The sequence below is a fragment of the Sus scrofa genome, chromosome 5, assembly GCF_000003025.6.
Source record: "Sus scrofa isolate TJ Tabasco breed Duroc chromosome 5, Sscrofa11.1, whole genome shotgun sequence".
In the NCBI taxonomy this organism is placed as follows: Eukaryota; Metazoa; Chordata; class Mammalia; order Artiodactyla; family Suidae; genus Sus; species Sus scrofa.
Window position 1 is genome coordinate 30,450,886 of NC_010447.5, and position 65,403 is coordinate 30,516,288.

Here is a 65,403-nt window from a genome sequence, read left to right on the forward strand (position 1 = left end):
GCAGGCATTCGGAATCAAAGACAACTTCTTGGCGTTCCTATTGTGGCTCAGCAGGTTAAGAACCTGACATAGTGTCCATGAGGATGCAGGTTCAATACCTGGCCTCGCTCAGAGGGTTAAATATCTGGCATTGCCCACACACTGTGGGGTAGGCGGAATATGGGGCTCAGATCCGGTGTTATGGTGGCTGTGGCATAGGCCAGCAGCTGCAGCTCCAATTCAAACCTTGGCCCAGGAACTTCCATATGTTGCAGGTGTGGCCCTGAAAAGGAAAAAAAAAAAAAAAGACAACTGCCTCATCCCTTCACATCAAACACAGGTCTATCTGAATGTCCTTAAAAATACTGGTGTGGGCTAATACAACAATATTGGAAGCATATTGATATGTTTAGCAATCCGTCTTTCCTAAAAAACAGGACGGAAACTTGAAAGGATCTTAAATGTTTACAAGAGCACACAGTATTAAGACTCAGACCACAGTAAGAGTTTAAAACAACAGGTTCTACAAGCATGAGTGATTCTTAAAATAAAGGTGGTACCCAAACCCTGTTTTATTTTCTTTTCTTTTGTCTTTTTTTTGTGTGTGTGTGTGTGTCTTTTTGCTATTTCTTGGGCCACACCCCCGGCATATGGAGGTTCCCAGGCTAGGGGTCGAATCGGAGCTGGAGCCACCGGCCTACGCCAGAGCCACAGCAACGCGGGATCCGAGCCTCGACTGCAACCTACACCACAGCTCACGGCAACACCGGATCCTTAACCTACTGAGCAAGGGCAGGGACCGAACCCGCAACCTCATGGTTCCTAGTTGGATTCGTTAACCACTGCACCACGATGGGAACTCCTGTTTTATTTTCAAAGGTCAGTCTTACTTTCGTTGGCACAGAGAAGCCTAGGATAAAAGTGGTTGTTTTTGAAAGAAAATCTAAAGACACTCTGCTAAAATCCAACTGATGCTCGTGTGTCAGAGGATAAATGGAAGATTCACTCCCTGAAACAAAATAGCCATTCATCTACCTAAACCATTTATCTACTTGGGCTATACATACAAGAAGCCTTTCAGAAGGATAAATCTTTGATAATTTAATGAAAAATGAAGGGATACAAAATAGATTTAGGACACACAGAGAAAGAAAACAAGATTAAATATTGACATCATCGACTATGTCCATTCAGAGCCCAAATCTGGATGATATAATTTGTGAATTTTTAAATCTGATATATATAAGTTTTGGTTTGAGTCTTTTGAGGAGCATCTTCTTGTTTCAAGTTTTCTAAATAAAACTGTCAACTTGTAAGTGCTATTTTTACTATAGAAAGGGACCCAGATTACTCTAGAAGGGGACCCCAAACACAGCACACCCAAGAAAAATAGCTTCTATTGAATAAATATCTCAATCATATTTGCAAGAACAGTGATGAGACTGTCTTATACCATAGAGAAATGGAGGTAATATATTTTCGGCACCCAAACTCCTAACGATCCTAAGTGTTCATGCCTCTTTTGAAAGAAATGTTCCACACATTCTGAATTTATTTTGATCAATCCTGTTATTTTCCAAGGACCTACTTGTAGCTAAACAATGCAGCAAAGGGAAAATAAGGCATGCCAAATTCAATGAAAGAAAGGAAAAGAGAAGAGTGAGGAAGGAAGGGAGAGAAGAGAACATTCCGAGAGGACAGATACAGAAGAGAGAGGGTGAAGGAGAGACAGAAAGAAACCAGAGGGGATGGGATGGGGGGGGAGACAAGACAGTGAGGTGCATAGACAGCAAAGCCAAGGAGGGAGGAAGGAAAGTGGGGAGGGGAGTGGAGCAAGAGGGAATACAGCTCAAGAAAAGTGAGAAGGGAAAGAGAGAAAAAAAAAAAAAAGCAAGAGAGAAAGGATAGAAAAAGAGAGATGGGGAGAAAACAATTACTAGGGGTTGGGGGGGGGTGTCAAAGAGTCAAAGAAGGGTGTTGGGAGATGGATCCCGGAAGGGGTTTCGTAACAAAAATACCTAGTTACTCAGCCAATTAGAAACGCAGCTGGTCCGAGCCGGAAGGAATATTATACAACATCTCATCCAATCCTTCAGAGTACAGATTCATAAATACAGGGCCGGGGAGGTTAAATAAGCGGAAGTCACATAGCCAGATATTACTGTTGGGAAAAAGTCGCAGAAACAAATAGGCACTTAACCACAGCTTTTCGATCAGGAGATAAACGCTTGAGCAACCTCCCTGCGCTTCCGGCTGCTGTTGGGCTCGTCTGAGAAATGGGATTCGTCATCCGGCAGCAGGAGGAGGTCTGCGTGCGGCAGGGATGCAGAAGCAATCATGATCCAGCATCTTCTGAGGTCATTACTCGGCTCGGAGTGAATTCCCAGAGCAAACGACAGCTCCATAATCAAATAGAAGTATCAAAAACGAGACAGCAGTAATAATAAAACTCTAATCCCCCCTGGTATTTAGAGGAGGATAGAGCTTGAACTCCAGGGTCAGACTACCTCCGTGGCAATCCTCGTTGAGCCGCTGTCCTGTGACCTCAGCAAAGCATTTTCTATACCTCAGTTTCCTAGTCCATCAAGTGAGATAATAATAGCATTTGCTGCCCAATATTGCTGTGAGGATTAATTAAAACAATCCTGTAGTGTGTTGACGACAGCACCCACACAGCAAGCACAAATGGTTTGAGATTCCTTACTGGACTATTTCAGCTCCAGCGCCAACCAGCTGTGTTTAAAGCATGGAACTGACTATACTTCCTTTTTGTAAAATACTTGATTATGAAATGCCTTTGGCATTTATTTTGAATGAATGAGGAGGGATAGGGCCAGGCTGGCATCAAGCCACCATTTAAACCTCTCTGAAGCTGACCACTTTAAGTTTTCCAAGAACTAGTTACCTATTTTTGATACTTCAATGCCCAATGTCATTAGTCTTAGTTATGAAGGATAAAGCTAACTTGGCATTTGACCTGACTGGCTGCAGAACTGCTGCATGCTATTTGTTTTGAAATGAAAATGGAACATTTAATCCAAGGCGGGGCTTATTAATTTACAAATACTAATGCTGATCTGTTGTTTTTACTATTGAAATAGCCTTATGTCCATTTCACTTGAGGTGCTGATCCCTCGGTAACTGCCTCCACATCTTTAATGTCACTTCTGAGTGCTCTTTTATTACAGGAAGTGAAGTAAATCAGTGGGGAGGCTGATTAGAATCCCTGTTAGAGGCAAGTGGATAAAAATGAGATTAGGGAATGTGAATGCATCTCTAAATCACTGCACTTGACCAAACCAATTACATTTAAGGATGCCTTCTCCTTCAGTCCAAAGGAGTGAGCAGTGATTCCAGAAAAAGAGACTCAATCTCTGAGTGGTAAACTATAATGACTGGCTTCACATACATACTCCTCAGCCCCAACACACATACACACCACCCACACTCGCCCCCCTCCGCCCCAACACACACACACACACAAGAGCAGGCATGATTTTTCCACAGGCGAAGTGGTACTTTCCCTTTATAAAACTTCTCTGGAGGTTCTTAAATTTGCTTTCCAACAACACTTCCTATTTATGGTGCACACTCTAAGTCCTGGGCACTGGGCTGAGGGTTTTACATATGTGATTTCATTTAATCGTCACAACAAATCTGTGACATGGGTAGTGTTGCCCCTTTAAAGATGAGGAAAGGAAAGCTCAGAGAATAATAGTACCAGTAGTTACCTTTTAAAATACTTATACGTGCTAGATAGTTTTATACATACTGCTTCATCTAATCTTTAATGATTCTGTGAGAAAGATTTTTTTTGTCCCCGTTTTAAAGGTGAGGAAAATGTGGCTCATAATTATTTATAATAGCTACCATTTATTACACACTAATTGTGTACCATGCATTGCATCCCAGCTGTTACATACAACACATTGTCTTGTTAATTCTTACAACCTAGTAACACAAATTGTAGCATCTCCACTTTCCAAATAAGTAAAGGAGGGCACGGCAAGGCAGGCAACTTGCCCAATAGCATTCAACTGAGAAAAAGAAAAAGTCAGGATTTTAACCAAGATTTAGGTAATTTCAAGGCCTTAACTTATGCCATGAATTATCCCCACTTCATTGCTTTTCTAATTTTGCATTTATTTTTTCCTCTCTCTCTATTTAAGGTAATGTAAATGGTATAATGAAAGAAACTTCAGATCAAGAAGACATGGATTCAAAACCAATTTGAGGGGCTCCCAACCAAATCGGGGACAACTTGAGCATCAAAATAATGACAGTAATGGATTAGAATCCATTTGGTAAGCAGGAATTCATGAGTCCACACTGAAATGAATGAGTAAATGAAGTGAAGAGAAAGCTCTTCCTTAAAGTAGAAAGACAGCCAATAAACACAGAAAGAACGATGGAGTTAGAAAACCACCACGGTGACATTCATCCTAGGAATAACTAACTCTCACAAGAAGCATCACTGTGGAAGTAGAGTGAGGAGTGTAGCATATTTAGTCTCAAAGTATCTCCCCACAGGAGTTCCCGTTGTGGCGCAGTGGTTAACGAATCTGACTAGGAACCATGAGGTTGCGGGTTCGATCCCTGGCCTCGCTCAGTGGGTTAAGGATCCAGCATTGCCGTGAGCTGTGGTGAAGGTCGCAGACGCGGCTCAGATCCAGTGTTGCTGTGGCTCTGGCGTAGGCCAGTGGCTACAGCTCCGATTCAATCCCTAGCCTGGGAACCTCCATATGCTATGGGAGCGGCCCTAGAAAAGGCAAAAAGACAGAAAAAAAAAAAGTATCTCCCCACAAAATATTTAATAATAAAAGGGGGGAAATAACTGTATAATAGAGAGAAAGGCAGACACCACAATCATAATCAAGAGGTCAAATTAACATCTCCAGTCACAGGACAAACCACCACATGCCTCTTAATAAGATGCAATGAAGAGAATGCAGCATCCATGGTGTTGTATCCAGAAATGTAGGCTGGGGTCTAATCATGAGAAAACAACAACAAAAACACACATATACAGGGGCAGTCTACAAAATGGCAGGGGTAAAATTTTCAAAAATATCAAGGTCATGAAAAGACTGAGAACATGTTCCAAAATAAAGAGGCTGGAAACACAACTGAGTGCAACATGTGTCCTTAGATTAGAGTCTTTGTTACTAAAGGGCATTACTGGGAAAACTGGCAAAATTTAAGTGGATTCTGGGTGAAGAATATAGATTTCTTTTTACTATCCTTGCAACTTTAAGTTTGAAATTTGTCAAAAAATATATTAAAAAAAATTCAAACACTTCCTATGTGACCTTGGGCAAGTGAATGCAGTTCCCTGGGTTTGTTTTTTGTTTTGTAAGTGGGAAGTAATTCAGCAGTTTCCTTTGGACCATGAGAGAGATGGTACATGCAAAATACTCAGCATTTATCAGGGGATCTAGAAATACTTGTTTCCTTTTTCTTTTCTTTTTAACTTAATTAATTTTATTACATTTATAGTTCTACAATGATCATCACATCCCAATTTTATAGCATTTCCATCCCAAATCCCCAGCTCATTCCATACCCCAACCCCCAACCTGTACCCTTTGGAAAACAAAGTTTTTCAAAGTCTGTGAGTCAGCATCTGTTCTGCAAAGAAATTCATTTTATCCTTTTTTTAGATTCCTCATATAAGTGATAGCATATGATGTTGGTGTCTCACTGTCTAATTTCACTTAGCATAATTTCTAGGTCCATCCATATTGCTGCAAATGCCATTACTTCTTTCCTTTTTATGGCTAATAGTCCATCATGTATATGTACCACATCTTCTTGATCCACTCCTCTGTTGATGGACATTTAGGTTGCTCCCATGTCTTGGCTATTGTATACAGTGCTGCAATGACCATTTGAGTACATGTATCTTTTCGAGTCATGGCTTTCTTTGGATAGATGCCCAGGAATGGGATTGATGGATCAAATGGTAATTCTATTCTTAGTTTTCTGAGGACTCTCCATACTGTTTTCCAGAGTGGTTGCACCAATTTACATTCCCACCAACAGTGTAATAGGGTTTCTTTTTCTCCACACCCTCTCCAGCATTAATTGTAGACTTTTTGATGATGGCCATTCTGGCTGGTGTAAAGTGGTACCTCATCGTGGTTTTGATTTGCATTTCTCTAATAATTAGTGATGCTGAACATCTTTTCATGTGTGTTTTGGCCATCCGTATGTCTCCCTTGAGAGAACTGTCTGTTTAGATCTTCTGCCCATTTTTTGATGGGGTTGTTTGTTTTTTTGGTATTGAGCTGTATTGGTATTGGAGATTAATCCCTTGTCAGTCGCTTCATTTGCAAATATTTCCTCCCATTCTGTGAGTTGTCTTTTCGTTTTTGTTTAGGGTTTCCTTTGCTGTGCAGAAACTTTTCGGTTTAATTAGGTCCCATTTGTTTAATTTTGTTTTTATTGTCATTACTCTAGGAGGTGGATCTGAGAAGATATTGCTGTGGTTTATGTCAGAGAGTGTTCAGCCTGTGTTTTCCTCTAAGAGTTTTATAGTACATTTTTCTTTTCAATCTGTTTATCTAACACTCTGACCTTGATCTATTGGGGATTGAGGTTGGAAGGAAGAGTATGACTTATGCTTTGTCTTACAAGGTGAACAAGTAACAGTGTTGGAAACATCCCAGAAGCTTCAAGCTCAGTTCTTTACTTTGGGTGACTGTATAATCTTCTTGGGAATTATCATTCCATAGAACATTGTTTCCAAAATCAGGATCCATAGATGTATTATGGGAGATCCAGAGAGTTTTCTGGAACAATTTTTTTGTGTGATTCACTTAAAATAAAAATTAATATAATCTTATCAGCCTAATATTAAATTGAGTGACTTCAGTGCCCATGTTTGTAACTGTTTCTGAAATTTCAGAGCCAACATTTACAATAGTATTTACAACTGGTTAGAAATGAAAAGCTACTTTTTTTTTTTTATCATGGGCTAACAAGAAAAAGAAGTGGATCCTATAAGTAGTTTATGAATTTGCCCCACGTGAAGGTTATTACTGCTAGCAAATACAGAACACTTGAGTGACTACAAAAAAGATGTCCCTTCCTCAAGACATATTACATCATCTGACAAAATGTCCCACTATAAACAATAAGCATAATAAATTTGTAAATGATATACTGTTAGAAGGTGGTAAGTATTATGGAAAAAGAAAAAGTAGAGCAAATTAAGGGGAATCAGGAGTAGTGGGTCAGGATCAGGTTCAATATTAACCTGATAAGTGGAGTTGGTCCATTAGGAAGGTAACATCTGAGTCAAGACTGGATAAAAGTGAGGGAGATAGCTGGGGCAGATGTCTGAGAGAAGCAGATTCTAGAGGAAGAGGATCTGAGAAAGAGAAAGCAGAGTCCCTAAGACAGGAGTAGGTCCCATGTGTTCAAGGAACAATGAGGAGACCAGAAAGGGGAGAGGGAAGGAAGGGAAGAATAGAATGAATGGCAGGAGGTGACAGTCAGAGAAAGAAGGGTCAAAGACCGATGATGTCTGGGGTTGCAGGTCATTGCAAGGACTAGGGCTTTTAGTTTGGGCGAAATGGGGTTTGGAACAGAAGAATAACAGGATGTGAGTTATATTTCAAAAGAATTACTCTCAACAGACTGTCGGTGGCAAAAGTAGAAGCAGGGAGAACTCTTAGGAGGTCATGTTAGTGGGGCAGGTGTGAAACAGCCATAGCTCAGACAAAAGGAGTAATCTGTGACAGTGGTAGGAAGTGGCAAGATTCTGGGTCTCTTTGGAAGGCAGAACCTTTGGATTTGCTCAAAGATTGGATAACAATGTGAGAGAAAGCGAGGACTCACTGACACCGGGGTGATCAACCTGAAGGACTGGAAGGTGGATTTTCCGATCACTGAAGGAGAGAAGGCTACAGCAAGAGCAGTTTTAGAAAGGACACACTGAGTTCGAGATGTCTGTGAGGCATCCAAGAGGAGGAATGCATCTGGAACTCAGAACTGGCTAGAGATGAAAATGTGGGTCTTCTTGACCACCCTGAGTCTACAATGTGATGAAAAGGGAATACAAGCAAATAGAGGAGAATGCCAAGGAATGAGCCCTGGGAATCTCTAATGCTGAATGCTTGGGAAGAGAAGGAGCTACAAAAAAAAAACAAAAAACAAAAAAAAAAAAACAAAAAAAAACAACTTAGAAGGAATATCCAGTGAGGCAAGTAGAAAATCATGAGTAAGATGTCTTGGCAGCCAGATGAAGGTAGTGATTATTGGCCCAATTCTTCACTCACTTGTAATAGGACTCTAGGTCCCTACTACCTGCTATGTAGCTTTGCAGTGCCCTCCCATTACAGGTGAGGATACTTCCCTGCCTCCACTGGGCCTGGGCACATGACTTACTTTGGTGGGTGTGAATGCAGCAGGGGCTTGCTGTGGACTTGCATGATTTGTTCTATCTCTTGCATTCCTAGCATTTTCCATGAGAAGTATATGTTCTGGGTGGCTGCTGGTTGAAGGAAAATGAAAGACTCGTGGAGCACACCTGAACCCAATCCACAGCCCAAACAGATCTGCCCCATCTAATGTGCAGACCTGTGAGCGGAGGAAATAAATTCACTGTTACAAGCCACTGAGCTTGTGCTACAACATCTCTGAAGGAACAGCTGATGATCATAACCACACGGAAGTGACCAGGAACACTTACACAACCCAAAGCGAAGTGGAGTCCCCCTACCTCATTCAGAACTGGTTTTGTGTGATTTAGATAAATGATGTGACATTTCTTGCACCTGCATGATGTAGTGTGAATTCATTCCTGCCAGGGTGTGTGTGTGTATGTGTGTGTGTGCGTGTGTGAGAGAGAGAGAGAGAGAGAGTGGTTTATTTTAATATTTCTCAGTTGATGTTCATGGCCAGGCTTGGGAATCTCTAGGCTAAGGTTTCTTCCAAATCTCAAACTTCATGGTTCTACATAATCCAGCTCATGCCATGTGTTCCCTGTAGCCCCTCCATTCTGGTAGCTTCTGCTTTAAGTCAAACAGAGGTCACTCTGTGCTCCTATGCTTTAGTGTCCTTGCGTTCGAGATCCTCTGCAACCAGCAAATGCAAGAGGCATCAACCTTTCCAGAGGCTCATACCACAGTCTTTAGATGAGGGGGAAGGAGGGTTGTACAGAGATGGAACGGGATATGGTTTGAGTTACTGCAGGGCTAAGGGAGGAGCAGGGAAGGTAGTTGGTGCTGCAGGATCCCTGGACTTCCAGATCAAATGGCTACTTGTAATAGATTGGGAGGGGTACCTGGAAATAGGGGAAATTCTGGTTAATAGCACAAATGTGGAAATAAAAGTACCATACTGGAAATACTGAATAGATGTTAATACTTAACGGATATTTGGTTGATTTGTCATTTGAATAGAAAACCTAAGATAGAGGAAAAATAAAATTCTGTCGGGTATTTGAAAGTATCATCATCACAGATATTAAACTGATACACTGGAAATTCCTAGACAGGGCCCATACTTAAATAAGGGTGGATATTGCAAAAACAACTGCTGTGTTTTAAAAGCTCCCTGTAACTTCTGAGGAGTATACAAAATTAATGGGAGATAAATTCCACCTTTTGGGAAACTCTCAAGCACTTTTAAAGTTTATTATTATTATTTTGGCTGCACCCTCAGCATGCTCAAGTTCCCAGGCCAGGGATCAAACCCATGTCACAGCAGTGACAATACCAGATCTTTAACTTGCTAGGCCACCAGGGAACTCCAAAGTTGTAATTTAACATTAAAAGCCAAGCAGTATTCACATCAGCCAGAAAAGAATTCTTCCTAACCAGAGAGACTGAAAATAACTGGACTTCTTATCTTTAGAGATTTTGGAAGTCCTTTTATTATTATTTCCTTCTCTTTCTCTCCTGGGGCTGATCTATTCCTTCTTTTTTCTTACTGATCTAATCTCATCTACTCCAAAGAAAGAGGTGAGGTTTAGACAGACAACAGACTGCATTTCATTGTTCAACTACTATAAAAAGAGGTATAAGGATCCTGAAAGCACTGCTAACTTTTCTTAAACAACTTTAGTACCCTTCTTTGGTAACTTTCAATTCTAGTTCAGGTGGTGGTGGAGTGTGTATGTGTGCACATGTATATGTGTGTAGGCATATGTTAGAACTGATAATATATTTTTAAAACAAAACAACTTTCTTAAAAAATGTACCCACTATTAAGTAACTCTGGGAGGTCATATGCTTATTACAGTTCTGAGGTATTTGTTTATCAGGATTTTTTTTTTTTTTTTTTTTTTTTTTTTTGTCTTTTTGCCTTTTCTTGGGCCGCTCCCGCGGCATATGGAGGTTCCCAGGCTAGGGGTTGAATCGGAGCTGTAGCCGCGGGCCTACGCCAGAGCCACAGCAACGCAGGATCCGAGCCGCGTCTGCAACCTACACCACAGCTCACGACAACGCCGGATCGTTAACCCACGGGCAAGGGCAGGGACCGAACCCGCAACCTCATGGTTCCTAGTCGGATTCGTTAACCACTGCGCCACGACGGGAACTCCCTATCAAGATATTTGTAAAGGGAGTTCCCGGGTTAACGAATCCGACTAGGAACCATGAGGTTGCGGGTTCGGTCCCTGCCCTTGCTCAGTGGGTTAAGGATCCAGCGTTGCCATGAGCTGTGGTGAAGGTCGCAGACGCGGCTCGGCTCCTGCATTGCTGTGGCTCTGGCGTAGGCCGGCGGCTACAGCTCCCATTGGACCCCTAGCCTGGGAACCTCCATATGCCATGGGAGCGGCCCTAGAAAAGGCAAAAAGACAAAAAAAAAAAAAAGATATTTGTAAAGGCTGGCTACACTGACAGGAATATAGTCATTTGACAATATAACTTCTGTTGGGTTCATCAATCTCAGTTAAACAAATACATCAGTTAAATAAATCAATTTCAGCTAAATAAAATAATGGTACAAACATACAATGGAAAGTATTCCCAACTCAGCCGCTGTTAAAAAGAATTATTTAGCTCACTTCCAGGATACATTATTAAGTGAAAAAAGACAGAAGCAACTATGTATAGTGTGCTACCTTTTACATGAGGGGAAAAAAAGAATATATATGTATATGTTTATAAAAGCATAAAATATTTCTGAAAGAATACATAGGAAACTTTGACTGTGGTAGGTAGTGGGAATATGGCTGGGGAAGGAGGCGTGAAAGGACAGAAACCTATCTGTGACTATGTCTTTGAATTTATCATGCATGTATTTTACCCAGTCAACAAAAAGGCAAAATAATAAGAAAGAAGTTCTCCCTGGGTCTCCTTTTTAGTAGTCATGTGGTAGAGTGCTCTAGTGACACAAGGGTGAGTTTTGGGGTCAGCCAGGTTAAGATCTGAATCCACAAGCTAACCGAGAGACTTCCTGTGGGTCCCTTAACTTCCCTGAAGTTCTCTTCTCTGTGAAATGGGGGAAATGATCACTGCTTTAAGGGTTGCCTCTGGATTAAGGGAAACGAGGGATGGAAAAACGCAGTAGGCGATCAGAAAACCCTAGCCCTGATTTCCTCCCTGCATGGAGAAAGGGACTGGCTTTGGTTATATGATGTCCTATTTTTAAAGAGTTAATTGATTGCAGCCTGTTCTTTTCCATCCCTGCCACATCCAAAGGTTGTAAACAAACCTTTAATGAGGAACGCCTCTCTATGCCACAGGGAGCAGATCTCAGTGCCTCAAAATCAAGACCCCGGCTGAGGCATTACCATGAGGGGAAGGTGGATGTGAAGAAAAAAGAAGGAAAGGAACTTTTACTACTTGTCTTGGTACATGAAATTTCACCATTAAATTTCTCTTTTATATCCCAGTGGCTAGTAAATCCCTAGCAGCCTTGGTACCGATGATGTTTAAACCTCATCTGCTAACACTTTTCAGGGAATTCATTTAAGCAATTAAAATCTTTCCCTTCCCCAAACACCACCACCCATAAAACAGAGGACCAGTGGAAAGGAAAGCCAAGCAGCCTCTTGTCTAGTCTAAACTGCAGGTTGTTGTAATTTAAAAGTAATTCTCTCCTCAAGACCCTTTACTGCCATCTGCTGGACAACTGTAGGTATCAACAGTCCAGATCGTCCCATGATGGCTAGACAATGGCATCCCCTGGAATGGTGAGACACAAAGACCGCACGACTGTGAGCAACACCCCAAGGCAAGCTTCATAGTTTCACAAGGCACTACTCCCGCAGCACAGGCCCCATAGATAAGAGGCTGTCACCTTCAGGTGTGTGTCCCCCATGAATTCTTCCCCGACAGGACTCTCCTTGCCCATCCATGGTACTGGACTGGATGTTGCTCCCTTTCTCCAGAACCTCTAGACTGGGAGTATCTGCAGGGCCCCTTCAGAGCATTTTAAAGACCCCTTCAGGAGTCCACGACCTCCCCTGGTGAAAAAGTTTTTAAGGAGTGTGAATTCATCTTTCCATCATTGCTTGAGGCAGCACCATAAATCGTGACAGCCAAGAGAGGGCCAATGGAATGCAGCATTGCAAGCAAGCTCTGTGGATGGGAAACAGATCTGACTAGGTGCCATCAAAACGAGGAACTGGCCATTAGTAACTCTGCTGAGGTATCGGGTGCTGGGGAGCAGGGAGAGGAGAGGAGAGGAAAGAAGTCCTGTGGGGCTCACACAGCCGGCCAGCTCCTCATCTCAAAGACAGAAATGAGGTTTGGCTTCATTTCAGCCCACTGATTGCTTTATTTCAAATTACCCTAACTACTTAGCATGGTAAATTAAGTTGAAACCCCTAAAAGTTTGCAGAGGATGTCATCTAATCTGATTAAAAGGAATATTCCCATCACAAGCGAGGGAGGAAATGGAAATTACTCTGAGTGCACTGCTATTAAATAATTTGCATAGACTTGCATATGCTATACAGCAGAAAAGCATATGCTGTTTAGATTTAATGAAATAATTTTCCCTCTCTAAAGACTGTTATAGTCTCTGTCCTTCCCTATCTGTCTTTTCCTTTTCTCATCTGTCTTTTTGCATCTTAAAATTATTTCATGGGAAGAGTACATGGCTATGCACAAATTACATGAAATCTGCTAATAATCTTCCTGCTGGCAGGGCCGGGAGGTCCTGAAACTGCATTGCCAAACTTCCCACGTGCCCTCCCCCTTGTCCCCCTCATATAATTAAAGGCTCCCTTTACAACCCTTAAAAGGTTCAACTTGATTCATTTGGGGCTTCCTCTGATGGGGGAGGGTGGTTAAGATCAATCCTTTGGCTCCACTTTCCAACTGATGTTTTCCTAACCCTAAGGAATAGCATCTAAATCAAAATGAAAATGAAAGGAAAGATCTCCAAGCTCATGTCATCCCTATCTGTTGAGTCTATGATGCTGCCATTGTGGTTGCACGTGTGCAGTAATCATCCTTGAAAGATTTTTGTGCCTGCTCTGCTTTTCAAGGTTCAAAACCCTTGATGAATGTTGGCTGCTGCTAAAGCCTTACCCCCATTTTTATCAATGGAGACAAGGAAACCCAGATAGATGAACATGATGCCTTAGTGGCAGGCGGGAGGAGGGGGATGAAATCTATCTATTTTTGTATTCTCTGTGGATATTCACTAGTTTGGGGTAATATTTTAGCAGATCTCATGTTCAGTTGTAATGTAGCCAACAGAGGAATTCTAGTGAATTCCCCAACAAAATTACATTAGGATCAAATGTGATCGTTATAAACACTATCCAGATGTTGGGGATGGACTGGATATAACTCTTTAAGCCCCAAATTACAGTATAATAAATGCAAGCATGGGGATCTGCCAATACATCTGAACTTCGTGTCGGAAACCAGGTCTGACCTTAATTTAACTCTATAAGGAACTAAGAGTTTCCCCACTTGTATAGTTAGGATGCATCCAAAGATCTCCAAGTGCTATATTGTCACGAGTTTTATCACTTACTTGAAGAATGACCGTATCAGATTCTGGAGTCGAGCCAATCTTAATGCGAGTGTTTTATTAACACATTTAGAAAGGAAACTGAATTGCAAATAGAAATAACTATTGAGGTTATGAAACAAACCTGCGAAATGAAATACAATATAATATTAAGATCACATTTGTCCTTGGTAAATCTTAGGGAGTTAAGATGCTATAATAAGCACTAAAATATTTTACGACATAAACCAGGCATGCAAACTAGCAGCGCTCACAGAGAAAGATAAAATTTAGCAAGGAAAAACTTCATCCTCTGCCCCTGAAATATTTTTCTATATTTAGGTCTGATATAAGTGGATAATGTTCGAGTTCCCTGGAGGTTCAGAGGTTTGAGGATCCGCCATTGTCACTGCTGTGGTGCAGGTTCAATCCCCGGCCCAGGAACTTCTGCATGCCATGGGTGCGGCCAAAAAAAGAGAGAAGCATAGCTTTGTAATATAGCTCAGGATCAGTACTGAACGTATCCTAACTAGAATGCCAATGGTTATAAGGGAAGATGGGGTATTTCAAATATGTTAGTGTCAAATATTTTTAAAAAGCAAGCACTCTGAAAAGCTGGAATCCATAGGCTAACCAAGTTGTTAAGTAGTAAAATACAGCATGCCTACCAGCTGCATGATATTGTGTTGGATGTTGCTGGAAGAAACAGAGTAAAAGGAAGTGAGTTAAGGAGTGCCAAGTATGCATCAAGTTCTTTAAGAAATGTATGGTCTTTATCTGGATATACCAAACCATGGAATAACTCCCTGGAAAAACTTAAAATACTCAAAGACATGAGATATGCAACCTCCCAAATTCAGAAGTTAAATCCCAAACAAAATCATACATGTCACAAGTCAGCAGAAGTAGAGCATTGAAGGGTTCTGTGTATCTCCTACAACCAACTTTCTAAACGATAACCAAAAAGCTATTTGTAACAGTCAAAAAGTATTGAAAAATATATAAAATCAGCTAAAAAAAAAAGTGAAGCCTACAGCATGATTAAAAGTATTAACTAGGAGTAGTTTTTAAAATCATACATTTGTTTGCAAAAAGAAATAAAGATCACTTTCACACTTACATGGTCTGTGACCTCACTCTTTGCTCCTTCCCCAATATTTCCATCACTCAGGATAAGACTTTGAGGCAGACAAAGGAGTTTCAAGAAGGGAAAATGGTCTGATTTAGAGGACTGGGATGAGGCAGCACCATGGGCCTCACGATATTCCCAGCAGAACAACCTGAATGTCCACTGACGGATGAATGGATAAACAATACGTGGTATATCTATACCATAGAATATTATTCAGCTATTAAAATGAGTGAAATTCTGACACATGCCACAAAATGAAAACATTATGCTACATGAAAGAAGCCAGACACGGAAGGACAGACACTGTATAATTCCACTTGCATGAGGTATAGTTAGAAGAGGCAAATTCATAGAGACAGAAAGTCAAACAATGGTTACTGGAGGCTGAGGGGAGGGGGGAATGTGGAGTTGAACAGGGACAGGCAGAGTTCCTATTTGAGACAGTGGAAAAGTTCTGAAAATGGACAGTGGTGATGGCTGGACCATATTGTGAATGTACCTAACGCCACTGAATTATACACTCAAAGACGGTTTAAATGGTAAATTTCATGCTATGTATATTTAACCATAAAGAAAGATATTCCTGGGGAAAAGCCAAAGGAAGCCAAGATATGCCCAGCTGTGATAGCCGGGAGTATATAAGGGAAAGACGAGTGAGTGCGAGGAGAGCAGATTTTCCTCCCAGGGTAAGTCAGGTAATGGCATATAAAACGATAGAGGATAGGGATTACTGTGTGAACTGAGAAGTGGCTGACCCACAGAAGACACTATTTAATTAAAAAAACAAACACTGCACAAAGCATCTTCAGGGTGAGGGTACCAATTTTTCACTCCTGATATCAGCCATCAGTGCAAGGTAAGACCTACAATAAACATTTATTATGGGGCTTCTACTTTTTTTTTCTTTTTATGGCTGCACCTGCAGCATATGAAGTTCCCAGTGCTAGGGGCTGAATCGCAGCTGTAGCTGCAACCTACACCACAGCCACAGCAACACCAGATCTGAGCCACATCTATGACCTACGTGCAGCTTGCAGCAAAACCGGATCCTTAACCCACTGAGCAAGGCCACAGAGATGACGTCAGGTCCTTAACCCACTCTGCCACAACAGAACCTCTAGGGGCTTCTACTTTTAAGCATATCTTACCAGAAACTATGGATAGAACTTGGGGAGTGAAGGGGGGAGAAAAGAAGATGTGTAACAACCAATCACCACCATTTACAGTAGGCTCACTGTATCCTAGGTAAGCACTGGAAGTTTTTTACATGTACTTTTTTTTTTTTTTTTGTCTTTTTGCTATTTCTTTGTGCCTCTCCCTCGGCATATGGAGGTTCCCAGGCTAGGGGTCGAATCGCAGCTGTAGCCACTGGCCTACGCCAGAGCCACAGCAACACAGGATCCGAGCCGCATCTGCAACCTACACCACAGCTCACGGCAACGCTGGATCGTCAACCCACTGAGCAAGGGCAGGGACCGAACCCGCAACCTCATGGTTCCTAGTCGGATTCGTTAACCACTGCGCCACGACGGGAACTCCTACATGTACTTTTTTATTTGATCTTCACAACCACCTATGATGTAGGAACTACAATCATCCCCATGTTATAGATGCAGGAACAGAGGCATAGAGAGGTGAGGTTCCTGGCAGGTAGACAAGTGCAAGAGCCAGCTGGATATCTGGTTCCAGGGGAGGGTCCCTGCTCTCAAGCCACAGAAAAAGGGTAGACCAGTGATCCTCAAACTGCAAATCTTATTTCAAATATACATGGTTAAAAGACACATGATTTTTTTTTTTTTTTTTTTTTTTTGTCTTTTTGCCTTTTCTAGGGCTGCTTCCACGGCATATGGAGGTTCCCAGGCTAGGGGTCCAATCAGAGCTGTAGCCTCCAGCCTATGCCAAAACCACAGCAACGCAGGATCCGAGCCGCGTCTGCGACCCACACCACAGCTCATGGCAACGACAGATCCTTAACCCACTGAGCAAGGGCAGGGATCGAACCCGCAACCTCATGGTTCCTAGTCGGATTCATTAACCAATGCGCCGCCATGGGAACTTCAAGACACATGATATTTTAAAGCTACAAGAGTAAACAAAGTTGGTGAAGGTAAGCAGGTAAGCATATAATGAAATGAGTGGATGAGTTCAGAGGCTTATCTTACTTGTATTTTTTTTTTTTTTTTTTTTTGCTTTTGCTTTTTAGGGCCACACTCATGGCACATGGAAGTTCCCAGGCTAGGGGCTGAATCGGAGCCACAGCTGCCAACCTACACCACAGCCCAGCAATGCCAGATCTGAGCCGAGTCTGGGACCCACACCACAGCTCTCGGCAATACTAGATTCCCAATCCCCAGAGCGAGGTTAGGGATCGAACCCACAATCGCATGGATACTAGTCGCATTCATTTTCACTGCGCCACAATAGGAACTCCTTACTTGCATATTTGAGTGGAAAATGAAGGAGGAGAAGGCAGGACAGAGGATTTGTTAAGTATGGAGGAAAATACCAAGAGTGTGAATGGTGCCAAGTTAAAGAAAAAGAGGGTTCCAAGAATTTCAATAAGCTCAAAGCCTACAGAGAAAGATGGGCAAGGACGAGGCTGGTACCACTAGGTCAAAGTGCAGTATCGACCTGAAATGTCAGGCTTTAGAAAACAGTCTAACTCTTGCTCATGATGCATGCCCATCCCAGGGTGGCTGGGGATTCCCCTGCACCCTGATGTTCCCTCTCCAGGACTCGGGGCTCGTGCAGCAACCATCTGCAGCACTGACCTTTGCACGGGAGAGAGAATGGGAGAGTGGCTGCCTAAGGCTTAACTCATAAAAAATGCTGCACGTAAGTGCGTGTGTCACTTCCACTCACATCTCATTAGCAGAATTCTGTCATGTGGCCACATCCAAATGCAAGGGGTGGGAAAGTGAAATTCTACCATGAGCCTAGAAGGTATCAGAAATAATTTTGTGGACAGCACTAACAACTGTACCACACTACCCCTAGGAGTCTCAATAACAATACACCCGCTAATGTTCACACAGTGTTCCGCAGATTAAAAACATTTCTTACCTCTATTATCTCACAGGAGCCCCACACATCAAGGACTGTTTTATCATGTCCATTTTAAAGCTGAGGAAACAGGCTTAAAGAAATCAAGTTATTGGCCTAAGGTCACTTATGACTAAGTGGCAGGACTGGGATTTGAACCCTAGTTTCCTGACACTTGGTCCAGTCTAGGGCTATTTCCTTGATGCCTCCAGGCAGAAAATGGAAGCATGGACACAGTAAGAAGCTTAGATCTGATCTTGCAGCCATGGGAGTTTCCTAGCTGGAGAGTGACACACTGAAAGCAATGTTTTAAAAGCTTGATTTACAGCCCTCCCAATGTGCCCCAGACAGGCAATCTCACACACTCCTGGAAGGATTATTGATTGTTTCAGCCTCTCGGGAAAGTGAATTAGCAGTATGGATCAGGAGTCTTTTTAAGAAATTTCATTCTCTTCTACAAGAATATGTCGGATAAGGATTAGTAAGAGATTAATATCACAAGGAAATATTTTAATCATATCCCCCCCAAATATTTCAGAATACATTTAAATATGCAGACTGGCAAACAAGAAAATGTAGTTTACCCACAGGGCAGAATATGACGGAACTTTTCAAACAACACTTTTAAAGATTTTTCAGTGGCATGGGGAAAACCCTCACGAAGTAAAGTTAAATAAAAATAATGTAAAACTATATAACATTAAGACAATTATGAAAGCAAAGAAACATACATATTCTCTGGGTCGTTGGATTATGAATGATTATGAATATTTCATTTAGACTTTCCTGGGTTGTCTAATTTTCTACAACATACATGTGTTCACTTTATGAGTAAAAATAATACAATATAAAAAGAATTGCTAACTACACAGAGCGAATTAGAAGACAGAAGAAACAAACAAAATCCAGCCTTTTATGGGGGCACAAGGCAAGAGAAGTTTGTTATTGTCATTTTAACTAAGAGATGTTATACTGCCTATGAGGAAAACAGGTATAGCCACTAATGGGAAAGGTCTGATTATCAACCACAGCAGAAACAGAGCTGCAGAAAAGACGACTAACCACACTCCATCCATCATTTCATTTAGCAGCTCCTCTTTTTAGAGAGATAAAGAATGAATCTTGACATTCGTTAAAATGTTATATTTGTGTGGGGAGTTGTCACTGCCTTATGGTTTAGAAGAAGATTGAGAATAAAGACATCTGGGCTCTGGACTGGGTCATGAACTCCTAATATCTTGGGAAAGTTGGGACCTCAACAGTTTCCTTACCTGTTAAAAAGCACAAGGTTGAAATAGGTGATCTCGAAAACGTTTTCAGCCTTAAGTCTCATGATTATTTTAGTCTCTATTAATTTCATGTTAATTGAAACCAACCTGTATTTGTGTACAACATTTTCAGATAGACCACCCAACAAATAAAACTAAACTGGAGTGCTTTTATATGTGCCAGTATTCTAGGTGCCATATTAAAAGTCTTTTCTCCAACATCTAACATTTCCAAACATAGTTTGTAGACTTAAAGGAAAAGTTAGCTATGAGATTTTTCAAAAGCTTTACAACAGAATTATCTTTTTTTCCCCTAAAGACTAAAAAGAACCCAATCATAGGTGGAAGATGGGGAAGACATCTAAACACATAGACAGTGCTCGCTTTTGCAGCACATATACTAAAATTGGAACGATACAGAGAAGATTAGCATGGCCCCTGCGCAAGGATGACATGCAAATTCGTGAAGCGTTCCATACTTTTAGTATTGACAATAAAAACAAAAATAAACAAATGGGACCTAATCAAACTTCAAAGTTTCTGCACAGCAAAGGAAACCCTAAACAAAATGAAAAGACAACTCAGAATGGGAGAAAATCTTTGCAAGTGAATCGACTGACAAGGGATTGACCTCCAAAATTTACAAACAACTTCTGCAGCTCCATACCAAAAAAAAACAAACAACCCCATCAAAAAATGGGCAGAAGATCTAAACAGACAGTTCTCCAAAGAAGACATACAGATGGCCTAGAAACACATGAAAAGATGTTCAACATCACTCATTATTAGAGAAACGCAAATCAAAACCACTATGAGGTACCACCTTACACCAGCCAGAAGGGCCATCATCAAAAAGTCTATAAACAACTAATGCTGGAGAGGGTGTGGAGAAAAAGGAACACTAGTGCACTGTTGGTGGGATTATAAATTGGTGCAACCACTGTGGAAAGCAGTATGGAGATTCCTCAGAAAACTAAACATAGAACTACCATTTGATCCAACAATCCCACTCCTGGGCATCTATCCAGAGAAAACCACGACTTGCAAAGACACATGTACTCCGATGTTCACTGCAGCACTCTTTTCAATAGCCAAGACATGGAAACAACCTAAATGTCCATCAACAGAGGAGTGGATCAAGAACATGTGGTACAAATACACAATGGAATATTACTCAGCCATTAAAAAGAAAATACTGGCATTCTTAGCAACATGGATCGACCTAGAAACTATCATGCTAAGTGAAGTCAGCCCCATACAATGAGACACCAACATCAAATGCTTTCACTGACATGTGGAATCTGAAAAAAGGACAGGCTGAACTTCTTTGCAGAACAGATGCTGACTCACAGACACTGAAAAACTTATGGTCTCCAGAGGAGACATTTTGGGGGGTGGGGGGATGTGCTTGGGCTGTGGGATGGAAATCCTGTGAAATCAGATTGTTATGATCATTATACAACTACAGATGTGATAAATTCATTTAAGTAATAAAAAAAGTAATTAAAAAATAAATAAAATAAAATAGGTAAGAAGACCTACTGTACAGCACAGGGAAACCTACTCAATACTATGTAATAACCTATATGGGAAAAGAATCTGAAAAAGAAAAGATGCATGTGTAACTAATTTTCTTTGATGTACACATGAACTAATACAACTTTGTAAGTCAACTATACTCTAATAAAATTTAAAAAATAAAAAAATTTTAAAAATTAAAAAAATAAACACACAGACACACACCACATACAACCCACCTCCTTTTGGTGTTACCTACTTCTCTTTGATTGTTAGGACAATAAGCTCGTCTTTTTTCTTTTGGATACCACTGCCTTCAAGTGAGAAATTTGGAGAAATGTGCAAATATAAAACGCAACTCAACTTCATTAAGTATGGACATAAAATAGATCTAACTCACCTGAATTTCCAGATAAAAGAACAAAAGCCTTCATTTAATAAACACAGAAAATATTTTAAAGCAGGGATCAGCGAACTTTTTCTTAAAAGTCCAAACAGTAAATATCTTGGGATTTTCAGGGCAGAGGAGGGTCCATTCATAAGCATTCAACTCAGTCTTTGTAGCACAAAAGCAGTTATAGAAAATACATGAATGGGGGGGTGGCATGGCTATGGTCCCATAAAACTTTATTTACAGAAACACATGACCACCCAATTGGCCTGCTCTGTTGTAAAGCATATCTCCTATTTATGCATCCAGTTAAGGTTAGAAGATGAAGGTGAAAAGGAATAGGAAGGAAAACATGGTAAGTGAAAAGACTGAAATGAAAGAGGAAGAGCCAAGTGAAGAGGCGGAGGGAGAATGCAAGAAGGGTAGTGATTTGAACCTAAGGAGAAGATTATTACCACACAGAAATTTAAAAAGGAAAATACAGAGGAAGAAAGACAAAGTGATGAACAGAAATGGCACAGAAGCAGAAAATCTATTTCTACTATTGTCACTGGGCCACAAAGAAAAATGCCAGGGGGTCTTTTGTAGACTAAAGCACTTACAACTAAACTAAGAAGTAAATAATGTTTGACTCACAGCTTTACGTTTTTATTTTAAAATTTTTTTTAAGTTATATGCAAGAAAAACAGAGTAAAGGAATGCAAACAAAAGGGAGGTGCAAAAGATTACCAGATGGGGGCAGGACAGGGTAGAGACAACTGGGGGAGGAGGGGGGATGGTAAAAAGCAAAGGGCAAACTTTTCCTGTCTTCTCAGCCTCTGCTCTCCAATTTAAAGGGCCAAGTTTGACTTGCAACCCTCTGGGCTTGCTGGAGATTTCCTGGAAATAATACTTAGCTGGCACATGCCCAGCAGTGACATGGCAGCTGTACCCTCCCCCCAGGCCCTCTCACCCATCCCAAGCCTAAGTGGTCTCAGCCTATCAACCAGCTGCCTTTCCAGAAACTGCTCACTGTCAAATTCCTCCCTGGCACTGTGAGCTCAGTGTGGACACTGATCTTCAACAAGGGTGGAAAAATCAAGCCAGGGTCAATTTCCACATCCATTGGTCACACCTTAACATTTTCTTTCAATTAAGAATTACACCAAAAGGACCTCCAGACCTAGGGGTCTTCTGGTACTTTAGTTCTAATGGCTCAACTATACTCTTCAGGTCTGATCTTTTAAATCTCAAAACTTGAGATATGAGTGTGAGAAGGCAGAACAAAGGGATCATAACCATTGGGCAGGAGTACATGTAAACCATCTCTCCATCAAGCCGGGTCTCCCACTCTCCACCCTTTCCATTTCTTCCTTTAGCTCTCTTTCTCTCCTCCAGAGAGACCATCCAACAGCTTCTTCTCAAGCCATACCTGGCTTCAAATAACACATTCAGGAAGTTCTTCTTTACATTTAACCCCAATCCCTTCTGCTACAGTTAAAACCTGCTTCGTCCGTGGGAGATTTGGAACAGCTGGTTCCCATTCTCTTTACGGCAACTCTTCTTAAAGATTCACAGGCTTATAAAGGATGACCATTTACCAGCTTTGCCCAATGCTTACAGCTGCCTTTAGCATTTTCCAAGAACATGTTACTGTACTGTTATCAATAACCAATTGCCTAATCTGTGGAGAGCTTACCCATTTAGCCAATTTCTACAGCTAAAGAAAAATAACAGCCCCTATCCAATTACTCGAGGGATTACCTGCACTAGTAAATACCTAAGCTTTGTGAAGAGAGTATTTGAAGTTTGGTAGAGAACAAAGACTGGTCCTAGAGCAGAATGCTTATGGCTGAGTAGAGAAGCATGTAGGAATGATGGCTTTTTGGCCAAACGCCTAACGCTCTGTTCAAGGGTATCACCTCTTTGTGTGAGCAACACGAGGCATTTTAGAATTCGGACAAATAGCACCCAATGTTGGCCTCCCACTGAAATTCGTACTTCTGTCTTCCCCCCATCACATATCTCAAACTGTTTCTTCTCTAAACATTAAAAAAAAAAATACTACTAAAATAAAAATTTTTTAAAAACCCTGGAGCAATACAAAAGATCTTCAGCTGACTTTTAGGAGCAAACAACATATGTTCTTGAACATCTGTGCTTTTCCCAAGTTATTTTTTTCCATTATTGTCAAGAGAAAAGAAGTTTAGAGGAATGTTTCTCCACAGAGGCACAAGTCTGTAATACTCCCTGTTGATTACATATAAAAGACACAAAATATTAGTTTATTAAAAGCAGCTTCAACCATTGCTGTACAAAGCAGTTCTCTGATGGAATAGATTTATGAAGTAACAGCTGAAAGGTATGCAGATCACAAGATACATGACAAATGTACTTTATTACACGGATCAGAAATACCATATGTACTAGCAGTTACTGTACAGTGATACACAACACCCAACTAAGACTATTTAAAGGTTTTGCTGATATTGAAAACTATAAAGACACAATATGAAAGAGAGAAAGTGTTTCATAAGATAGCATAATGCCAAGACAAATCATCACTCTAGGAAATTAAATACACTGTGCATATTATAAACTTAATGTATTATAAAACTACGCCATTCTTTAAATTAAAATGCGAAGGACTTTACCCCATTCATTGTTTAAAGCAGATGTTTATAACGTTTTTCCATACTTTAAAGTGGAACTTAGTGGAATGAATACCAGGCTTAACGACATTAACAAATTCAAGGAGACTTCAAATTCTTTTATTTCCACCAAAAAGATACTTAAGTCTGCAATCATGGAGTGCCAAAAGGCTATATAGAAGGGCAAAATAAGCACAATATGTTTCAAAGTGACCCTTCCTGCAAGGTACTTCTTAGCTGGAAAGGCTCTCGCCAGCTTTCTCCTGAAATTTCAAGTATAATGTTTGAGTCCATTCTGCTACATTCCAACCCAGTGCCTGTCCAGCCTGAGCTGACAGGATAGTCCTCCCAAGGCTGTTTATTCTACATCCCAACATCTTGGTTAAAAGATTCTTCCTTAGATTGAATCAAAATCTGTCTCTGAAGCTTCCCATCAGGGCTACTCATTCTACACTCTGGAATAGCCTTGCTCACTACTCAATAGTTGCATAGCTTTGAGCAAGTTTATTTACCTCTTCAAAGCTGTTTTCTCCCCTGCAAATAGGGATAATAATGAGAGTATTGATCCCACAGTATTGTTTTAAGGATTAAACAAAATAATACAAGTTAGGCGTTTAGCACAGTAAGCATTCTCTAAATGTTGATTGTTGTTACTACAATTCTAGCATACGAGCCCTATTTGACATCACATCCTATTTCTCTCCTGCTCTAAAACAGGTGCAGACGACTCTTGGCATCCAACTGTGTAAAGGTTAAGGGTTTTTGTAAGCAGGCAAACTGGCACTGGTCCTCCTGCTGCCTGACGGGAGCCCTGGGAACAACAGAGTGGCCTCCGCCTCGCATGAGGTCAGTTTCTGCTGCAATGGCATTTTTATATTCCGACAAATACAGGGGAAAAGCATTATATGTTGTGCCTAGCATGAATTTGATATTTGCATTTTGTTTTTGTTTTTGCTTTTTAGGGTCACACCTGCAGCATACGGAAAGTCCCAGGAGAGGGGTCGAATTGGAGCTACAGCTGCAGGTCTACACCACAGGCATAGCAATGCCAGATCTGAGCCACTTCTGTGACCTACACCACAGCTCATAGCAACGCCACATCTTTAACCCACTGAGCGAGGCCAGGGATCAAACCCATGTCCTCATGGATTCTAGTCAGATTCCTTACAGCTAAGCCATGACAGGAATTCCCCTGGCATGAATTTGAATCACTCTACCAGGTGGCATCAGGAGTTAGTCACTTAGCTAGTAAGCTTAGTCAGCAGCCCACCATCTGCATCTCAATTGCAGTATTTATAAATTTGGAAATGCTTTGAGATCTCTTCAGATTCCTATTTATTTTGTAGTTAGCACTTCACTACCCCAACACACCACCAGCCTTCACCATCACCACCAGTCGATTTCAGATATTTAAATCAAATCATTTATAGCGAGTTACTTTTTTTTTCCAACTCCTAAAAATCATATCCCAAATATACTGATCATTTTTAAAATATTCAGATTCCCTCATAACCAAATATATTCTGCTGCATATATAGTCTAGGCAGCAGCATGTAAACTAGTTGGGGGGAATGTATCTACAACATGACATTAGAAAAAAAGATGTAGACAAAACTACATGATTATACCTTAAAGCTTTAACTGCAGTTCACATTTCTTCTCTGATTAGCAGCTTGGGTACCACTGAATGTGCACTCCACCTTTAGGATGGGGTCTGCCCGTTCTAAAGGAGTCCTACTTAAGGAACTCCACTCTGGCATAGGCCTAGAGATTTGAGAAGGGGGTCTAGAAATCATTTCTCTACTGAAACTTGCTCTTTATCTGAACCTGAGCCCACAAAATGGGTTGAACCCCAAAAAAATGAACCCAAAATAGATATTCTACCCTAAAACGACCTCTTTTTCTTAGCAAGAATTTGCACATCCTTGAGAGACAGAATGGCACTGTAAGAAGAGGGGCTCTGGAGCTTGACCTGTCTGAATCTGAATCCCAGCTATATGGGCTGTGTACCTCAGTTTTCCCTGGTATAGAGTACCAAACTCACAGGACTGCTGGGAAGATTAAATGAGTTAATATTTTGATTGAAGAGTTTAGGATTAAATAATTTAGACCGAGGCCTGATCTGCAAAGCAACCAATAAACAAAAGAAATTTTGATTATCCTCAGATAACTTTTAAATTTAACTTCTTAAAAAACAAAAATAAATATCATATTCCATTCCTACGTTGATTAGCCCAGTCAGTTTAACTCCAAAAAATGATTTGGTGCTTAGCTTGAGCTCCATCTGGTGGTTTTACAGAATCCTCAGAAAAACATCAAATAAAGAGATGACCAATTTTACAAAGATAATCACTTGAGAGATTAAAGGACTATGCTATACTTCTTAATTTATATCTTTAGGAAAAGAGCAACAAATTGATCATATGCTGCACTCATTTTGGAAGCCTGATCTAAATTTCCCACCAAAATTTGGAGGTGGGAACAGTCGTGCTGGCCACACAGTTCAGGAACTCAGTGACCTTAGAGGCCCCCGTAACAACACATGCAGGACAGTTTCTCTTTAATAGACACTTTGGCAGAGGCCATAGGACACCTGAGAACATGTTTTCTGATAGTAAAGCATTTTGACTTCTGATTTTATTAACTTTTAAGTTAAATCCTAACTGTACAAACTTCCTGACTAGATAAATGTGACCATCCTAACATTAAGAGGCCCTTGATGAAAGCTCAAAGCTACTATTGGAATCAAATTAGAGGTTGTCAGCCTCAGAAAACATGAAGACATCCCTGGCATTGGCCTCTGACATCAACTTAAAGAGAATCTAACAAAAACCTACCTGACAATCCTGACAAATTTTAAATAAGCACCAAGTGTGTAACATCACTGATGTAGACAATTCCTACAATGGGGGGGGAAAAAAGGTAAATAACTAACTGGTATATTTAGGCTGGTATTGTCTGGCTTAATTGGATAACATTAGCAACTTTTGATTTCATGAGCAAATGTTTATGTATTTGCCTTTTTCTCACAAACTTTCATTTGTTGTTCTTAACAAAACTAAAAGGCAAAAAAAGGCCATGAACTTTTTTGAACTTTCCAACTCACATCTTCTATTCAGCTTAAGTATTTAAAAATAATCCATTTTTGGTTAACTAAACACTGGGTAAATTGAGAAAAGTCAACTATATAAAATACTAAGATTTTATTGGCATTAAATCTCAAATTCAAACCTCCTAAACAATTTGGGTTGTGTTCTATTTATCTCTGTATTCTATATTGTGTCGCAGCCTTGTGTGCCCAGTACAAAATTTGTGTTCTGATGACTAGGTGGCCTCATTCTAATAGGTCTCACTTTTAACTTGGTTTTTCTCTGAAGCTAACAGCCTCTTCTGAGTAGATACCTGAGGCAGACACCTTGTTTTGTCCCCTGGGTCCCTAGCACCTGGGAAGGTAAATGGCACACAGCAGACACTCAAATATTTGCTGTTTCAATGAACATATAATGATGGTTAATGTGATTACAGTGAAATGTCAGAAAGAAGGCTACGTTTAAATTGCTTAATTAAAAGTTAAATAACAGTAAACTGTAGCAAGACAGGTTTAACAAAACTTATTTCCTTATACCAGCATTTCCAACAGTATATTCTACTCTTCAGAAAACTAATTTCAAGGGCTCAAGGTTAAACATGTTTCTTTATTGCTAGATCTCTATAAGACCATTTAGGCATACCTTATTTCAGCGTGCTTCACACGTTACTTTTTTTTTTTTTTTGACAAATTGAAGGTTTGTGGCAACCCTATGTCAAACAAGTCTATCAGTGCTATTTATCCAACAGCATTATTATTTTTTTGGACAGCATTATTTTTTAAGTAAGGTATGTACATCATTTTTTATGATACAATGCCATTGCACACTTAATAGACTAGAGTATGATGTCAACATAATTTTTATATGCACTAGGCTGGGAAACCAAAAAACTTGTGTGGCCCATTTTATTGCAGTGGTCTGAAATTGAACCTGCAGTTATCGCTGAGATATGCCTGTACTAATACCAAGCTAAACATTTTTTTGAGTCTTCAAATATGTAGTATTTCCCAAATTGATGTGACCACGTTATGTTTTCTCACTATGCATCCAGAAGAGCCAATTCTGAGAACCATACTCTGAGAAGTGCTGCCTTATATTAGGCTACATAATATAAAAACTGAAAAACATTAAACTAGTTTTCAGGATGTCTTAATCTCTTAAAAAGATGGAGCACACTAATTTGTACATGTTATTATTCTATCTAAAAATGGAAGATTTTTTAAAAAAATGTAATGGAAGAATCTGGTCTTCTCTACCAGGAAACCTTAAGGATATATGAAAGAACGGATCTTTAAGATCCAGACAGAACATCTTTTATTCTGAATATAAAAGCTCAAAACTCCAAACAAGTACTGTTTATACGATCCACTGACATTCATACTTTCAAATGATATATAATAACTTACTTTAAATCTGAGTCGGTTCAAATTTGTCAGTATAATATCATGTTTTATCTTTACTAAGACCGAATTACAACCACATCCATACTTGAGAGTATTCTGATGTCTGATAATCCCTGCATACTGAATGGCATCCAATTAAAATATCAGTGTAGTCTTCATTCATCAAAGAAAATATTTTATTCAAGTTACCAAAACAAACTTGAGGAGTTATGTTGGGTTTGAACTGAAGAAAAAGGCCAAGTTAAAAAACGAAACAGTTTTCATTTGATGGAAGCTGAAATCAATGTATACATTCTAATCAAAGATCTGTCCCACGTGGCATTTTTCATGTTTTTAAGTCTACCAGGCCAAACCCTTCGCTGCCTTCAAGGCTTTTGCTTTGCTTTTTCCCTTCTTTTTCTCTCGCTTTGCCTTCAGCCTTTTTCTTTGCCTCTGGTTCATCCATATGGGGTACTGTCCATGCTGGTCTAAAAGAGTCTTTTTGTTTCTCTTAATATCAGTTTCCATTTTCATGTCATCTGAATAAAAAAATGGAATAACTATTAATATTCACAAATGAAGAAACCACCTCATGAAAAAGCATACTAAATGCAACGAGGACATCAGATTTAAAAGTGGCATGAAATTACAAAAGCAAGAAAAAAAATATCCCCTATTCATGCAGTGGTCTTTGACTAACACTGGAAAAAATATGCATACTGCCATGTGTTCCCACATGAGACATAAAAAGCACCTGTGAGCAACTAGAGATGTCTACTTGTCACTAAGAAACTTTCTAAAGAATGCTATGATTGTCCTTCTTTGGAACAGTAAAAGTTAAACAGGAAACATTTAGAAGGCATGGGTTTGAATTACTGCGTTAGGGATAAGTGTATGGTTCCTAGCACATTTGAGTTATAAGGACACTTCTTAGATTAGGTGCTTTCTTGAGGGAAATAAAACAGTTGTGCCAATAAGAGGTGCACCCGCACTTCTAATGAACAGGCCTTAGAAGTAAATAAACTGTAGGAATGAGTGACCACTTCCAATGAAGTGTACTTTGAAGATGTACAGCAGTAAGCAGCAAGCTTCGATGACAGAGAAGACCTGGATATACCCTGGGGCTGCCACACTTTCTTATCCTGGTCACACTCAAGCAGCCAGCTCTACCTGCAGCCATGCTGTAGTCCATCTATCACCAACCTCACCTATTGTGAAAGGCATGTCCAGAACATCCCTTTCTGGGAACTTAGCAGGGTATACAGGTCTTCCATGATCTCTGCTACCTAACATTATAAATAATTCATTGATCTAGTTTACTTTCTATTTCCTACAATATGATGTAAATCCCATTAGGATGGAAGCCATCTCCGTTATTCATCATTGTTGCCTCAGTACCTAGACTAGTGCCTGGCATACATAAACCAGTCAATAACTGGTCGCCGAATGATTACTTAAGGTGCTATTCTAGGTTCTAGGGATACTAGTGGACCAAATAAGCTCCTTGCTCTCGTCAAGTTCTCAATGTTCGGCTGAGGGGAGAGTAAGAAAGCAAACTTCATCCTGTGGTTAGAATCTTTTTAAAGGGAAGTACTGGAAACAGATTAAATAAAACCCGGTAGGCTATGATAAGCACATGGAAAGACAATGAGGTTATTTAAGTATGGGAACAGCGTAAATGATTTCTGTTCTAAACAGCTCATACTGGGTGATATGACCAAAATGAATCAAATGAACAAGAGTTGAGGAGAGAAGTAAAATGGCTACTGATGTGGTTCAGGCAAGAGATAATGATCATTTAAAGCGAAAGCATGAAAGCAGGAGGAAAATGGATAGATTTCTGATGTATTTTGGAGACAGTCAAGAAGGTGTGCTAACACAGAGGGATCCAGAATCTGTCAAAATCAAATACAGGGAAACTGATCTTCAGGATAATAATATAAATGCAGAGAATTCGCAAAATGGAACCAAGATCTTGCAAAAGTTAACATGAAGAAAGACCTCCTCCTATCCTGTCTAGTTTCTGACTCCCATGTACCCTTCCAAGCTAGTGTGTCTAGCTTTGTCTACTCCTATAACACTATTTCTGAGACACTGAGGCTACTGTATAAGCACCAATGGCTCGTTCTGAATAATCCAAAACGTACCTATTCACTTGAAATAGCTTAGCACAGAATTTCTAGTAGCACCTCCAAAGAATTATGTTGGCATGGCAGAAGGATTACAGAGAAGCAAGTATGGAAGACAGTGAAAAAGGAGAAAAGAGTCACAAAGGAAGTTGATACGATTTTTTATAAATGAAACACATAAACTCACCTGTTTCATCTTTCTCCACACATTGGGTTTTCTCTTGACAACGTTTAGGTTCCACCACGGTTGCTATTTCTTGAACATCTTTCATTAAAACATCACCACCTATTTTAAGAATATTTTTAAGTCTGCTCAGCTCCTTTGGGGCATTCTTTTTTCTCTTTTCAGCACGCATTTTCCTTTTCCACTTACTCCGTAAACTTTTAGCCATATTTTACCTGTAGAGTTAACAACAATAAATATTCAAAAGCAACTATTTACTATCCAAAAAAAAAAAAAAAAAAAAAAAAAGACAAATCCTTGGAAAACCGGTCAAGAGGTCTCTCTACAGAACATGAACAAATAGAAAGGAAACTCTTCACTCTGTTCATGACTTATGATAGCATAATGTGCAAATTATGTGATGATCAACATGACAGATGGCATATACAGCCACTAAATAACAAATAAGAACACCAAACCATCTCCCCCAAGAAAGGGAGCGGGGAGTTCTCTGGTGGCACAGCAGGTTAAGGATCCAGTTTTGTCACTGCAGTGGCACTGGTCACTGCTGTGGCACGGGTTTGATTCCTGGCCCAGGAACTTCCATACACATCCCCCGGCCCCCAAAAGAACATCAAACCAAACTCCTCATGGCCACTGGCACACTGTAAGTCAAGCCAAATTTTTTTTTTTTTTTTTTTTTTTTTGTCTTTTTGCTATTTCTTGGGCTGCTCCTGCAGCATATGGAGGTTCCCAGGCTAGGGGTCAAATCGCAGCTGTAGCCACCGGCCTACGCCAGAGCCACAGCAACGCAGGATCCGAGCCGCATCTGCAACCTACACCACAGCTCACGGCAACGCCGGATCGTTAACCCACTGAGCAGGGGCAGGGACCGAACCCGCAACCTCATGGTTCCTAGTCGGATTCGTTAACCACTGTGCCACGACGGGAACTCCAGTCAAGCCAAATATTAAAGGTCCTAGAGTTTCCACACAAGATGCAAAAATTTAACTTCCCCCAAATGCAAAGAGCACTATCACTTTACATCTATGCAACAACTTAAAAAAATCACAAAAAGTCTTATAAATCTTTCAACTGAATCTTGATTTCCCCTAAACCTACAGAAGACCTCATCCACCTCAATCTTCCTCATTATCCACACCTGCAAGTCAATCTAGCAATTTTATTTTATTTTATTTTATTTTATTTTTGTCTTTTTGCCATTTCTTGGGCCACTCCCATGGCATATGGAGGTTCCCAGGCTAGGGGTCGAATCGCAGCTGTAGCCCCCTGCCTACGCCAGAGCCACAGCAACACGGGATCTGAGCCGCGTCTGTGACCTACACCACAGCTCATGGCAACGACAGATCCTTAACCCACTGAGCAAGGGCAGGGATCGAACGCGCAACCTCATGGTTCCTAGACGAATTCGTTAACCACTGCGCCACGATGGGAACTCCCAATCTAGCAATTTTAAACTTGTCTATTTCCACTCTTGCTCTCTCTCCACCCCTCAGTCCAAGCCCTCAGTCCTCCACAAGGTGGTCAATGTGAGCTTTTAAAAACTTAAAAGAGCATATCACTGTCTTCCTTGGAATTAACGATTTTCCACCTCATATGTTCAAGATCTACAAGGTTATTTGTAACCTGGCCCCTGCCTCCTTCAACTCTTTATCTCCTCTCATGCTCCACCCCATTCTCAGACACCAGTTACATCTGAAAATAGTCCATCTGGGACAACCTAGAGACAGTGTTGAGTATGTGATGAGGGGTCGGGAAGGATTATAGAGTTTAGAGGGAAATTTGTGGGGAGTGACTTTTAACACTATTTTGATTGTGATGGATTTATGTATATGTCTACCTCATTTTTTACATTTTAAATATGTGCAGTTTAATGTGTTAATTATACATCAACAAAGCAGTTAAATAAGTTATTGACACTATTTACAAAAAAAAAAAGGGGGGGGGAGAAAAAGAAAAATGTCCAAATGACATCCACTTCCGGACCTTTACATGTGCCATTTCTATGCCTGGAAACTGATATTTCACTTCAGTACTTCAGCAAAGGATTCTCTGAACCCTGTGAGCTGCCCTCCTTTTATTCTTTATCACAAATCCTGTCTTTCCTTTTCTTTCTTTTTTGTCTTTTTGCCTTTTCTAGGGCTGCTCCCGAGGCCTATGGAGGTTCCCAGGCTAAAGGTGCAATCAGAGCTGTAGCCTCCCGCCTACACCACAGCCTCAGCAATGCAGGATGCCAGCCGCGTCTGCAACCTACACCACAGCTCACAGCAACGCAGGATCGTTAATCCACTGAGCAAGTCCAGGGATCGAACCTGAAACCTCATGGTCCCTAGTCAGATTCGTTAACCACTGAGCCACGACGGGAACTCCCTGTCTTTCCTTTTCAATACATGTTACAATCTGACATTTTTAAATTCATTTTCTCTCATCCCTGGTGGACTGTGGGCTCCAATGAGACAGGAGGAAAAGGGGCAGGACACAAAGGCTAGGTAATGAAACAGGGCAGCTGTTGGGATGTGACAAAGACTGGCTGGAACCTCCTGAAACTAAGGGTGCTTTTGAGAACAGTCCAGTCATTGACGCTTTAGTTCATTATACCTTCGTTGTAATACTAAAAAATCATTTCCCCTTACACCATGACAGTTTCGAGGAGAAACAGAAAAGGCCAAAAAGTGGGCAGTGGCCCAATTTCTGGGAAATGCCCATCCTTCTCTCATTCCAGAGCTTTTAAAAAACACTTAACCCATAAAAATATACAACCCCCGCTCCAGACGGCTCTCACTTTTCTGGACGACCTCCTGCCCTAGGCCAGCTCTCATTTTCTGGGACTGTCTGCATTCTGCCTATGGTATGCGTATCCCTAAATAACCTTGCTTTCCCTTTACTCTGGTTTGCTCTTGAATTCTTTCCTGATGGAAGCCAATAACCCTGACTGGCAGTCGGTCCTAAGGATCCCTGCAGGTCCCAGGACGTGACACTTCCCTTCTCCTGCAACACGACAAAGACAGGGGCTAAATACGTCCTATTCATCGCTGGATCTTCCAATGTATAGCCCTTTACACATAGTAAAGTTTAAACAAATATTTGTTGAACATATGACTGGTGGAGTAACATTTTTTGGATGCCAGCAATCACAAATTCACTCACTCCCCAGAGTACCCAAGCCCTGAGAGGAGCAGGGACATAAGGGTGGCAGCACACAACCTCGACAGCCGAGGTTAACCTGACCGTGACTGAACGACTAAGGAAAGCCTCCACTTCCCACAGAGGACCGGGAAGCCCGAGGGCCGTCACCAAGACCACGGCAGGCCCGATCCCTCCAGGAGGCCTGCGTCTCTAGGCCAGGATCAAGCTTGCCCAAAAAGGGACTAAGCTTGAGAAAAGACGCTCTACTCGCAGCGGAATCGAGTCCCAAACCCCAAGCCCCACTGGAGTCAGGGGGTAAAGAACTCACCTGAGAAAGCGCAGAAACTTAGACGCCACACGCCACTCACGCCGACAGGAAGTCCCTAAACTTCCGCCTTCCGGGCAGCCAGCTCCGCTGCACGCCGGGAGCCCAAATGCCCCGGATGGCCTGGAGAGGCGGGTTCTCTGGAGTCCGGGGCTGACGCACTTCCTGCCTTCAGGGCGAGTGGGGACGTAGTCTGTCTCCTCCTAGGTGGGTTGTAAAGTCGGATTTAAAGCGGGGGAACCCCGGCTGGGGATCCGGCTCCAGCGAGACCTGCTTTCCGGACGGGGGCGGGGCAACCCCTAGACTAATCCTAGGAGGGGTCCCTGCCAGATGACCTCCTTTGTTGCCTGTCCAACAGAGAGCTGAGAGCCTACCTTTAGAACTCACCTCTCGCCTCACACCTCGCATCGCCCAATTAAGATTGTTACAGAAACTGCAGAAACATGGCAGCAGAAGGAGACAAAGGGCACTCAGGAATGTGGCAAAGCGAGGTTTATTCAGCACCAGTGTGGGCTCAGAGGAGTCACCTCCAGAGTCTGAGCACCAGGTCCTTGTTCTCAGCAACTTTTATACCCTACTGGGTCTTGTTTTTCCCATGTTAGGAGCTGGGACCTCCCCCTTCCCTGAACGGACTGTGTTCCTAACTGATAATCGTTTGGAGCAGATTAGCTGGTGAGCAGAACTGAACAGGCACTCTGCTGCTTTTTCAGACAAGGAGGGGGATTATGTCTCTTAGTTAAATCTCCTGCTTCAGGATCCTCTTTATTTGTAGCCCTTAAATTTCCCCAATCCCAGGTGATGGTCTCACAGTTGTATGTCAAAACTTGTCAAATTGTATCCTTTAAATATGTGTAACTAGTTGTATATCAGTTATACCTTAAAGCTATTAGGCAAAACAACCCCTTTCCCGTCCAAAGACAAGTTCAGAGGATAAAATGATCAAACTAATTCAGATATTCCCTTAATGTATACCAGACACAATGTAAGCCTTGGGACAGATGAATTAGGTGAAGGACACATTGATGACAAACAACTTGACTAGTTGTTTTTATTATAATTTTACATATGCTCCTAAAACATTGGCTTCAGAACCAGGCAGGTCTGTGGGATTTATGGTTCTAACCCTTCCTTGTGAGTAGTATGAGTAATGTCTCAGAGCCTGGATTTCCTTATCTATAGAATGAAGCTGATAATCCTAGATAGGGGATATAAGAGCCCAACAAATGGTCACACATTTTTACAAAAATTTCAGACATGCACAGGACTATTTGTAAGCAGTATTTTCTAGATATTTACAATATATACCAATAAATAGTCTGAATTGTCTTTAATCATGGCTTAGTAAACTCCTGTCTGGTTACAAGTAGAGTTTACTGAAACAATTTATGGGTACTTTTTTCTTTAAATTTGCATCCTTGAAGAAAGCGTGCATCATGTGGAAATTACTAAACTCAGAATTCAGCAAGTGTTTTGTTAGTTTTTTTTTAAACAGGGTGAAAAACGCTTATAACATGTAGTGTGTGTGTGTCTGTGTGTGTGTTTAAAAGCATGCTTGTTGGGGAGTGGGGGATGCACTGGGGCTTTAGGATGGAAATGCTATAAAACTGGGTTGTGATGATCGTGTACAATTATAAATGTAATAAAATTCATTGAGTAATTTTTAAAAATAAAAATAAAAGCATGCTTGAAAAACCTTTCTTTAAAGGGGAAATTAAGTTTCTATAGAGCAAGTGGATTCCTATTTTATAAGTTAACCATATATTAGATCTTAGCCATCTCTGCCAAAAATACATGTTCACACTGTATTTTAAATTGGAGAAGGCTCTGCCAAAAATACATGTTCACATTGTATTTTAAATTTCAGATAGCCCCAAATTGACTGCATCTTGCTTAACAAACCAAGCTGAGACTTTTGAATAGAAACTTGGCACCAGAAAAGAGAAAAAAATTATTATGACAATGTGGTGTTAAATACATGCCACATTCTGCATTACTGATGCTTTAAAAGACTGAATCCTAGATTGCATTATTGAAGGGAAAAAAATTTTTTCAATTTTTGTTCCTCACCAGTTTGTATAAAAGCAGTTCTAACCGAATAAATGGCCTTGGTATGTTTTAAAATCCTTAATTTATTCCCTCATTCATGTATTTGAGAATGCATTCTGTAAAAGGTACTATACTGGGTATACAAAGATGATGGGAACTAAACTACTGTCTTGAGGCAACTTTAACCCCTTATGTGGAGGAGGGACAAGGCTTAACTGGACATTGCTTCAGGTCCATCACAGAGCTAGAAAGAGCCTATGGGACTGGAGGTACAGTGGGTAGCACTCCACCCCCAAAAGGAAGCAGAATGATTCTCCATTTCAAAGTCATGCTACACTACCGGCACCAGCTAATCAGGCCTTTATGGTCAGGCCTCACCCACGAAACTCCTGAACTAAACAATCACTTAGTAAGAACTAGTTAAGACTTGTGGGATTGGGATGGTGACTCCATGTTGCGCAGGCACTAGGTGATGGGGACTTCCAAGCAAAGCCTTACAAAGATGAATAAGCAAAAGATACCTAACTTCTCAGCTGCTCCAAAAAGGCCTGCAGCTGGCTGCTGACACCACTAATCCCCAGAAGTGGATCAAGTGGATAACAGCCAGAAAAGAAATGAAGGTAGGCAGACAGAGCCCACTGCATTTCTTTCCCCAAATTACATCCAGTAAAAACAGTTCTCAGATACCGCTCTTTCCTGTTTTCCTTCTATTACTCTAAGTCTTGTTAATTCTGTTTTTATGTTTGTTTGTTTTGGTCTTTTTAGTGCCAAACCCGTGGCATATGAAGGTTCCCAGGCTAGGGTTCTAATCGGAGCTGTAGCTGCTGGCCTACAGCACAGCTACAGCAATAGCAGATCCGAGCCACATCTGCGACCTACACCACAGCTCACGGCAACACTGGATCTTAACCCACTGAGCAAGGCCAGGGATCAAACCTGCATCCTCATGGGTACCAGTCAGATTCATTTCTGCTGAGCCACAATGGGAACTCCCAATTCTGTTTTAAAAATAGATCTGGAGTCTGCGTATTTTTATGTTCACTTGATGTAAAAAAATGAGGTTGCATGTGCCCTTTTATCCAGCAATTCTGCTTCTAAGTATATTCCTTTCCTAGGCAAACTCTCATATCTATGCACACTGCACACACACAGGGATGTACATGGCAGTACTGACCGTGAGAGTAAAAAAGGAACCAGATAAAAATCATTGCCAGAAGAATCATGAATAACTATGGTTCATTTACGAAATACAATAAATACTCTAAAACAGTGTGTTTTTCAAACTTCTTGGTCTTGTAATCTCTTTATACTCTTAGAAATTACAATATTTGTCATATCAGAAATTAAAACAAATTTTTAAGTTTACTTATCATTTAAAAAAGATAAATTAATTAGAGGTCTCCAATTTTTATTAAAGAAACTATATTCCCCAAACCAAACAATAATTTGCTGGAAAAAAATGGCATTATCTTACATTTTAAAAATATCAAATATGCATTTGCTTATTTAGTATCTTTAGTCACAATTCAATACATTCTGTTTTTAGACTGACAATAATAACAATAATAGCAGCTGACATTAATAAACAATTTATATGACATATCCATCTCATTTAATCCTTACAACATCCCAATAAAGGTGTTATTATTCCCACTATAAAGATGAGGTAAAAGATCGAAGTACAGAAAGATAAGTAACTTGCCAAAGGTCACATAATCAGTTGGTGACGCTCTTCTGATACTGTGTTAACCGTGAGCACAGCATCATGCAATTGGGTATTCAACAATTAACTGATAGTGATGGAGTCAAATTTACATCTGAAACTCACCAAAGGCTAAATCTATATTCTACTAATTTATTTCAGTTTACTAGCTGGGAAAATGCTTACTAAGTATTATAGGCCGAGTTGTATCCCCTAAAAATTTGTACGATGAAGTCTGGTTTAGTCTATTCAAGCAGACGTAACAAAACATGGATGGTGTTTACTAAGAAAAACTGGTAGTGTTTATAAAAAAAATTATTTCAAATTTAGTTCTGATCAAGGTGCTGGCAGATTCTGTGTCTAGTTAAAGGCCCTCTTCCTGGTTCATAGACTGTGCTTTTTGCTGTCACCTCACATGACAGAAAGGGTGAGGGAATCTCTGGGGTCTCTTATAAAAAGCACGAATCCCATGCATGAAAACTCCATCCCCAAGACCTAATCACATCCCCAAAGCCCTACCTCCTCACCATCACAATAGGCATTAGGTTTCAACACAGAACTTTCAGACCACTGCAAAGTCCTAACTTCTAGTACCTCGGAATGTGCCTGTATTTTGGAGATAAGGTCCTTAAAGAAGTAATTAAAGGAAAATGAGGTATTAGGATGGACCCTAATCCAATATGACTGGTATCCTTCTAAGAAGAGGAAATGTGGACACAACAGGCACAGAAAGAAGTCCATATGAAGATACATGGAGATATCCATCTACCAACCTCAGAAGAAACCAGCCCTGCTGCCACCTCGACCTCAGCCTTTTAGCCTTTGGAACTCTGAGAAAATAAATTTCTGTTTAAGCCAGACAGTCTGTGGTACTTTATTATGTCACTCTAGCAAACTAATCTGCCAAAGTTTCACTAGCCACTGATATCCTGCTATAATTTTTTCTTTTCCTTTTTGGCTGTACTTGTGCCATGTGGAAGTTCCTGGGCCAGGGAACTGCTGTCATTTTTAAATGAAACTTGTACCAAATGTTAAATTTGATGTCAAAATATCTGTGAAGCAGACTTTTAATTTTTAATACATCATTTTATAACGAAATATCATTAACATTTTTAAATAATTTTATTATAATACTGAATAACTTTGTGAAATTAATCTTTTATACTTTTTTCCTTTCTAAATAAGATTAAAATATGGTAAAAGAAGATTTATACTAAAGTATAAATAATGGTAAAGACACAAGTACTTTAAAATCAAAATCATATCTAATATTATCTACTTAAGGGAAATTTAGATAAAATCACTAGACAAAGGTAAATTGATAGCATTTATCTACTCATGAAGTTTTATTTATTTAGTAGTAGAAAGTCTACTATTTATTTACGGCCACACCTACAGCATATGGAAGTTCCTGGGTGAGGGACTAAATCTACACCACAGCAGGAACCTGAGCCGCTGCAGTGACAACACTGGATCCACAAACCACAGCACTACAAGAGAAGTCCCATGAAATTATTTTTGAATTGCAAATGAATCATCTATATATGGCAAATTTAAGATTGAAAAAAATTCAAAAACAGAATTTTGTTATCTCTTATCTCAGATTCCAAATCAAGGATTTAGAAATGAGACAACATAAATAGCAAGATTTATATTACTGTTATATAATCTAGTAATTATATATTTAATATATATTACATATAATTACAATTTCCATTATGTAATACTAATACAATGTCACTATCTTACTATTTTACAGTAATAGCTCAGAAGTACATAGCATAGTTGATTACATTTCGAACTTTATTACTTAATGAATCCATTTCTACATACTGCTTTCAATCACTTTTTATTAACTGCTTCCAAAACCCGCAACAGGTGCAGGAATAGGTTGATGATATCTAAGTAGAGGCTGATGGCAGCTAATACATACTCTTCAGGTGACAGCCTATGCATCAGGGAGTGTGTGTCATAGATGATGAATCCGCAGAAAAGAAGAGCTCCTACGGCAGCCAAGACCAACTCCATTGTCTCACTGTAAAAAAATACCTACAGGCAAGAGAATAATAATTTTATATTTAAGAACAGCATTAAGAATACTTAAGTTACTTGCTCGAAGTTATATATGCTATTTAATAACTACACAACTTTGAATATAAATGTTAAAAGCAGAAAAAGGTGGGAGTTCCCACCATGGCTCAGCAGTAATGAAGCCGGCTAGTACCCATGAGGACATGGGTTCAATTCCTGGACTTGCTCAGTGGGTCAAGGATCCGGTGTTACCGTGAGCTGTGGTGTAGGTCACAGATGCGGCTTGGACCCTATGTTGCTGTGGCTGTGGTGTAGGCCAGCAGCTAAGCTCTGATTTGACCCCTAGCCTGGGAACCTCCATATGCCAAGGGTATGACCCCCAAAAAAGAAAGAAAAGAGAGGAAAAGAAAAGAGGAAAAGGTAAGGCAGGTCTACCCTCATTTCTACTGGATAAAAAGGTAAATGGATGAATCAATGGATAGCCTCCTTTCTATTAAATTACCTGACTTTGAACAGTAACATTCCAAACATAAATTATTTAAAAACATATTTCTTTTTCAGTATTACTTGTGCCGCTTGAAGGTTAGCAATTACAAATGTGGGCCCTCTTTCTATGTAATTTAACTCATTCGTTCATTCAACACTCTCTCAAGCAATAATGTTAATATAAGGCCCTGATTTTTAAAATAGTATATATATATATATATATATATATATATATATGTATATTTATTTATTTATTTATTTTGGATTTTTAGGACCACACCCACGGCATATGGAGGTTCTCAGGCTAGGGGGCGAATCAGAGCTGTAGCTGCTGGCCTACACCACAGCCACAGGAACCTGGAATCCGAGCCGTGTCTACGACCTACACCACAGCTCACGGCAACACCAGATCCTTAACCCATTGAGTGAGGCCAGGGATCGAACCCACAACCTCATGGTTTCTAGTCGGATTCATTTCCGCTGCACTATGACAAGAACTCCTAAAATAGTATTTTTAAATCATTCTATATACAATGTTCCAGATAATTATAACTAAGCATCCTACAAAAAGGTGCTTCTTACAGCTTTTTGAGATTTCAAGTTACCATTCTAAAACAACTTACCTTTAAGATCCCTGATAAGCACAAAATCCACAAAACAGCAAATAGTCTATAAAAACAAAATAATAATTTAGAATATCGTTCATAACTAAAAAACTTTGAAAACCCATTCAACATTTTCTGAAGAAATAAATCCATCCTCATATTTGCCAAAGAATAATTGAAATGTAAGAATTCTTAAACATACAATGACGACTACAGAATATCCAGAAACTGAGAGAACAGCTACCGATTCAACATTTGTTTTTTTGGTGTACAAAACTAGCTAAAAGTATCATTTTTAAAGTTTTCGACTGGAACATAAAGGAAATGTTGATAGAAGCTAAATATCACTAGATGTATTTTAACTCAAAGAGCTATATAAAACTTCTAGAAAATATATAAACAAGGAGTTCCCATCGTGGCTCAGTGGTTAACGAATCCGACTAGGAACCATGAGGTTGCAGGTTCGATCCCTGGCCTCGTTCAGTGGGTTAAGGATCCGTCATTGCCGTGAGTTGTGGTGTGGGTCGCAGACGTGGCTCGGATCCCGTGTTGCTGGCTCTGGCGTAGGCCGGCAGCTACAGCTCTGATTGGATCCCTGGCCTGGGAACCTCCATATGCCACAGGAACGGCCCAAGAAATGGCAAAAAGACAAAAAAAAATATATATATATATATATATATATATACACACACACACATATACATATATATATACAAATAAAACATAATTGCATTTTTAAACCAAGTAACAATAACAAATTATTCTGTGAACATGCATATCCATTAAAATTTCCATGGAATTCCCGTCGTGGCTCAGTGGAAACGAATCTGACTAGCATCATGAGGATACAGGTTAGATCCCTGGCCTCACTCAGTGGGTTAAGGATCTGGAGTTGCTGTGAGCTGTGATGTAGGTCTCAGATGCAACTGCTGGATGCTAGTCAGGTTTGTTACTGCTGAGCCATGATGGGAACTCCAAGACTATCTATTTTTACAATCACTTTAAAATATAATATTTAGAGCAAAAACAACAATAATGTAGGAGTTCCCATCGTGGCGCAGTGGTTAACGAATCCGATTAGGAACCATGAGGTTGCGGGTTCGGTCCCTACCCTTGCTCAGTGGGTTAACGATCTGGCGTTGCCGTGAGTTGTGGTGTAGGTTGCAGACGCGGCTCGGATCCCATGTTGCTGTGGCTCTGGCGTAGGCCGGTGGCTACAGCTCTGATTAGACCCCTAGCCTGGGAACCTCCATATGCCGCGAGAGCAGCCCAAAGAAATAGCAAAAAAAAAAAAAAAACAATAACGTAGTATGAGGTTTATAACACATGTGGAACTAAAAGTTATGGCAACAACAGCACAAATGTAGAAGAAAGTGGCATGAGTATGCTAGACATGAAAGAGGAATACATAGCCAGAGAGCATAAACCTTAAAGCACTGAATGTCTACCATGCCCAGGAATGAAGAAAGGAGTGCTCAAGAACTGAAGCAGTTTTAACAGTCACCCCCCGACCCCCTCCCCAAACATCACAGAGTATGGGCGAACGAACAGCTCGAGAACAGTGTTTTCAGAGAGGGATCGAGTCTCCGCTGAGATAAGGAAAAAGAAAGAATCTATTCTGAAGAGGCTGAAATATGGGGAAGACTGTTTACCAGAACAGGGGTTCTAGAGACTCTAGCAGAGTGGATGGGAGGAAAGGGCACAGTTAGAGACTGGGATGGCAAAAAGATTCAGAGAGCAAATCTTTCACCATATAGACCACACAAATATGTATGAAACATCCCCTACACAAATAGACAAAATAGGAAACGAGAAAAAAAAATTTGCCTCTCCTTAAATCAAACTCCATCCTAATACAACTATTTAAGCATTCTAGACAATTGTCCGTGTTGGCTGACCAACTATAATTTATGCCAATAGAGGCTTCTGGTAATCTGAATTACTAAGAAAAAAAGAATGAGGAAAGAAAGTTTTTTGCAAGAGCAGACCATTTGCACATTTTTAGTGTTGTAACAAGACAGAGAACAGAAAATGTTTGGGTGATTATTTGCCAAGAGGAAGACACTATGAGCTTAGGAAAGAGTCTACACATTCTTCCCAAGGTGAAGGCAACACCACTATCCTAATATAAAAAGTCATTCCATATATTTATGAGGTGTTTTTTTTTTTTTTTTTTTTTTTTTTTTGGTCTTTTTGCCATTTTCTTGGGCCGCTCCTGCGACATATGGAAGTTCCCAGGCGAGGGGTCTAATCGGAGCTGTAGCCACCGGCCTACGCCAGAGCCATAGCAACGCGGGATCCCAGCCGTGTCTGCAACCTACACCACAGCTCACGGCAACGCCGGATTCTTAACCCAACTGAGCAAGGCCAGGGATCGAACCCACAACCTCATGGTTCCTAGTCGGATTCGTTAACCACTGAGCCACGTCGGGAACTCCTGTATTTATGAGTTTGAAGAAGGGTACAGGTTAATTTAGATAGATCAAAAAGATTTTAAAGTTCATGCAGACATTTCCAGTACCTTGGTCAATTACCTTGCTTTTGCCACAAAAATGTGGATGGTAACATTTATATTAAGATAAAGATCTAAATAATTAATACCATTTATAAGGCATGTAAGTCTAGCCTCTCTAGAAAGCTGATTTCTTTAGCATTCATTTCACTTTCTATATAATGGGGAAGCAAATGACTCAAAGCCACTTTCCACCCTAGTATGTTCTGGGAGAGTGGGGCCTGGCCCCAGGTCTCAATGATATGACCTCTCATTACCCTCCATTTTAAAAGCACTCAAAGCTAACAGCATAGTGCATCTCTCAAAACTAGGTAATATTAAAGATCTCTAGCACAGCCATGAAATACATAACTTACCCGGCTCCAAATTTGCTGAAATCTCTCTTAGATTGTAGAGTATATACAGTCAAACCAAGAAATACTGCAGTAGTCAGTATAAAAGCTTGCAGAACAATATATACATCATAGAAAGTAACTGTAAAATTATAAAACACTGATTAAAAAATATATAAACCCTCAATATATAAAAGGTTTTTTCTTCTGTCATTTAACAGAAATGCTTTATTTTGTCCTATACTACTTGCCAATAAGAACAATTATAAAAAGACTCCTTATTCAGCCTTGCATACTGGTACAGTAAAACCACACTCATAATGTAATAAAAAGGCTCCAAAATAGACAACCTAAGGGAGTCACGTTATTATGAAGTTAAAGAAATGACTGGAGAGACATTACACAGCCAGCTGGTTAGGAGTCTGAGGGATATGGTGAAATGATTCTCACTCCTCCCCGTCTCAATTCCAGTTTATCACCATCTGTTGTGATCGTCAATGGCTTAAATATCAATAGGGATAATTCTGGGTCCTGAGGCTGGCTACGAATTCCTGGGCAAGAAAAATATTGAGGCTGTCTGAGGTCTGGCATTCACCAAACCTACAGGGAACAGAAACCAACCACAAATTGCTTTATATCCACATCTGCATTATCTTGGAGCACATTATTGGGGGTTTACTGAATATATACCAAATTCCCTCCTGTAATTTTAGAATGACCATCTGGATTAACTATGGCTATTGTAATACAACTGCTTAACATCTTAATAGAATGCTAAATTACAACCTCTTTAAAGTTACGTTCGGGAGTTCCCGTTGTAGCTCAGCGGTAACAAACTGACTAGTATCTATGAGGACGCAGGTTCGATCCCTGGCCTTGCTCAGTGGGTTAAGGATCCGGCATTGCGGTGAGCTGTGGTGTAGGTCACAGCATACCTCAGATCCCACACTACTGTGGCATAGGCTGGCAGCTGCAGCTCAGATTCCCTAGCCTGGGAACTTCCATATGCCACGGGTTTAGACCTAAAAAGCAGAAAAACAAACAAATTAGTTAATTAATCAAAGTCCTTTGAACCCAAAACCATTAAATAATTTTTGATTTTTCAGGGATTAATAATCCAAGTTCTTTCTATTTCCAAAAGCTACATAACTGGGATTTTCTCTATTTATGCCATTACAGGATTAGTAAGACGAATGCAGAAAAGATAAAATCACTTTTGCTTCTTTTCAGAAATTTCAGTGTATGATTAGATGGATTCCAATAAACCTGAAATAAATTTCTCTCCTACATCCCTTACAAATGGTGGGAGCCAAGGAGAATAGAGATGGACTTGGTAATAACATTAATAGTAAGTAACATCAGTAGGTAATAACAAATAACAAGTTAATATTAATAATACTTCCTTTCTATGTTGAGAAATTTCAATCCTATTTATTTTAGTAGTTTCTATTACTTATTTATATTCTGAATGTTTTATTAAAAAAAAAAGAGAGGATTACCAAGCAATATACAGATTCAATCAAACTTGCACAAAGAAGTTAAAATCAATATGACAAAATAGGAAGAGATAAATATATTAACATAAGGGATAACAATTTACTGTTATTGAGAGGTCTAGTCAATTCTCACCATTTTGGTACCACAGAATAAACATTTTGAGACGATCGAAATTTTTATTGTTAATAAACCACGAAATTTTTTTATTTGAGGCTTACACTGTGTACATCAAGAAATTATAACAGACTTCTCCTTTCAAATGCTGAACTCTTCTGAGTACATGGCTCAAAATGTTATCAGTTCTTCTAAAAACTGATTTAATTTCCTTTAAATAGGGAAAAGATTAGCTATGGTTCTTACTTTTACAAATGGATAAACAAAATGAATATTTTTCTCCATTCCTACTGTTTTTCTAGTTCTTTTCTACTTTCTTTAAACTCAGTTGAACTACATAAACATTTCATTTTTGTTACATTTAAGGAATTCTTCATCCAATCTACATTTTTTAATATGACTTCCGTGATGTTAAGCTTTAGCCCCAAATACTTTTTTACCCAGATGATTTATCCATATTAAAAGCTGTACCATACAGAAGCACAATTATGGCTTACCAACAAAGGCCACAGTCAGAGCTTCTAACAGTGTCTAAAAAAAGAAAGTGAAATTACATAGATGCATGTGAAATGTATACTATGTCATGCATATGTTCTAATTTCCAGAAGTTCAATATTATTCTAAGTGCATGATCTATGAAGTACACTGGTCAGTTAATAAGCCCACCATGGAGTTCTCTGGTGGCTCAGTTGGTTAAGGAGCCACTGCTGTGGCTCTGGTTATTGCTGTGGCGTCGGTTCAATTCCTGGCCCAGGAATTTCCACATGCCATGGGTGTGGCCAAAAGAAAAAAAAAAAAAAACCACAACCAAAAAACCAAATATGCCCGCCATAATGAAAATGAGACTTCAGTTATTTGAGTGGGAATATTTAGATTCTAAATTATGATCCTATCACTTTAACTCAAGTTGATTTTTCATATCTGTAACAGGAAAATTCTAGAAATAATATAGAAAATTATGTTTTTCTTACTCTCTATAATGTAAATAAAAGTTAAATTGCAAATCACATGCACATCCCACACAAACACAGGAAGAATAAAACATTTAGGTATTACTATGGTGTGACAGAGTCTTGAAACATCTCTCCCAATAGCATTCACTCTTTCTTCCCTAGTAACAGAATTTTTACTAAACGCACAGATGTTCAGATTAAACATTACATTTTTCAACTTCCCTTGCAGGTATATCTGGTCATAAGACTATATTCTAGTCAACAGAATGTGGGTAGAGTTACATTTTTCAACTTCCCTTGCAGGTATATCTGGTCATAAGACTATATTCTAGTCAACAGAATGTGGGTAGAGAGGTAAACAACTTTGAAAAGCAGAAACGCTTGCTCTCTCTCTTTTCATTTTTTAAAATAAATGGATAGAATGTAGATATGGTGCTGAGCTATCTTACACCATGCAACACTTTAGAAATGTCTGAACCATAGCACATATCTGGGCTCCTGACAACCTTACTAAAGAGTCATTCAGCATCTTATTTAGGCCATTGCTAAGCTGTCATTGTTTAAGCCATTGTCATAAGTAGGTGAACCCATATCCTCAATAAAAGAGTCAGAGATACCAAGCTTCATCCTCTAGCTTTTCTTTCCCCTTAACTACATTTACACTTACTCTTGTTAGATTTTATATACCATCAGATAAATCATATCATACAAATGAAGCCTTAGGATTCCTTAAAAACCTCATTAACTTTGTTCTGCTACTGTTAGATATGTATAGGCATTCAATTAAATAAGTTTAAAACTCAGGAATAAGTGTTAAAGGAAAATATATTGTCAAAATACTCACAAATCCAAAAAGCAGATAGAGGTTAAGGGGATGCTTATGTCTGTTTAAAGTCAAGGCTAAAATCAATCCCAAAGATCCAAGTGCAAACACCAAAATTAAGGCAGGACTGAAAGACAAAAAATTAAAAGCATTCTCAAATTTAAAGATACCATAAGTAGTATCTTTTATTAAATAGTATTCAATTTAATAAAATTTGTCTATGTGTTTGTCAAAGTACAATAAAAAAAATCTGGATCTATACCAAACTGTCAAAAGAAATTACTTTTCCATGTGGAAAATCTGAGGACTGTGATATGAAGAGGAGCAGGAGGATAAAAATTTCCCCACAATGAATGGAGAAGACGTAGCCTTTTTTACTTCATGAACTTTACATCATATTTGAATAACTTTTATAATTAGCATACAGCTTTTTTCCTAATTAAAATACAATAAAAAACTATTAAATGATAAATGAACTTTAGATCTAAATACTTTTTTAGGATATTTACTATATAGCTGTAATTTAAAGAACTTTACTTCAAATAGCAAATTAATAGTTCAAGACTCCTCTTCTGTAAAGGGACAGAGGAAGTAAATGATCTACTTTTAAGAAACTACTCAGTTTTTATTTTTCCTTTCCTTTAATAGAAAGAATATATATTACTTTTAGCCATGGAAAAAATTATTTTGGAGGTCAGATAAAAAAATTATTTTGGAAGTCAGATATAAAATTAGGGATGAATCATATGGAACTCCTTTAAAAACTTTTCAGTGAAATTTTCCTAGTTATGATCCACCACTAAGATAAACTAAACAAACTTTTTTTAAGTACCTTTATTTTTCAAGCACTGTCTTAGGCTTTGGGGACAAGGCGTAAGACTAATAAAAGCAAAAAAAAAAAAAAAAAAAAAAAATTCAGACTTAAAAAAACTGTATACAGTAAAAGTTCTTAATACTATTCCAGGAGATGAGGGTTCAATCCTATGAAACTATAAGCTAAAAAGTTCAGAGGTAAAAACATTATAGAACATTTTCCTTATCAAAACTTATTTACAAGAGTTAATTATGAACCTTTTCACATTCTAACCTCAAAAGGTAATGGAAAAAACTAGCTTTGTTATATTATGTCCTTTCATTCACATGCACTGGCTGAAAAGGATTCAGAATTACGTTATTACCTACCTTTCATGTACAAATGCTCGTACAGAATCAAAGTATAAAAAAAATGTAGATGTCATTGTAGTTAAGAGAACTTGCAGAGAAAGAATGCTGTAGACTTTTCTTAGAAAGGCTGAAAGAGAAAAAAATTACACATGACTATTTTCTCTAACATTTATTAGAGAACAGCGAGATCAAATTTCTTCTTAGAAACATTAAATTGATTTATGTATTCTTTCTTAAATCTTAATCCACATAATATAATCTGTAATTAAAACTAAAAGAAAAAAAAAGAAAAAAACACTTCAAAGACGTCAAAATGTAAGTGATAACTATACTCCAGGAAGCATGAGCTTAAAAAAATTAAGTTAACGGCCCAGAATATAAATGTTTTCACCAAGGTTAAAAAAAAGCATTAAATGCATATGTGTATAACATAAAACAAAGCAAAAGATTAAAAACATAACATTTTAAAGAACGAACCTATCTTGAAACTGAAAAGCAGAAATACAGAGTATACGGTCATAAATAAATTTTGTCTTTTTAGGGCCACACCCACGGCATATGGAGGTTCCCAGGCTAGGGGTTGAATTGGAGCCGCAATGCTGGCCTACACCACAGCCACAGCAATGCCAGATCCAAGCCCTGTCTGTGACCTACACCACAGCTCCTGGCAACACCGGATCCTTAACCCACTGAGCAAGGCCAAAGATCAAACCTGCGTCCTCATGGGTACTAGTCAGATTCATTTCTGCTGAGCCACAACAGGAACTCTGGTTATAAATAAATTTTAAACAAATTTTAATTTCCAAGCAGTACAATTATTTAGGCAAATAATATGTAAGTTTATTTTCACTCACCTATTTTTATTTCTCATTTTTACTACCTCTGCCTTTAGTTTCTACATAAGAAATTCTTTCTGAATATTTTATCACCAACATCCATAAATCAACCCCAAGACCTAATGATTTAAAAGTACTTATTACTAAAGTCTTCTGATGATATAAATACGGTGAACATTCAACTCACCACCAACTTCAGAAATAAAGTATTAATAGTTCCTACTTCTCCCTAACATACTGCTAATCATCTTTCAAGATGAAGCTGTTCTCAGTAGTTCCCCAGTCTGAAGTCAATGTTCTGCCTCATGTTCCCAAGGGACCCTAAACATACTTCTAGTCACTTTATTCTATAGTGATAAGTCTACTTGTCCTTCACACCTATTAGACTCTAAAGACAAAAAAGCTCCTTAAAAACAGGGAGCATATCTTATTTTCATACTCCACACCAAGCCAAGGGAATGGCACAGATTGAAATACTCATTAAATTTTATATTTTATTTATTTATGTTATTGTCTTTTTGCCTTTTCTAGGGCTGCTCCCTCGGCACATGGAGGTTCCCAGGCTAGGGGTCTATTCAGAGCTGTAGCCGCCGGCCTACACCAGAGCCACAGCAACTCGAGATCTGAGCTCCGTCTGTGACCTACACCACAGCTCATGGCAACGCTGGATCCTTAACCCACTGAGCAAGGCCAGGGATTGAACCTGCAACCTCATGGTTCCTAGTCAGATTTGTTAACCACTGAGCCATGACAGGAACTACTCATTAAATTTTAGTTGCCTTTAAATAAATTTATACTGAATTAACAAAAGATGAATTTTGCCAGCCAGGAAAAAGGTATTATTCTCAAACAATAATGGAGCCATATAACTTCCATAGAGCACTAGGTTTAGGCAAGAAAAACACTGCTGAATGACTTTTACCCAACAAAAGATATTTTCTTTTGACTCTCATGACAACACACATAAGTATTCTCAAAAAAAATTCCTGGAGTTCCTGTCGTGGCTCAGTGGTTAAGGAATCCGACTAGGAACCATGAAATTGCAGGTTCAATCCCTGGCCTTGCTCAGTGGGTTAAGGATCCGGTGCTGCTGTGAGCTGTGGTATAGGTTGCAGATGCTACAGCTTCGATTCGATCCCTAGCCTGGGAACCTCCATATGCTGTGGGTGTCGCCCTAGAAAAGACAAAAAGACCAAAAAAAAAAAAAAAAAAAATCCTGCTAAAGACTTGGCTTCTCAAGGAACGATGAAGTGCTTTGATGGTGTGTCTGCCAAATTATCAAGAAATAAAATAAATATTTTATAAGAATAAAGGGATTTTCATAAACATTAAAGATTTAATCCTTAAAGGGCCCCCCAAATTAAATCTTCATCAATGTTTCCTTTTGGCACCCTTTGCAAAACATAGTGAGTTTTTCCTAATGTCTTAAAAAGGTTTTAATGAACATATATCTTAAACACTGATTCACAGTCACAGTGTACATCGGGTCTACTTTTGCCTAGGGAGAGATAATCTTTCTTTTTCTTCTTCTTTTTTTTTTTTTTTGTCTTTTTGCCTTTTCCAGGGCCGTTTTCGTGGCATGTGGAGGTTCCCAGGCTAGGGTCAAATCGGAGCCGTAGCCACCGGCCTACACCAGAGCCACAGCAACGCAGGATCCGAGCCGCATCTGCGACCTACACCACAGCTCACGGCAATGCCGATGCTCAACCCACTGAGCAAGGCCAGGGATCAAATACACAACCTCATGGTTCCTAGTCAGATTCGTTAACCACTGCGCCACGACGGGAACTCCTTAATTTTTTAAAGTTTTACTGAAGTACAGTTGATTTACAATGTTGTGATAATTTCTGCTGTACAACAAAGTGATTCAGTTATACATGTAAAACACATATATTCTCTTTCAGATCCTTTTCCCACAGAATACTGGGTAGAGTTCTCTGTGCTATACAGCAGGTCTCTGCTGGCCAATCATTCCATATACCTCAGTGTGCATATACCAATCCCAAACCCCAGTCCATCCCTAACGGCCCCCCAAATTTTTGGTGACAGTAAGTTTGTTTCCAAAGTCTGTGAGTCTGTTTCTGTTCTGCAAATAAATTCATTTGTATCCATTTTTTAAAGATTCCACGTATAAGTGATATCATACGATGTTTGTCTTTCACTGTTAGAAAGAAGTAATCTGGAACAAAAAGGAGATTAACAGTATCCATCTCCACAACAGATCTACAACTTACTTTCTTAAAAAGGCCCTGATGTCTGCAAGTTTTGTGAAGTCATTTCCACCTTTTTCACAAAAGCAAAGGAAAGAATATAGTACTCCCATGGACAATGTTATCTGAGCTATCTTTCTGCAAATGTAATTGCTAAATCAAAAGGTCAAAACATTAGTTCCCCCAAGAGATTTTCTGGACTGTTTAAAAAGTCAAATTCTTTAGTTTTGATATTCACACCATGCACCTTGTGTAACTCAAACCCATTGCATGTAATGAATAGTCTCAATTAAGCAGTGAAAGTTAATGCCAATCCTTAACATTTTATGGAACTGTTCTACACTTTCAAAACTGTATGTTTAATGTGTATTCGTATCCATATGTGTACAAGTGCATATGTGATAAAAGATTTAAAGAATACACACAAAGGTGTTAATAATGGTTTTCTCTGGGAATCACGACTGAGGATGATTTCCATGTTCAATTCTTTGCTAATCTGTTTTTTTAACATATCACCATTACTTTTGTAATAGAAAAACATATTAAAGAAATATATGCTAAATACATCATAAAAATAATCCTTATGCATATCCCCTAGATCACAGCTTTTCTATATACTCTTTTTAAAATGGGAACTTCAATCAAATCCCACAAAAAAGCAACATTTGACACCTATTTTGAACAACATAAAAAGTGGCAAAAGGTATACATACACAGCTCACAAAGATCTGATTGATATGAAAAGAATACAAGCCAAACGGCAATCTTTTTTTTTTTTGAGTCCTAATTTCTGCCCTTCTATTTCTCCCCCTTCTACTCAAACTTAACAGGCTAAAATAGGAACTCATCACTTCTATTCAAATCAGTAACCAGAATCAGCATCCCCAAAGCCAAAAATGTCAGAGTCATCTCTGATTCCCCTCCCTCTTCTCAATCCATCAGCAACTACTTCCACTTGCAAAGCTGAACACATCCACCTCTTTGGTTTCCTCTGCCACCTCTCCAGTCAGTCTGCAGGACCATCCACCCAGACTATAGTAGCCTTCTAACTAACCTCCAGGCTTTCATTGGTCACACCTATTGTCCCAATCCATTCTCTACATAGCTGTCAGCAATCTTTTTGTAAAGTAATCCACATCATGTGACTCCCTGCTTACTTTTAAAGGTTTTCCTTCCACTTAGAATAAAACTTTGAAGTTTTTATGGGGCTTACAAGGCCCTACATGATATAGAACTTTTCTAACCTCCTCTCATATTATTTTTCCTTTTCCTCAACATGATTTACCCACACTAGCTACCTTTCTGTTCCCCAAACATGCCAGATCCTTCCTGCTTCTGGGACTTGGCCCTTGCTGTTTCCTCTGTCTGGAATACCCTCATCACTCTTTACATAGAATGATGGTTTAAAATATGCCCATAACTCTTGACACTCCTTTTAGGTGACTCACTTCTAACAAAAAGAGTAAGGCAGAAGCGGCAGTGTGTGTTATTTCTAAGATTAAGTCATAAAAGATAACATCTGTCAATTATATTGGAAAAAAAAATGCGAGGCAATATGGCTACCTACTTGCTCTTTCTTAGATTACTTGCTCTAAGGTAGTATTTCTCAACCACTTTTTTTTTTTCACTGTCCATCTAAGATGTCTGCTGAACATTATTTTCCTAACAGTCCCTGAAAATCTAATGCCACAATATATTGTACATCTTTTTTTTTTGTCTTTTTTTGCCATTTCTTGGGCCGCTCCCGCGGCATATGGGAGGTTCCCAGGCCAGGGGTCAAATCGGAGCTATAACCACCAGCCTATGCCAGGGCCACATCAACGCAGGATCCGAGCCGTGTCTGCGACCTATACCACAGCTCACAGCAACACCGGATCCTTAACCCATTGAGCAAGGCCAGGGATCAAACCCGCAACCTCATGGTTCCTAGTCGGATTCGTTAACCACTGTGCCACGACGGGAATTCCCACAAATATACTGTACATCTTTTGGGTATCACAACTCTTTGGAAGGCTACAAACCATTGAAATATCTGAGATGTTTTGCTCTCCACTTCAGGAACCAATTTTCACCCTCCTGGAGGCAATACAGTCCCCACTAAGAATGGATGCTCTAGAAGCCAGCTGCCAATGTTGTGAGAAATCTCAAGTAGCCCTATGGAAAAGTGAAGTGGGAAAAGTGAGGTCTCCTGTCAACAGCCAGTGAGAAACTGAAGGCACCTGCTAACAGTGATGTGACTGAGGCTTCTTGGAAACATATCCTTGAGCACCAGTCAGACCTTCAGATGACTAGGGCCCCAGCCAACGTCTTGACTATAACCTACAACAAACCCTCTGCTAGAATCGCTTAGATGTTTGGCTCTTAGAACCTCATAATAAATCTTTATTCAAGCCACTAAGTTTTGTGGTAATTTGTTACACAGCAATAGAGACTCATACAGATTTTGGTACCTCTACCAAAAACCTAAAATGTGGAAGAGGTTTTGTAACCAGATATTGGGTAGAAGCTGGCAGGTCTTTGAGGTAAAAGCATGTAGAAGCATGATGCCTTTAAGGAGACTGTGGAGGGCTTAAAGTGAGCAAAGTCTTATGGAAACTGGAGGAAAAAAAAACCTTGTTATTGCTGACAAAAAATTTTAGCAACACTGTCACCTGTGGGAACATGGAAAGTAGAAAATGTGCTTAATGAAGTGGGTGATCAAACTAAGATTTCCAGATAGAGCATACACTTGCTGGCTCCTTGCTGCTCGCATCAAAATGTGAGAAGAGATAGAGAATGTGACTGTAAAATCTTTTGTTAAACCCTCACAAATGGGAGTTCCCATCATGGCTCAGCTGTGAACGAACTTGACGAGGATCCATGAGGATGAGGGTTCAATCCCTGGCCTTGCTCAGTGGGTTAAGGATCCAGCGTTGCAATAAGCCGTGGTACAGGTTGCAGACTCGGCTCCGATCTGCTGTGGTTGTGGTATAGACTGGTAGTTAGAGCTTCGATTTGACCCCGAGCCTGGGAACTTCCCTATTCAAGTGTGGCCCTAAAAAAGAAAGAAACAAAACAAAACAAAACCTCACAAATATCTAGCCGTGTACCTCAGAAAAACCATTCAAACCACTGGGCTTTGAGAGACTTGAGGAAATAGTCACTCATCAGTCTCGGCCTCATCATCTCAGCCAAAACTTACTCTAAGACACTTGGGTGTGGCTTTTATCTAATGGAGTGAGCCTAAGAAAGAATCACAGGAGACTTGTTTTTTTGAAGAACTTAATTGTCAAAAATACCACCAAATTATGCCTGTTCTACCACTGGATGTTGAATATGTGGATACAGAGCCATACCTGAACTTGATTTAGATGACAAGGTTCTGAACTTTGCACTGATGCTATAATGGGATCCGACTCTGGCAGGTGGGGAGGGGGGGTGGCCAGAGGGTGTCTTAGCTTGCAAGTGGAAGAAAGATAAATAATTTATAGCCAGAGGGAAGACTGTGGTGGTTTAAAACATGCCTATAAGTATGTGACACTTACCTTCAAAAGGCGGAGCCTAAATACCCTCCCCTTGAATGTGGACTGGGCTTAAGAACCTGCTTCTAATAAACAGAATAAGGGAGATGTGACGGTGGGTGTGATTACAATGTCTAAGGCATAAAAGACACTACTTCCCTGATGGTCTCTCATGCATTGCCTGCTCTTGGAGAAGCCAGCCACCTTCCCAAGAAAATATTCAATCAGTCTATGCAAAAGGTCATTGGCAAGGAACTAAGGCCTTTTGTCAACATCCGCATGAATGAGGTTTCCAGGAAGCAGATCCTTCAGCCCAGTCAAGCCTTCAGCTGACTATAGCCCCAGCCCACATCTTTTGTCTTTTTGCCTTTTAGGGCCACACCCGTGGTATAAGGAGGTTTCCAGGCTAGGGGTCCAATCGGCACTGCAGCTGCCACCCTATGCCAGAGCACAGCAACACAGGATCCGAGCCGCATCTGCAATCTAAACCACAGCTCATGGCAACAATGGATCCTCAACCCACTGAGCAAGGCCAGGGATCAAACCCGTCCTCATGGACTCATGAATGCTAGTCAGGTTTGCTAACCCCTGAGCCATGATGGGAACTCCCCAGCCCACATCTTTAATGGACTCTCATGAGACACCCTGAACCAGGACCACCTCACTAAGCCTCCCTTGGATTCCTGATTCTCAGAAACTATGCAAGGGAATAACTATTTGCTGTTTTAAGCTACTAAATATGGGAGTAATTTCTAATAAAGCAATACATAACTAATATATCTGGCTAGCTCTCATATAACTGTCTCCTTTAAGAGTTCTTTCCCAGACTATCCCCTAACTGAAATAGCTGCCATTCTAGACCCTACCTAGTGTCTATTCCATCACTGTTTCTTTTCTTCAGAGAAATTACCACAGCTAGTAATCTATGTATTTGCTTACCCTTTTAGGGTCTGTCTCCCCAACTTCCCCACCAAACAACAACTCTAGGAGGACTAAAATATTATCTGGTTACTGCTATATCCTTAATATCAGTATGGAACCCAATAAAGTTTTATAAATTAAGAAAAATGTTGACCTTCACTCAGCTAGCTAAAGAAAAGTAGATGAAAACAAAATACCATTGTTTATTACCCACCACAAGAGTCAGTAAACTCTGGCCAGGGCCAAATCCTGATTTTATCATCACCTGATTTTATAAGCAAGGTTTACTGGGCACGGTCACACTCTCATTTGTGTATCCTCCCAACAATGCTTTTGCCCTACAATGGCAGAGTTGAGTAATTGCCACAGGCACCGTTTGGCCCCACAAAGCTAAAAACATTTACTATTTGGCCCTTTGTAGAAAATGTTTGCCAACCCCTGATCTACCAGATTGCCACTTATTAAAATGTTTATGATCTCAGCGTTGGCCAGGGTGGGAAAAAAGGTACCCTCGTAGATTGTTTGCTGGACAGTCGACAGGTGCATTTTCTTTAGAGGATAATTACTGACATCAACCAAATTTAAAATGCACAAACTCTTTGGACTCAGTAATTTCACTTCTAAAAATTTATAGAGCAATCCTTGGAGAAATTCACAACAATGTGGAAGAATGATCCCTAAAGCACTATTTGGAGGAATAAAAAGAAAAGCAACATCTAAGTATCCATCAGAAGATGATTAAATAAATTACAGTACATACATAATATAGAAGATCACTATAGGTAAAAATAATAAAGTTATATGTATATACATATTTTTTAAATATAAGATCTACTAAGTGAAAATACAAAGTTGCAAATTATTATTAAAAAATAAGCCCACAGGAATTCCTGTGGTGCTGTCTCTGCCGTGGCTCAGTTCAAGTTCCTGCTGAGGCACAGTGTTCAATCCCCCAGCCTGGCGCAGTGGGTTAAGGATCCAGGATCAAGCCTTGTTGCCACAGCTGTGGCACAGAGTGTGGCTGCGGCTTGGATTCGATCCCTGGCCTGGGAACTTCGATATGCCACAGATGTTGCCAAAAAAATGTTAAAATAAAAAATAACCCAAAGATCATAACATTGTGCTTCTGAGTCTACAAAACAGTAAGCTTAGTGTTTCAAAAATATAAATATGGTATATTGCCAAAATAGACTAGTTTAATAGACTACTATACATAACATTTACATAACAACAAATTATACAAACTAGCTTATTTGACACCATGAAAGTGCTCAAGGAGAGACTATACTCAGATTTCATTCTCAAATAATTTCTCTGTAGCTTCATGATTTGTTGTTTTCCAATAAGCCTTGGAATTTTTTTTAATTATAGTTGACTTACTATGTTGTGCCAATTTTTTTAATTAAAGTAAGCCTTGGCATTTTAAATGTATAATATTCCAAAAGCATTTTCCAGAAGACATACACATTATATTTTTAAAGCAATCCCTTTTTACTTCATGGAAGGGTAGTAAGGAAATAAAAGTTTTGGAAGTCACAGTTGCTCTCCTTAAAGTATTAGTTAGGCTGGCTGGCTTAATTTGCTTAAAAAAAAATGGGGGGGGGGTTCTGTTTTATCTTTTAATTAGTTAAAAAAAAAAAAAAAAACACCCAGGGACATAAGACATACCACTTTTTAACAAAGATGTAGTCAGTTTAGTTACCAGCCCAATTACCCTGACACAGGGTTCCTAAAACTCTTGTAGTTTTCTGGGTGGCAGGAGTGTCTTTTGTCCTAAAAAGATGACTCTGGGTGGGCTCCTGGATAAGAGCTGTCCCTGGAAAGAAGGAGTCGTGATTAGAAGCTTGGAATTTTCAGTCCTGTACCACATTCTCTTGAGAAAGGAGAAGGGCTGAAAAAGGACTTAATCATTGATCAGGCCCATGTGATGAAGCTTCCATAAAACGCCAATAGTTTGGGAGTTCCCACTGTGGCTCAGCGGGTTAAGAACCTGACACAGTATCCATGGGGGTGTAGGTTCAACCCCTGGCCTTGCTCAGGGGGTTAAGAACCTGACACAGTATCCATGGGGGTGTAGGTTCAACCCCTGGCCTTGCTCAGTGGGTTGGATCCTCAGCAGCTGCAGCTCTGATTCAACCTCTGGTCTGGGAACGTCCATATGCTCTAGGTGTGGCGGTAAAGAGATTTAAAAAAAATGGTGGGGAGGGAGGTCCGTCATAGTTCAGCAGTAACGAACCCGACCAGTATCCATGAGGATGTGGGTTTGATCCCTGGCCTTGCTCAGTGGTTAAGGGTCCAGCATTGCTGTGAGCTGTGGTGTAGGTCGCAGATGAGGCTCAGATCCAGTGTTGCTGTAGCTGTGGTATAGGCTGGCAGCTGCAGCTCCAACTGAAACCCTAGCCTGGAAGCTTCTATATGCCACACATGTGGGCCTAAAAAGCAAAATAATAATAATAATTTGGGGTATGGAGGGCTTCCAGGTTGGTGAACACAGCCTCATACCAGAAGGGTGATGCACCCCAACTCTATAAGGGCAGAAGCTCCTGTGCTTAGGGCCCTCCCAGACTTCATCCTATATATCTCTTCATCTGGCTGTTCATCTGTATCAGTTAATAAACCAGTAAACCTGAGTGTGTTTCCCTGAGTTCTGTGAGCCACTCTCACAAATTTATCAAACCTAAGGAGGGGTGATGGGAAACTGATTTGTAACCAAGTATGACAGAAGTTGTAGGTAACCTAGGGACCTAGTGCTTGCACTAAACATTTAAAGTAGGGTAGCAGTGGAGTTCCCATCGTGGCTCAGCGGTAATGAACCTGACTAGCAACGATGAGGAGGCTGGTTCAATTCTGGCCATGCTCAGTGGGTTGAGGATCTGGCGTTGCCATGAGCTGTAGTGTAGGTGGCAGCTGTAGCTCTGATTTGACCCCTAGCCTGGGAAGTTCATATGCTGCAAGTGCAGCCCTAAAATGCAAAAAAAAATAAAAATAAAAAATAAAGTAGGGTGGCAGCAGTCTTGTGGAACTGAGTCCCTAACCCCTGGGATCTGACACTATCTCCTAGTGCTACGTGGTATCAGAATTAAGTTAAATTGTAGGACACCCAGGTGATGCCATGGAGAATTATTGGTGAGGGGAAAGCCACCACACTTTTGGTGACCAGAAATGTCAGAAGTAAAGGAGAAACAGAGGATGAAAAACCTTCCCTACTCAGTCAGGAGGGAAAAAACTCAGGTTTTTCATTAAAACACATGTGATCCAGCAACTCCTCTTCTGCATACAGATCAAAAAGAACTGATAACAGGATCCCATAGAAACCTGTACCCCTCTGTTTATAGCGGCAATAGTCATAGTCAGGTGGAAGTAACCCAAGTGTCCACCAACAGGTGAATAAACAAAATGTGGTTTATACATACAATAGAAAATTATTCAGCCTTAAAAAGGAAAAAAACTCTGACATGCCACAAAATGAATGCACTTGCTAAAAACGTACTGATTGAAATATACCAGTCACAAAAAGACAAATACTGTATGATTCCAGTTAGATGAGGGATCTAGAGTGGTCGAATCCACAGAACAGAAAAGTAGAACGGTGGCTTCCTGGAGCTAGGGAAAGGGGAAAGTGGGAAGTTGTTTGCTGAGTATAGAGTTTGTTTTGCAAGATAAAAACATTCTGGTGACACTGAAAATGCTTAACATACTGTACTGTACTTAAAAATAATTAAAATGGTAAAATTTTAATGTTATGCATATTTTACCACAATTTACAACTTTCTAATTTAAAAGCTGAGCCCACTTGCCAAAATAATTTCAAAATTCAATTCTAGAAATACAGATACTAGGAATCAAGATTCTCTGTGCATAATCTCTTCATAATTCCTCTTCCAGGAAAAGTTCCAGCTGCCATATAGGATGAAAACCTGAGGCAGCTTCCGTGACCAACTGGCTGAACTAGAGCAGACAATGAATTCCACTTGCATGAAGCTGAGCATTTTAAATTCAAATAATTTCTGCCCACTGAACATTGCATAGTAACATAACTAACATGGTCTTAGGAAACTTCCACTTCCAGCAACTGCCTCAAAATGTTGAGTTCTAGGTCCTGCAGAGAAAAAACAGCAACGAAATAGATATGGTGCCTGCCCTCACAGATCTTACGATTCGGCAAAGACAGACAAGGGCATAGAAACTTGAAACGCTGTTCTAAACCAAAAACATTCAAGCAGGTAACTCCTTTCAGGTGTGCGTCACAACGATCACATAATAAGCTTATTTTCACCAAAAAAGTAACCCTTGGTTTCTCTTAATTGAAAGATGCCAGATTCAGGCTGTGAAATATTCAGCTGTCCCTTTCTACACCCAAGAAGACTGAGGGACTCCAGATCAGGTGTCAAAGAGCACAGCGGGGCTACCACTTCTCCTCCCCCTCTGACCCCTGCGGAGGGAGGACGCTCTTCCTCCGAGATGGGGGACCCGCAGGGTCGGAAGGCTGCGGTCTGAACCCCTGGACTCAGGCGCTGTCTCCAGAGCACCACCGTGGGGGATGCTCGCCTCGGAAACCGGAAACCCGCCCCCAGAGACCCGCAGCGCGCCTGACAGACGAGGGTGGCCGAGAGGGGCCCGGCGAGGGGCCACGTACCCATTCGGATGTGCACGCTGGCGGAGGCCACGCAGCTGCCATAGTTGAAGTCATCCTCGATCGAGGAGCAGGGGTAGCGGGGGTCAGGGTCTGCCATGGCCGCGCGAAACCCCCAGCCGCCCAGCCGAGCCAGGGAGACGACGCCGGCACAACGGCCTCCAAGCCACTTCCGGAGGGAGGATCCAGCCCCAACTAGCCGAGCGGCGTCGGCCGAGCCAAGCCCCAGCTAATCGATGATCTCACCTCAAGAATCCAGTTAGGCTGAGAAAAAGGAGAGTGCTTTAGGTTAGGTTGGGAGAGAAAACGAATTACATTCTCGGCGTCATCTGAAGTGTAGGTTTTCTCACATTTTCTTCCACCAGCTTCTTACATCGTCTGACCTGGAAAGTTGCTAACGTGATAAAAGCGAAGACCTATTCATCCATTTATTCAACAAACACTCATCTCATTCATACACTCCACCAATAATCACTCTGGGGAGACACCTTTAATTACATTGCCTTTATTGAAGTATAGTTGATTTTAATTACACTATCTTGTTGTTGTTGTTGGCCATGCCTGCAGCACGCAGAAGTTCCTTGGCCAGAAATCTCACTCGTGCCGCAGCCGTGATCCAAGCCACATCAGTGACAATGCCATATCCTTTAACTGCTAGGCCACCAGGGAACTCTTAACTACATGATCTTTAATAATAATAACCCCTAAACTTGTTGAGCACTTCCTGTAAACCAGGCTTTCTGAATGAGATAATGCTTAGTCCTGGAATACAAATAGGAACCAACCAGGGAAGAGCAGAGTGATGGAGGTAGGTTCTCAAAGGACCAACATCTGCAAAGTGGCGTCTACCAGGGAGCTAAGTTCAGGTGGAGTAGGCCACTGATGGCAAGGAATGAGGCTGAATAGATAAAGGCCAGATTACTGTCTGCTAAATGTAGAATATGTTGGAAAGAGTCAAGACCAATGACGGGAAAGAGGGGATGTTGTCTTAATAAAACAAATCATGGTGACAAATAGGATGGATCAATGTGAACGTTCATGGTATTGCTGTCATTCCAATATGAAGACAAGGTGTAGATATACCCAGAATATTATCATCTCAGGATTTCTTGGAATTTTTTTGATGAGTTTACTTTGATCCACCCACAATTGACATCCTCATTTTATTTTTTATTTATTTATTTATTTATTTATTTGGTCTTTTTGCCATTTCTTGGGCCGCTCCCGCGGCATATGGAGATTCCCAAGCTAGGGGTCCAATCGGAGCTGTAGCTGCCAGCCTACGCCAGAGCCACAGCAACGCAGGATCCGAGCCATGTCTGCAACCTACACCACAGCTCACAGCCACGCCGGAACCTTGACCCACTGACCAAGGGCAGGGATTGAACCCGCAACGTCATGGTACCTAGTCTTATTCGTTAACCACTGCGCCACGACGGGAACTCCGAAATCCTCATTTTAACTGTAATACTCAAAAGTCTTAGCAGGCAGAATTTAGAATAGCTGTGGAACTGCCTATTCTGAAGCTAAATCTTTAAATTTGCTATTAGTGGAAGCTTTTTTCTAAAGAACTAACTTTGATTCCATAAAACAAGCAAAAAACCTTGTTTTTTATGATTTTACAGACATTTTAAAAACAGTACTCATTTTAGTATGAAGTCATAGTAGGATTTATTATATAGAACAAGCCAGAGTTGGACTGGGAACCCATCCCATTGTCTTATTGACTAAAAGCAGCATTAACAAAGTTTGATCTCCTACCCGTTACCAATTACAAAAAGTAAATTTCAGATGGATTGTGGATCTAAATGTGAAAGACAAAACAATAAAACTTTGAGAAGATGATATAAGAAAATATCATTATGATTTGGAGAAAAGCAAAGATTTCTGAAACCAGCAGTTAACCCCAAAGGAGAAGACTGAGAAACTAAAATGTATTAAAATTAGCAACTTCTGGATTCCCTGGTGACCTACTGGTTAAGGACTCAGCACTGTCACTGCTATGGCACAGGTTACTGCTGTGGTGCAGGTTTGATCCCTGGCCAGGGAACTTCCACATGCCTCAGAGAATGCCAAAAAAAAGAACTTCCAGTAATCTAAATACATGATAAGAGAGTAAAAAGCAAGTCATAGAATGGGGAAAGAGGAGTTCCCATCGTGGCTCAGTGGAAACAAATCTGACTAGTATCCATGAGGACACAGGTTTGATGCCTGGCCTCTCTCAGTGGGTTAAGGATCCGGTGTTGCCGTGAGCTGTGGTGTAGTTCGCAGATGTGGTTTGGATCTGGCGTTGCTATAGCTGTGGTGTGGGCCAGCATCTATAGTTCCCATTCCACCCCTAGCCTGGGAACCTCCATATGCCATGGCTGTGGCCCTAAAAAGACAAAAAATAAACAAAAAAAATGGAGAGAGATATTTGCATGCATGTAATATATATAATGCTCTTTCCAGAATATAAAAACAACTGTTACAAATCAAGAAAAAAAATTTAAAAGGGAGAGAGAAAAAAAGAGACAAGCAGCCAATAGAAAAAGAAAAATAGGCAAACAGGCATCACACACAGACATACACACACCCCAAATGACTAATAAACATATAAAAGATACACTCATTAATATGTTCACAGAAATGCACATCAGTACTACAATGAGATATCTTTACACATTCACAAAATGGCTAAAATTAAGAGGTTGATAATACCAAGTGCTGAAAAGTTTGTGGATTAACTAGAACTCTTCTTAAACTAGAATTGGCTTCATAGGCATGTAACTGTGCAATTGCATAGGGTTCTGCTTTCAGAGGGAACTTGCACTTGATTTAATGCTCAATTGTCACAATTTGAAATTCTTAATAATTTTGCCTTTGAACTTGTGTTTATAAGTGAAAGCACAATGGAGCAAGAGCAGAAGAGGTGCACATAACGTATACATGTGTACAGTCTTCCTTACCAACCATTTGCATATAGCATTCAAGAAGACTCATATGTACAGAATCCTATTAGACCTGCAATGCATGGAGTTAGGCTAGATTCAAAACCAGTACAAGATAAATATCTTACACCTACAACTTAGTAAAGGGAAGGAGAGGGAGGGTGCAGACAGTCTCAGGAGGCCGAGCTTTCCTTACCAACCAGAACTTGCTTTGAGTGCAGAAATAAAGCGATGGTGTTCTAAGAAACATGAATGACCAAGGAATCCTATCATAACTTTTTCTGTGTGTTACTTCCAAGCACTAGGCAAACACTTACACTAAAAATGAAGATATATAAGGAAAGGGAGAGACTGCACAACCATAGCTTCTTTCCTTTCAGTCTATCCTTATCAGCAAGCTGAAGGTAGAGAGTGTTGGTAGATTGTGCAAGTATCATGAAATGAAATAAGAATATTTGAGTTAGTATCCTGCAGCTTTTCCACAGTTGTAATAAGAATGAAATACATAGGCATGTACGAGCTATGAAATACAAATTGTGTAATTTTGGTGATTCCACATGAGTTTCCATTTAAAACTGGCATTGCACAGTATAAAGATCAGTGGAGAGTTCCCATCGTGGCTCAAGGGTTAAGGAACCCGACTAATATCCATGAGAATGCAGGTTGGATCTTTGGCCTCACTCAGTGGGTTAAGGATCCAGCGTTACTGTGAGCTGTGGTGTAGATTGCAGATGCAGCTCAGATCTGGCGTTGCTGTGGCTGTGGTGTAGGCCAGCAGGTACAGCTCCAATTCCACCCCTAGCCTGGGAACCTCCATGTGCCACTGGTGCAGCCCTTAAAAAAAAAAAAAAAAAAGATTAATGGTAAAATGTATGCTAATAATTTTAAATGATATTTTTTCTTTACTTAAGGTGACATTAAATAGCAAGTTTAAGAGTCACTGCAAGAGACTGCAAAACAAATGAAAAAATTTTATGTTTTAGTACTTTTAGTTGAACACCCTGTTTTTTAAACAAGGAGCCCCACATTTTTATTTTGCACTGGGCCCCACATAGTATGTAGCTGGCTCTGCGACTAGAAGTGTAAATGCAGCAACCCCTTTGGAAAATTGTTTGCCAGTATCTGCCAAAGCTGAACATACACACCAATGTCTATGACTCAGCAATTCCACTTGCACATGGAGTATACACTCAACAGAAATGCACGCATATGATTGTAAAAGATGTCCAAGAATACATGTAGCAGCATTATTCATAATAGCAGAAAACTAGAAACAACCCAACTGTCTACTATTGGTAAAATGGATAAATAGATAATTGTATACCTTTACAATGAAAATGAACAAGTTACTACTATATACAATGTGGGTGACCCTCACAAACATAATGTTAAGCAAAAGAAACCATATACAAAAATATACTCTGTGAGATTCCATGTTAAGTTGAAAAGCAAAATTAATATATTGCCTTAGACATCGGGAAATTATCTTTGGGGAGGAAGAAGGCGTAATAATTGGAAGGAGGCATTTAGAAGTACTTCTGGGATTCTGATAATGTTTTATTTCTTGGCTGATTACATATGTTTACTTGTGATAAGCAAGCTGTTTATACTGAGGGTTTGTGTACTGTTCTGTGTATGATACTAACTTTTTTTTTTTTTTTTTTTTTTTTTTTTTTGCTTTTTATGGCCTCACCTGTTGCATATGGAAGTTCCCAGGCTAGGGGTCCAATCGGAGCTGCAGCTGCTGGCCTATACCACAGCCACAGCAACGTGGGATCCAAGCCACGTCTGCAACCTATACCACAGCTCAGGGCAACGCCAGTTCCTTAACCCACTGATTGAGGCCAGGGATCGAACACACGTCCTCATGGATCCTAGTCAGGTTCGTTAACCACTGAGCCATGGAGGGAACTCCTATACTAACATTTTTAAACTGTAGGTTTTGGGGGGTTTTTTGGGTTTTTTTGTTTTTTGTTTTTTGTTTTGTCTTTTC

At 40.0% G+C, this 65,403-nt stretch overlaps 2 protein-coding genes across 2 annotated transcripts; both read right to left on the bottom strand.

Moving 5' to 3' along the window:
* On the bottom strand, positions 27,660-34,649 carry LLPH (LLP homolog, long-term synaptic facilitation). Its single transcript, XM_003126360.5, has 3 exons — positions 34,119-34,649; positions 30,668-30,879; positions 27,660-28,890 (listed from the first exon to the last, which is right to left on the bottom strand). Exons 2-3 carry the CDS (start codon positions 30,870-30,872, stop codon positions 28,712-28,714), a joined length of 384 nt encoding a protein of 127 aa, XP_003126408.3. The 5' UTR covers positions 30,873-30,879; positions 34,119-34,649; the 3' UTR covers positions 27,660-28,711.
* TMBIM4 (transmembrane BAX inhibitor motif containing 4) lies at positions 37,434-60,673 on the bottom strand. The gene is made up of 7 exons (XM_003481653.4): positions 60,484-60,673; positions 48,399-48,507; positions 47,238-47,343; positions 45,938-45,971; positions 43,854-43,971; positions 41,004-41,049; positions 37,434-39,912 (listed from the first exon to the last, which is right to left on the bottom strand). The coding sequence occupies exons 1-7, from the start codon at positions 60,578-60,580 to the stop codon at positions 39,706-39,708; spliced, it is 717 nt and encodes a 238-aa protein (XP_003481701.1). The 5' UTR covers positions 60,581-60,673; the 3' UTR covers positions 37,434-39,705.

What these genes read in the sequence shown, in the direction of transcription:
- TMBIM4 (XM_003481653.4), bottom strand. Translation starts at nt 60,580, where the DNA reads ATGGCAGACCCTGACCCCCGCTACCCCTGCTCCTCGATCGAGGATGAC. An exon ending in CGAGCATTTGTACATGAAAG is followed by an intron (nt 47,344 to 48,398) that starts GTAGGTAATAAC and finishes TTTGTCTTTCAG; the next exon opens with TCCTGCCTTAATTTTGGTGT. An exon ending in GCTTATCAGGGATCTTAAAG is followed by an intron (nt 39,913 to 41,003) that starts GTAAGTTGTTTT and finishes TCTTGCCTGTAG; the next exon opens with GTATTTTTTTACAGTGAGAC.
- LLPH (XM_003126360.5), bottom strand. Translation starts at nt 30,872, where the DNA reads ATGGCTAAAAGTTTACGGAGTAAGTGGAAAAGGAAAATGCGTGCTGAA. An exon ending in TGTGGAGAAAGATGAAACAG is followed by an intron (nt 28,891 to 30,667) that starts GTGAGTTTATGT and finishes TTTTTTATTCAG; the next exon opens with ATGACATGAAAATGGAAACT.